Genomic DNA, 72,089 nt, shown 5'->3' on the forward strand with positions numbered 1-72,089 from the left:
TGACAGCAAACCAGAAATCACTCACTAGAAGCAAAAAAAACTGAGAATTTGCATACCTAATTTGCATATCTTACCCACAATTCTCTTGTGCATTGGAAACATTGGAAACATTGCATATTAAAAATTTCTGGGGGAAAGCAAGCGGGGATACTTGCCTAGATGTACTAATTTCCTATGCAAATATTTACATTGATTTAATTTTGAGACATGGAGGATTTTAATTTCAGTTTTTTTATCTCCCCCCATAATTTTAATGAATTTTGGTTTAACCATGAAAATAGCTTTTCCAATGCAGCAACCAGAAATCTATCTTCTACTGATGAGTTCCAAAAAGAACGAAACAGGCTTGTCTAGTGAGTGATTTCTGGTTTCATGTCATATACCTATTTAAAAGGATCACTGTGTTAAAACAGTATTTTTGAAGCAAAAAAACTGAGAATTTGCATATCTTACCCACAATTCTTTTGTGCATTGGAAACATTGCATATTAAGGCCTAGATTTGGAGTTCGGCGGTAAAAGGGCTGTTAACGCTCCGCGGGCTTTTTTCTGGCCGCACCATAAAATTAACTCTGGTATCGAGAGTTCAAACAAATGCTGCGTTAGGCTCCAAAAAAGGAGCGTAGAGCATTTTTACCGCAAATACAACTCTCGATACCAGAGTTGCTTACGGACGCGGCCGGCCTCAAAAACGTGCTCGTGCACGATTCCCCCATAGGAAACAATGGGGCTGTTTGAGCTGAAAAAAAACCTAACACCTGCAAAAAAGCAGCGTTCAGCTCCTAACGCAGCCCCATTGTTTGCTATGGGGAAACACTTCCTACGTCTGCACCTAACACTCTAACATGTACCCCGAGTCTAAACACCCCTAGCCTTACACTTATTAACCCCTAATCTGCCGCCCCCGCTATCGCTGACCCCTGCATATTTTTTTAAACCCCTAATCTGCCGCTCCGTAAACCGCCGCAACCTACGTTATCCCTATGTACCCCTAATCTGCTGCCCTAACATCGCCGACCCCTATGTTATATTTATTAACCCCTAATCTGCCCCCCTCAACTTCGCCGACACCTGCCTACACTTATTAACCCCTAATCTGCCGAGCGGACCTGAGCGCTACTATAATAAAGTTATTAACCCCTAATCCGCCTCACTAACCCTATCATAAATAGTATTAACCCCTAATCTGCCCTCCCTAACATCGCCGACACCTAACTTCAATTATTAACCCCTAATCTGCCGACCGGAGCTCACCGCTATTCTAATAAATGTATTAACCCCTAAAGCTAAGTCTAACCCTAACACTAACACCCCCCTAAGTTAAATATAATTTTTATCTAACGAAATAAATTAACTCTTATTAAATAAATGATTCCTATTTAAAGCTAAATACTTACCTGTAAAATAAATCCTAATATAGCTACAATATAAATTATAATTATATTATAGCTATTATAGGATTAATATTTATTTTACAGGTAACTTTGTAATTATTTTAACCAGGTACAATAGCTATTAAATAGTTAAGAACTATTTAATAGTTACCTAGTTAAAATAATAACAAAATTACCTGTAAAATAAATCCTAACCTAAGATATAATTAAACCTAACACTACCCTATCAATAAAATAATTAAATAAACTACCTACAATTACCTACAATTAACCTAACACTACACTATCAATAAATTAATTAAACACAATTCCTACAAATAAATACAATTAAATAAACTAGCTAAAGTACAAAAAATAAAAAAGAACTAAGTTACAGAAAATAAAAAAATATTTACAAACATAATAAAAATATTACAACAATTTTAAACTAATTACACCTACTCTAAGCCCCCTAATAAAATAACAAAGCCCCCCAAAATAAAAAATTCCCTACCCTATTCTAAATTAAAAAAGTTACAAGCTCTTTTACCTTACCAGCCCTGAACAGGGCCCTTTGCGGGGCATGCCCCAAGAAGTTCAGCTCTTTTGCCTGTAAAAGAATAAATACAATACCCCCCCCCCCAACATTACAACCCACCACCCACATACCCCTAATCTAACCCAAACCCCCCTTAAATAAACCTAACACTAAGCCCCTGAAGATCTTCCTACCTTGTCTTCACCATACCAGGTTCACCGATCCGTCCTGAAGAGCTCCTCCGATGTCCTGATCCAAGCCCAAGCGGGGGCTGAAGAGGTCCATGATCCGGTCAAAGTCTTCATCCAAGCGGGGCAGAAGAGGATCTTCCATCCGATTGAAGTCATCATCCAGGCGGCATCTTCGATCTTCTTCCATCCGGAGCGAAGCGGCAGGATCCTGAAGACATCCAGCGCGGAACATCCATCCGGACCGACGACTGAACGACGAATGACTGTTCCTTTAAGGGACGTCATCCAAGATGGCGTCCCTCGAATTCCGATTGGCTGATAGGATTCTATCAGCCAATCGGAATTAAGGTAGGAATTTTCTGATTGGCTGATGGAATCAGCCAATCAGAATCAAGTTCAATCCGATTGGCTGATCCAATCAGCCAATCAGATTGAGCTCGCATTCTATTGGCTGTTCCGATCAGCCAATAGAATGCGAGCTCAATCTGATTGGCTGATTGGATCAGCCAACTGGATTGAACTTGATTCTGATTGGCTGATTCCATCAGCCAATCAGAAAATTCCTACCTTAATTCCGATTGGCTGATAGAATCCTATCAGCCAATCGGAATTCGAGGGACGCCATCTTGGATGACGTCCCTTAAAGGAACAGTCATTCGTCGTTCAGTCGTCGGTCCGGATGGATGTTCCGCGCTGGATGTCTTCAGGATCCTGCCGCTTCGCTCCGGATGGAAGAAGATCGAAGATGCCGCCTGGATGATGACTTCAATCGGATGGAAGATCCTCTTCTGCCCCGCTTGGATGAAGACTTTGACCGGATCATGGACCTCTTCAGCCCCCGCTTGGGCTTGGATCAGGACATCGGAGGAGCTCTTCAGGACGGATCGGTGAACCTGGTATGGTGAAGACAAGGTAGGAAGATCTTCAGGGGCTTAGTGTTAGGTTTATTTAAGGGGGGTTTGGGTTAGATTAGGGGTATGTGGGTGGTGGGTTGTAATGTTGGGGGGGGGGGTATTGTATTTATTCTTTTACAGGCAAAAGAGCTGAAATTCTTGGGGCATGCCCCGCAAAGGGCCCTGTTCAGGGCTGGTAAGGTAAAAGAGCTTGTAACTTTTTTAATTTAGAATAGGGTAGGGAATTTTTTATTTTGGGGGGCTTTGTTATTTTATTAGGGGGCTTAGAGTAGGTGTAATTAGTTTAAAATTGTTGTAATATTTTTATTATGTTTGTAAATATTTTTTTATTTTCTGTAACTTAGATCTTTTTTATTTTTTGTACTTTAGCTAGTTTATTTAATTGTATTTATTTGTAGGAATTGTGTTTAATTAATTTATTGATAGTGTAGTGTTAGGTTAATTGTAGGTAATTGTAGGTAGTTTATTTAATTATTTTATTGATAGGGTAGTGTTAGGTTTAATTATATCTTAGGTTAGGATTTATTTTACAGGTAATTTTGTTATTATTTTAACTAGGTAACTATTAAATAGTTCTTAACTATTTAATAGCTATTGTACCTGGTTAAAATAATTACAAAGTTACCTGTAAAATAAATATTAATCCTAAAATAGCTATAATATAATTATAATTTATATTGTAGCTATATTAGGATTTATTTTACAGGTAAGTATTTAGCTTTAAATAGGAATCATTTATTTAATAAGAGTTAATTTATTTCGTTAGATAAAAATTATATTTAACTTAGGGGGTGTTAGTGTTAGGGTTAGACTTAGCTTTAGGGGTTAATACATTTATTAGAATAGCGGTGAGCTCCGGTCGGCAGATTAGGGGTTAATAATTGAAGTTAGGTGTCGGCGATGTTAGGGAGGGCAGATTAGGGGTTAATACTATTTATGATAGGGTTAGTGAGGCGGGTTAGGGGTTCATAACTTTATTATAGTAGCGCTCAGGTCCGCTCGGCAGATTAGGGGTTAATAAGTGTAGGCAGGTGTCGGCGACGTTGAGGGGGGCAGATTAGGGGTTAATAAATATAATATAGGGGTCGGCGATGTTAGGGGTAGCAGATTAGGGGTACATAGGGATAACGTAGGTGGCGGCGATTTGCGGTCGGAAGATTAGGGGTTAATTATTTTAAGTAGCTTGCGGCGACGTTGTGGGGGGCAAGTTAGGGGTTAAGAAATATAATATAGGGGTCGGCGGGGTTAGGGGCAGCAGATTAGGGGTACATAAGTATAACGTAGGTGGCGGTCGGCAGATTAGGGGTTAAAAATTTAAATCGAGTGGCGGCGATGTGGGGGGAGCTCGGTTTAGGGGTACATAGGTAGTTTATGGGTGTTAGTGTACTTTAGGGTACAGTAGTTAAGAGCTTTATGAACCGGCGTTAGCCAGAAAGCTCTTAACTCCTGCTATTTTCAGGCGGCTGGAATTTTGTCGTTAGAGCTCTAACGCTCACTTCAGAAACGACTCTAAATACCAGCGTTAGAAAGATCCCATTGAAAAGATAGGCTACGCAAATGGCGTAGGGGGATCTGCGGTATGGAAAAGTCGCGGCTGAAAAGTGAGCGTTAGACCCTTTAATCACTGACTCCAAATACCAGCGGGTGGCCAAAACCAGCGTTAGGAGCCTCTAACGCTGGTTTTGACGGCTACCGCCGAACTCCAAATCTAGGCCTAAGAATTTCTGGGGGAAAGCAAGTGGGGATACTTGCCTAGATGTACTAATTCCCTATGCAAATATTTACATTGATTTAATTTTGAGACATGGAGGATTTTAATTTCAGTTTTTTATTTCCCCTCATAATTTTAATGAATTTTGGTTTAACCATGAAAATAGCTTTTCCAATGCAGCAACCAGGAATCTATCTCCTACTGATGAGTTCCAAAAAGAACGAAACAGGCTTGTCTAGTGAGTGATTTCTGGTTTGCTGTCATATTCCTGTTTAAAAGGATCGCTGTGTTAAAACAATATTTTTGAAGCAAAAAAACTGAGAATTTGCATACCTAATTTGCATATCTTACCCACAATTCTCTTGTGCATTGGAAACATTGCATATTAAGAATTTCTGGGGGAAAGCAAGCGGGGATACTTGCCTAGATGTACTAATTTCCTATGCAAATATTTACATTGATTTAATTTTGAGACATGGAGGATTTTAATTTCAGTTTTTTATCTCCCCCCATAATTTTAATGAATTTTGGTTTAACCATGAAAATAGCTTTTCCAATGCAGCAACCAGAAATCTATCTCCTACTGATGAGTTCCAAAAAGAATGAAACAGGCTTGTCTAGTGAGTGATTTCTGGTTTGCTGTCATATTCCTGTTTAAAAGGATCGCTGTGTTAAAACAGTATTTTTGAAGCAAAAAAACTGAGAATTTGCATACCTAATTTGCATATCTTACCCACAATTCTCTTGTGCATTGGAAACATTGCATATTAAGAATTTCTGGGGGAAAGCAAGCGGGGATACTTGCCTAGATGTACTAATTTCCTATGCAAATATTTACATTGATTTAATTTTGAGACATGGAGGATTTTAATTTCAGTTTTTTTATCTCCCCCCATAATTTTAATGAATTTTGGTTTAACCATGAAAATAGCTTTTCCAATGCAGCAACCAGAAATCTATCTTCTACTGATGAGTTCCAAAAAGAACGAAACAGGCTTGTCTAGTGAGTGATTTCTGGTTTGATGTCATATACCTGTTTAAAAGGATCGCTGTGTTAAAAAAGTATTTTTGAAGCAAAAAAACAGAGAATTTGCATATCTAATTTGCATATCTTACCCATAATTCTTTTGTGCATTGGAAACATTGCATATTAAGAATTTCTGGGGGAAAGCAAGTGGGGATACTTGCCTAGATGTACTAATTTCCTATGCAAATATTTACATTGATTTAATTTTGAGACATGGAGGATTTTAATTTCAGTTTTTTATTTCCCCCCATAATTTTAATGAATTTTGGTTTAACCATGAAAATAGCTTTTCCAATGCAGCAACCAGGAATCTATCTCCTACTGATGAGTTCCAAAAAGAACGAAACAGGCTTGTCTAGTGAGTGATTTCTGGTTTGCTGTCATATTTCTGTTTAAAAGGATCGCTGTGTTAAAACAATATTTTTGAAGCAAAAAAACTGAGAATTTGCATACCTAATTTGCATATCTTACCCACAATTCTCTTGTGCATTGGAAACATTGCATATTAAGAATTTCTGGGGGAAAGCAAGCGGGGATACTTGCCTAGATGTACTAATTTCCTATGCAAATATTTACATTGATTTAATTTTGAGACATGGAGGATTTTAATTTCAGTTTTTTATCTCCCCCCATAATTTTAATGAATTTTGGTTTAACCATGAAAATAGCTTTTCCAATGCAGCAACCAGAAATCTATCTCCTACTGATGAGTTCCAAAAAGAACGAAACAGGCTTGTCTAGTGAGTGATTTCTGGTTTGCTGTCATATTCCTGTTTAAAAGGATCGCTGTGTTAAAACAGTATTTTTGAAGCAAAAAAACTGAGAATTTGCATACCTAATTTGCATATCTTACCCACAATTCTCTTGTGCATTGGAAACATTGCATATTAAGAATTTCTGGGGGAAAGCAAGTGGGGATACTTGCCTAGATGTACTAATTTCCTATGCAAATATTTACATTGATTTAATTTTGAGACATGGAGGATTTTAATTTCAGTTTTTTATCTTCCCCCCCATAATTTTAATGAATTTATATATATATATATATATATATATATATATACACACACACATATATACATATATATATATACATACACACATATATACACACATATATACATATAAACATATATATATATATATATATATATATATATATATATATATATATATATACACACACATATATACATATAAACATATATATATATATATATATATATATATATACATATATACATACAGCTAGGTATTGATCATTTTTGAATAGTTCACTTTATTTTCTACAGATTTGTTTCATTCTGTCTCCTTTTTTATGACACAGACTTGGTGTTTATTACTAGATAATAACTAAATGGATTGTTGCTCAGAAACCTTTACTGTATGCACTCTACAAAGCTAACCCTTTTGAAAGTTTATCACAGAAATGTTGTGCTTTCACTTGCTGCCTACAGTGCATTGGGGACACTCCAAAAATCATCATTTTTACAAGAAAGCACATTTGGTTCTGGCTCTATAAGGAACTATAAATTATGTAAAAATTATATATTACAACAAAAAATACACTATTGCTTTATGAGGAATTGCTGTTTGTATTTTAAAATTGCTTTGCCAGGAAATAACCTAAAACTTTGAAAAAAAGATGATGTGAAGAGCTCTTTTATGAAAAGTAAAGGCAGATAGTTGTACATAATTTAAAAAGAGACACAATACTGCACTTCTTGCAAAACAGAAAATATGTAATAACGTCTGAAAAGTTTTTTCCCACAATACAGCTCTGGATGGAATTAACCATTTTGATTCTCATTATTTCTGTATAGCAGTATCAAAGTAGCTCATATTGGCATTTCCCTAAATTTAGCGATTTTGACAACATGAATGTTAAAGGGAAACAACATGGAGCTACTTAAATGGACAGTAAAGTCATAATTAGACATTCATAATTCAGACAGAACATACCATTTTAAACAACTTTACAATTTATTTAATTTGCTTCCTTCTCTTGTTATCCTTTCTTGAAGGGTTTATCTAGGTTAGTTCAGAAGCATCATAGCACCTGATGCTAGCTGCTGTTTGGTGGCTGCATATACAGTATGTATATATATATATATATATATATATATAGAGAGAGAGAGAGAGAGAGAGAGAAAATAACTCATTGTGTAGCTCATTAACAAATCTAGACAAGCCAGAAAGCTTGTTTTTCCCACAGAAAACCTCTGGAATACTTTATTTATAATTCAGCAAAGGATTCTGGGTAAGAGATGCAAATTAAGTTCACAATGACACACCTTTTTACTTCAGCTTGCTTTTCAGCCGATTCCTTTAACGCCAAGTATCACTGTTCACACAGCTTATAGACTTAGCTAGGGATTAAAGCAGTGATTCAAAACTATCCCAGAACAGACTGTTTCATAGTCGTTGCTACTCATCCGCTGGGAGAAAGTTTAAATCGCTGCTGGGTGAAGTTGATTCCTGGCAAATACAACAACATTTTAAATTAGGGGGAGGTAAAAAGTGAGTTTAAAATCCTCCACTATGCATAAAATAGAGCAAATAACTCATTGTGTAGCTCATTAACAAATCTAGACAAGCCAGAAGGCTTGTTTCCCACAGAAAACCTCTGGAATACATTATTTACAATGCAGCAAAGGATTCTGGGTAAGAGATGCAAATTAGGTTCACAATGACACACCTTTTTACTTCAGCCTGCTTTTCAGCAGATTCCTTAAAACTGTGTGAACAGCGATACTTGGCGTTAAGGGAATCTTCTGAAAAGCAGGCTGAAGTAAAAAGGTGTGTCATTGTGAACCTAATTTGCTGAAAAGCAAGCTGAAGTAAAAAGTTGTGTCATTGTGAACCTAATTTGCATCTCTTACCCATAATCCTTTGCTGCATTGTAAATAATGTATTCCAGAGGTTTTCTGTGGGGAAAAACAAGCCTTCTGGCTTGTCTATATTTGTTAATGAACTACATAATGAGTTATTTTCTCTATTTTATGCGTAGTGGAGGATTTTAAACTCACTTTTTACCTCCCCCTAATTTAAAATGTTGTTATATATATATACATACATATACATATACACATATACATGTGTCTATTGTTATTGGCTCACCCCATGTGTTCAGTTGGCAACCAGTAGTGCATTGATGCTCCTTTAACAAACGATACCAAGATAATTAAGAAAATTTGGTAATAGAAGTAAACTGAAAGGTTGTTTAGATTTGTATGTTCTACCTAAATCATGAAAGAAAAATGTAATTTCCCTTTAAGTCAATGTTTCAGATACCTTTATCAATTGTATGTAGTATCTATTACAGCTATTAGTAAATTATGTATAGATTCAAGTTAGTAGAATTATGCCTTGATTGAATTATAGCATAACTGGTGGGAAAGCCTGCCCAGAGGGCAGTCTATTGTGGTGACCGAACCACCCTGCCATTTTCGATTGTGGTGACGGAACCACCCTGCCATTTTCGGAATCCACCTGGATGCAGCTTATGCAATGAGAAATGAGATGCTCACATAATGACAGATCAAAATCACGTGTTTTAATTCAATGTATCCCCTTGTTATAATATGGTTTGTATCAGTTTATTAATAACTGATCATATAAATTAAAAACAAAGCTTAACTCTGTGCAGAAATGTCTTTGTAGAATAATGTAATGCGTTAACTTGAAATCTCTTATTTAAAGGGACACTAAACCCAATTGTTTTCTTTAATCATTCAGATAGAGAAAGCAATTTTAAACAACTCTCTAATTTACCCCTTTTATCAGTTTTTCTTCATTCTCTTGGTATCTTTATTTAAAAACCAGGAATGTTAAGCTTAAGAGTCGGCCCATTTTTGGTTGAGAACCTGGGTTATGCTTGCTTATTGGTTTGCTAAATGTAGCCACCAATAAGCAAACGCTATCCAGGGTGCTGAACCTAGAATGGGCTGACTCCTAATCTTTACATTTTGCTTTTTAAATAAAGATAGCAAGGGAACAAAGAAAAATTGATAGCAGAAGTAAATTAGAAAGTTGCTTAAAATTGCATGCGCTATCTAAATCATGAAAGAAAAAATTTGGGTTTAGTGTCCCTTTAACGTGATTGTAAATTTCAGACTTTAAGAATGTTGCAATGAAAAATATATTTGTTTACAGATAAAATCGCATTGTTATTATTATTTTTTAAAAGTGTGTGTGTATATATATATATATATATATATATATATATATATATATATATATATATATATATATATTTATTTTGTAAATTAAAATGTATAATCCTACTGGGTATCTTATGTTTCTCCGCCCCCCTTCTTTTCCACCCACTCTCTACATAGGCTTTACCTAAGTGCTTTCAAAAGGTTGGATTTCAAGAGTGTCATATGACACACACACTGATTGGATGTTCATTGGAATTTGTCATTAAAAAAATTAGTTCATCCCAGTGGGCCAGCATAACATTGTAATAGAAGCATTACTATAAGCATGGATTTAACCCTTTTCACGGATAGATTTAAAAAAAAAAAGTAAACATAAACTTTTTTAATGGCAAAGATGACATATATGACATTTGATTAGCTAAAGTTTACCATCATTTTAAACATTAACAGAAAAGTAAACAGCATATTTTCCAAACAGTACAGTATACACTCATTATTACACGCCTGGAAATATAAAAAAATGCTGTTCATCCTACACTTTTGTACCCCTGTAAATGCACTTTTACATAAGCTGCAGGCTGACCCTCTGTCTAAGTATAGTCAATCAGATGCTATAATTCCATCTCCATACAAAGGCCTAGATTTGGAGTTCGGCGTTAGCCGTGAAAACCAGCGTTAGAGGCTCCTAACGCGGGTTTCTTACGGACTCCAGTATTTAGAGTTCAGTTACCGACACTCAAAAATCACCTAACGCTCAAATTTCTACCGACACCTCAGAACCAGTAGTAAACATATACCGACAAAAAAAACATCCACGAATCACAAAACAAATATTACACAAAGTACACTTACACTCATACAAACACAACACTATATTTATTTGTCATATTTAATAATTTTTCAGCAAAATACAAAGGATTAAAGTTGCGAGATCTCGGGTGTTAGAAAAAAAACAACACAAATCCATTTTCCCATTGACTTACATTGACACACGGGAAAAGACCCTCATATACCTACATCTAACTAATAACATTATCACAAACATACACTCATCGATGCATACAAACAATATACACCACATGACATACACAAAATATTTATTTATCACAAAAAGAACACGATTTAGTTACTTTTTCACAAAAGCTCATGACGTCATTCACTTTACGAGGAAAACCAGTCTTAGAAAAAAAAAATGAAAAAATTTTAGAGCCTCCATTGACTTCTATTGGGAAGACGTGCTCGTGCACGCGAAACCCTCATTTCCCTAACGCACGCAAATAGCGTAGACAGAAAAACTCCAAATACCAGCGCTAGAAAAGACATGATTTCATGCGTTAGACCCAGCTATGATAAATAGATCAAGAAATGACTATTTCCCTATGGTGGATTTATGGATTTTACTGTTTGAATATTCACAACACCATTAAATTGTTTCAGACTTTTATATTACATCAACTACAAATCAACATCACTAGTAACAACATTTTTGTTTTAAAAATATTACATTTAAACGGACACAACAATAATGTCAACTTTTCAGGATTCACAAACACTACACAATGGGAAACAATTCTCATTTACCTTTATTATTGCATTTCAGTTATTCAACTCATATGCTTGCAGCAACAGCATATCTACATAGGCTTAACACATGATCAGTCATGGATGCACATACATTACTTTTAACATTCACTCATACATGTGCATTCAAATGATGGTGGAAAAACACATTACATTCTCTCGAGGAATCACAAAACACAACATATGGATTTTACTGTACTTTTAACATCATGATTCCATCACCAGAAACCATTAGGAATTACGTACAACAAGAACATCATTACACCAGATTACAGATGTCACTTTATGGGAAGGAACAACAATGCCTGACCGCTATATAGAAGTCAGCATATGTGGGACACAATCACAATATATACGTACATGTACATAACACGCATCACCCATCACGCAACCACAAAGCACACATTTAGATTTTATTCAGCACACAATAACAATGTAGTCAAATACAACAACACAATGAGGATTTCAGAACTACATAGGCAGGTTAATAATATCATGACGTCATTAGAAGATTCAACCATACACATCACAGATTCACGACTGTACCGCCCCTTTCGGAACTTTAACACTCAATACTACAATACAACATATACGTAAACAACAGTTTGGAACAGCATTATTAAGGCGATTTCAATGGGACAATTAATAAATATTGTCAGATCGCAAATCACTTATATATATAATACTACAGATGACAGCCGGAAGTTCTTCAGTGTTAGTGCCATTTGAATGGGACGCATACAATATTGACATCTCGGCAATCACTTATATATACAATACTACAGATGACAGCCGGAAGTAATTCAGTATTAGTGCGATTTGAAAGGGACGCATACAATATTGACAGCTCGGCAATCACTTATATATACAATACTACAGATGACAGCCGGAAGTTATTCAGTATTAGTGCGATTTGAAAGGGACGCATACAATATTGACAGCTCGGCAATCACTTATATATACAATACTACAGATGACAGCCGGAAGTTATTCAGTATTAGTGCGATTTGAAAGGGACGCATACAATATTGACTGCTCGGCAATCACTTATATATACACAATACTACAGATGACCGCCGGAAGTTATTCAGTATTAGTGCGATTTTAAAGGGACGCATACAATATTGACAGCTCGGCAATCACTTATATATACAATACTACAGATGGCAGACGGGAAGTTCGGAATTATTATTGCGATTTTAAAGGGACGCATACAATATTGACTGCTCGGCAATCACTTATATATACAATACTACAGATGGCAGACGGGAAGTTCAGAATTATTATTGCGATTTTAAAGGGATGCATACAATATTGACAGCTCGGCAATCACTTATATATACAATACTACAGATGGCAGACGGGAAGTTCGGAATTATTATTGCGATTTTAAAGGGACACATAAAATATTGACTGCTCGGCAATCACTTATATATACAATACTACAGATGGCAGACGGGAAGTTCGGAATTATTATTGCGATTTTAAAGGGACGCATACAATATTGACAGCTCGGCAATCACTTTTATATACAATACTACAGATGGCAGACGGGAAGTTCGGAATTATTATTGCGATTTGAAAGGGACGCATACAATCACTTATATATACAATACTACAGATGACAGATGGGAAGTTCGGAATTATTATTGCGATTTTAAAGGGACGCATACAATATTGACAGCTCGGCAATCACTTATATATACAATACTACAGATGGCAGCTGTTACTTTATCGTTTACAAACAATATTGCAGCAACATTGATCGATCACATTCGATGCACATTATACACAACTATGCACTTTCATTCATGTTAGCCTGGACGTGTGCTTGTTATATAAGATCGCGTTTAAGAAATATTGATTACGCATATGAACAAACATTACAAACATGCACTGTATGTGTGATATTTGACACTTTCACATTGAGATTCATTGTTTGAAAATAACATTTCAGCAAACAACAAATAAACGCCCACTGTGAAAGCATTCGCGCCGCTCACATACAAACAGGTGAATACAATCAGCAATCATTACAAACTCACTACCATTGGACTAATTGTACTATAAATCCCCCAAACAACATGGCCAATGCATCACTTGTGATCCACATCAGATCAAGTGCTTACCTTGTTACGCTGTTTTGAAAGATGGATGACGATGACATGGTAGACGCTGCTGGTGCTGCTATTGGCGAACTAGCTGTTGGTCGAATCAGGCAGCCTCGGCGGCTCAGACTGAGATGAAGGGGTCATCTGGTTCGAGGTCCTCGTGTCTACAGGGTGAGACCCACCTTGGAAAACATGAGCGACTTTGAGGTTTATGATAAGTATCGGCTCGATCGCGAACAGCTCATTGGCCTTTACGATCTTCTTAAACCTCATTTGGAGCCACGTATAAGAATAAGGACTGCTGTTCCCGCCATGAGTAAGATGCTAAGCTGTCTATACGTCCTGGCCTCCGGGAGTTTTCAATCCGGAGAACTGTACATGCATGGCCTGGCTCAAGGTACATTCTCTGGGGTGTTTGATAACTTTCTGGACGCCATGGTACGTATCAGTAAGCAATACATAGGATTCCCACAGAATGATGGTGATTGGAGGCGCCTGAAGCGGGAATTCTTTGATATTGCTCAATTGCCCAATGTCTTGGGAGCCATAGATTGTACCCACATTGCGCTGCGTGCTCCAATTGATGACTCGCCCTTCAGAAATCGCAAACATTTTCATAGCCTCAACGTGCAGTATGTTTGTGACGCACAGATGAGGATTATGCATGTGTGTGCGAATTTTGGAGGGGCTTGTCATGATGCCCGCATCCGCTCTCTGTCGTCCCTGTGGAGACAGTTTGAGGAAAGACAAATGCCCCCTGGTTATCTCGTTGGTGAGTATTTGTGCACAACATGGTTAATTAGTTTGACAATTGCCACTGTAGTTTTAAAATGTTAGAGTAATGTTCAGCTATAGGATGCAATTTAACCATATATTTTCCCCCCGCTAATGTCTACTTTTAGTTCAATGCAGATATGTAGCATGTCTTACCTTAAATGCTCAGATAGAGAATGTAATGTAACCATGTAGTTAGCATTTTACACAAGGCTTGATTTAGGAGAAATACGCATATGTAGCATGTCTTAGCTGAAATGGGAAGATATTAGCTAATGCAATTTAACCATGTCATTGTCTCTTTCCGCAAATGTCTTTTAGTTCAATGCAGATATGTAGCATGTCTTACCTTAAATGCTCAGATAGAGAATGTAATGTAACCATGTAGTTAGCATTTTACACAAGGCTTGATTTAGGAGAAATACGCATATGTAGCATGTCTTAGCTGAAATGGGAAGATATTAGCTAATGCAATTTAACCATGTCATTGTCTCTTTCCGCAAATGTCTTTTAGTTCAATGCAGATATGTAGCATGTCTTACCTTAAATGCTCAGATAGAGAATGTAATGTAACCATGTAGTTAGCATTTTACACAAGGCTTGATTTAGGAGAAATACGCATATGTAGCATGTCTTAGCTGAAATGGGAAGATATTAGCTAATGCAATTTAACCATGTCATTGTCTCTTTCCGCAAATGTCTTTTAGTTCAATGCAGATATGTAGCATGTCTTACCTTAAATGCTCAGATAGAGAATGTAATGTAACCATGTAGTTAGCATTTTACACAAGGCTTGATTTAGGAGAAATACGCATATGTAGCATGTCTTAGCTGAAATGGGAAGATATTAGCTAATGCAATTTAACCATGTCATTGTCTCTTTCCGCAAATGTCTTTTAGTTCAATGCAGATATGTAGCATGTCTTACCTTAAATGCTCAGATAGAGAATGTAATGTAACCATGTAGTTAGCATTTTACACAAGGCTTGATTTAGGAGAAATACGCATATGTAGCATGTCTTAGCTGAAATGGGAAGATAGAGAATAATATTGAACTAGATATTTTAAAGTTAAAATAAACATTTGTTAATGGATTATCGTGTACAAAACTTTTTATTGTACTACAAATACTATTTTGAGGATTCTGTTAGAATTATGTTCTGTTCATAATTTATAGGTGATTCTGGGTACATGAGCCGGCCTTGGCTCATTACCCCCTTGCGTAGCCCGACTGATGTGTCTGAGGAGCGCTACAATAGGGCTCATAAGAGAACCAGGGCGGTGGTTGAACGGATGTTCGGGCTCCTGAAGATGAGGTTCAGGTGCCTGGACAGGTCGGGAGGAGCCCTCCAGTACAACCCAAAGAAGGTGGCTAAGATCGTTGTAGCCTGTAGCGTCCTGCATAATATTGCACAGCGGGCTGGGATGCTGCAGGCCGTCCGGCCGGACAGAAACCTCCTCAGAGATGAGGAGGATGATCCTGTTCTAGAGGGGCCATTCCGGGACGAGGGGCTCAATGTCAGAGCAGACATCATCAACCGCAACTTTAGACGGTAAAGAATAGAAGTTAGACTGGAGTATTATCAATAGATATGAACTCTAGGGAAATGACAAGTAGAGAATTGTGCAAACATGTTAGGATTGTTCATCAAATGCTAAAAATGTGTTTCATTTATTAATATAGGTGATGCTCTGGCCATTGGGTCCTGTAGCCAGTCTTTGCCACCTGGTTTTTAAAGAGGACATCAGCTGGTAAGTATAAATGTCTGGACTGTTGCTGGCATGAATTGTACACAAATACATCATATGGCATACATTTTATAAACTAGTATTTAGTTTACACATTACTTAAAATGTAAATACTCAGAAAGGGATCCTCTAGCATGACTATGGTTCAATGTCACACATTAGAGGTTTGTTCTGCTCAATATGACTCATCTTCACACTTGATAGAACATAACACAAGATGCTACACAGTAAGCTAGTGACAGAAATTTCTTATGAAATGGGGGGTGGGAGAGGGCTACAGAAATGATTCACACACTTGTAGTAATTTTGAATAAACTTTTTATGCCATTAGGGAGATGACTTAATCTAAAGACTGAAAGGGAAGAATTAGAAGCCTGACAGTGAAGATTGCCCAGACTGACAGTGGAAAAAGCAGTGGAAATTGAAGTATACCAATGGGATCATGTCTGGCATTATCTTTCAAATCTGCTGACCTTGAAAAGCATACAAAGACATGTTCACATGGTAAGTGCCAACTATTTGATAGAATAAGGCTGTTGAGGCATCCTATTGGACACACTTAGATGATTTTCAAATTTTTAGATGGTATTTCACAGTCCTCTATTTTTGAAATGATGAATGACACCTATTGAAGATCAACTTTTTACCCCTGAATTGACTTTCAAAGACCATGCATTATCCAGGTTGGTGTACCAATGCATGCTAGTTAAGAATCACAGGAAGAATGTTGAATATTAGTAGCTTACATACATTAGTCATATTTAGTTCTTAATTAGATATTTAGGGATCACAATCAGACATTTAGATGAATTTCTAATTTTTAGATGGGATTTCAGTCCTCTATTTTTGAAATGATGAATAAGACACCTATTGAAGATCAACTGTTTACCCCTGAATTGACTTTCAAAGACCATGCATTATCCAGGTTGGTGTACCAATGCATGCTAGTTAAGAATCACAGGAAGAATGTTGAATATTAGTAGCTTACATACATTAGTCATATTTAGTTCTTAATTAGATATTTAGGGATCACAATCAGACACTTAGATGAATTTCTAATTTTTAGATGGGATTTCAGTCCTCTAATTTTGAAATGATGAATAAGACACCTATTGAAGATCAACTGTTTACCCCTGAATTGACTTTCAAAGACCATGCATTATCCAGGTTGGTGTACCAATGCATGCTAGTTAAGAATCACAGGAAGAATGTTGATTATTGGTAGCTTACATACATTAGTCATACATATTTCATCATTAGATATTTAGGGATCACAATCAGAAAAAGGAATACATATTATAGTTGATATAGAGGTATTTGAATGGACATGAAATATGACATTTATGTTCAACATATATATTATTGAAATGTGATATACATTATTATGTATAATTATAAAATCAGATTTTTTTTTTATTTTATTACACAATATAATGTTTTTTTTTATTTTTTTAAATATAATTAATAAATATCTTTTAAAAATGTTGAACAAAGTTAGAGCATAGACACAAGATGATTGTAAATGTATTTTATGAATCTTTGACTATGTGTGTATTAACTTTGTTAAAAAAATATTTTTACATTTCAGATTGGCATCTGATGACTTCCAGGAATATTTTTTTCTTTTTGGTTCAGAAACTATTAAATTTTAAAATGGTAATAATAAACATTTTAGTATTAAATACACTCTTTGGAACAGATTATAATAAATATCCATATAATCTGTCAATAAAAAACAATTTGACTCCCATGACTGGTAGTTGTCTATTTGACAAGCACATGCATAAGATCAAATAATGCATTAATTGTGGAAAATCCACTGATTCCGAGAATATTACATTAAACTATATTTTTTAACATTCATTGGGGAGTGAGATCCATTGATGCTTTTCTTTTGAAATTCTTAGATGTTAAAATAATTTCGGATATGTAGTCAATTTCTCAAAAATTATTTGTTTTCACTTTTAAGAAGGGGAAGTGGTTCAATTACATTAAAGTGACAGTGTTGTTGAATGTAAAATTAATTTTATAAGATCTTGTATCTTCCTTAGGTATCTCAAAACATTATTTGCTAAATTATTTTAATTTTTACATTTATAAATGGTAGGTCATTTAACTTGATATTTTTCACAAGCTAGTTATTGGATGGCAGGTTAATCGATTTGATTTTCTAGTGGAGTCATTTAACTATAGTTAATAATATTATGTAGTTTTTAAAATCTTACCTCTTGGGTTAGACATCACATATCTATATATAATTTTCATTCCCCTTTAGTTTATTTTGACAATGTTAAATCAACATTACAAATGTTTTTGTCCTTAAAGGGACATTCACAAAGTATATTGTGTATTGATTTTTAAATAATTCATAAAAGATTTTAAACATATTTAGAAAGTACTATAGAATTACATTCAGTCTTTAAATATACTTTGAAAAAAAAACATCAATGCACATATCTTAGTCAATTACATAAGGTATCTATGTGCAACCAACAATCAGCATCAAAATAGCCTATGTAGATATGTATTTAATCCAAAAATATATATAATTACAATCTAATGATTGAATACCAAAACATATTAAGTTGTTCAAATATTATAATCTTATCCAAAATGCATACATAACATATAGCTTAATGTCCCTCTAAGCTGAAGACTCCGAAATACCTCCTTTACAATATATATTTCAGTCAGTGTGTAAAACAATCCAGAAGTTAATCTAAATTTGATTTACTCATATGTTATACTAATTTATCAAAAGGAAGGTGCCTAGGTTTCTGATATTTCAAGCATTATTGTGAAATGTTTATTTAAAGGGACATGAACTAAAAATATTCTTAAAGGGAGACAGTTAAAAAATTAATGATTTATACATTCTGAATGAGTATTCTATTTTAAGCAACTTTAAAAATTGTCTCATATTATGAATGCTCCTTGTGATGTTGCTATCATTACTTTAAAAATAATGCATTAAATAGATAATTTATTTGCTTCAGTACTCTGGACTGAACTTGGTTTTTTGTGGTGGATCAATTTATCCAACAATCATCAAGGACAACTCAGGTTTTTTTAAACAATTGTCCGTAATCTCAAATATCATTATTGATTTGCAAAGAAAGATAACAAGATAATTGTTAACATTTGAGAATCGGATTAAATTATAACGTTGATTAACATTTCATGCTCAATCTGAATCACCAACGCTAAATTTGTTTGGACAGTGTCACTTTAAGAGATTTAAATAGTGTATTTACTTCTCTTCCTATCTTGACATACTTTGCTTGAAAAGCATATCGAGATAGGCTCAGTAGATGAAGATTGGTGGATGCACAGAGATGCCTTATGTGATTGTCTCAACCATGTGCATTTAAATTTCTTCTGTTGAGGATATCTAAATACTAAGATAAATTGATTTACATTTTAAAGTCTAAACAATCTTCTATCTCTACAGATCATTTGATACAATTGTTTGTTTGTAATGTCTATTTAAAAATAAAGACGCCATTGCACAATAACATATATGAGCACTTCAGACAAATACAAGCTCGAGGTTTATTTACTAATAACAAACAAACCTGTAGTTTAACATTTATAAACAGATTATCCAAGTTACTGACCTTATAACCTGAATTTGAACATTCAGAAATATTGCGTGGGAAACGCATCTTGAAACACCAGATTAGCATCTTTAAACATTAGAGTCTAATGTCACGCAATAGCACACAATCAATGTGCATTATGAAATACATTTAATAGAGCAATATCAATACTTCACAATAAGTCAATAAATGGATTTTATGAACAATAAAGACATACAATATTAAATGTGTATTTGTATTAAAGAAACAGACCGTTATTAAACCGAGAAATGTCTACAACATTTAATAATGTGACAGTATTAGATGTTAAAGAGAATTTAATCATTAATATTTAACGGATCACGGATATTAAATCTGCGTCACACATATCCGCATGACAGGCCCATGAGTTACAAATAAGTCTACATGAAAAATGAAGTAACAGCACCTCCATGAGGTATGTGTAAGGAAGTTACTAAGATTTGAAACATTAAGGAACGGCCAATCAGAGTTCATCACACAAACACAACTTGAGTCAGGATGGTCTCACAGACATTCTAACAATATTTCAAACTTTTATCCAATCAGATGTACAGATAACTTGTCCCATGGTGCATCTCATGTTTACTTCACCATATAAAAGTCCATTACACGTTGCCATCTTTGTCAGTTCTCTAATGCCTGCAGGCAGTATATCTGATTATTTATAAAAAAAAGATCTACAAACCAGCAGGCATGTCAGCTCCCAGGTTCACCAAGGAGGAGAGCGCTGCACTGGTCCACGCCGTCAAGGACTTTTATCCCCAGCTGTTTGGGAACAAGAGGAGGTTGACAGATGCGCCTGTTAAGAAGGCCCTCTGGGAGTCTATCACCAATGCGGTTAGATTGGTGTGTGACGTCCAGAGGACCCAGGATCAGATCATGAGGAGATTCGGAGATATGAGGTTGCGGTTAACAAAAAAAAGTCAACCTCATAAGGGACTGGGTATAAGCCCGTAAAAGAGGTGGCAAAAGAGAGGCCCCGCGGAAACTGTACCTACTCCCTTATGAGGTGACTTTATGCGAGCTCCTCAATCTCCGGGTCCCCAAAAGATTCAGATCCTCGCCATCCTCGGCCTCCTCTTCTTCCCTCCCAGCTGCGGGATCTGAAAGTCCTGACGCGGGGGCCAGGGCAGCTGCTTCTCCGTCCGGTGGCCTGGGAGGAGATGGAGAATCTGAACCAGGTAATTATCCAACTTCATATAATATCTTAATATTTTTTTTTTAATCAAAAAATGTGTATATAGTCAGATACTAAACCTATACAGATCTCACAACATACACTACATATGATGTTTAGATATCTGATTTTAGATTAGTGACACATGAAATAGGAATGATGTGTCTTGCGCTCTACAGAATATGCGTCACAGAGCGAAAATGGAATTTCGCATACACGTTAACATGGCTTTGCTGTAAGTGGCATTGCTTTATACATGTTGGTCAAATGACGGATGCGTAATTCCGCTTTGAATCATTGCGCAATGATCGCGAAAATGGAATTTCGCATACACGTTAACATGGCTTTGCTGTAAGTGGCATTGCTTTATACATGTTGGTCAAATGACGGATGCGTAATTCCGCTTTGAATCATTGCGCAATGATCGCAAAAATGGAATTTCGCATACACGTTAACATGGCTTTGCTGTAAGTGGCATTGCTTTATACATGTTGGTCAAATGACGGATGCGTAATTCCGCTTTGAATCATTGCGCAATGATCGCGAAAATGGAATTGCGCATACACGTTAACATGGCTTTGCTGTAAGTGGCATTGCTTTATACATGTTGGTCAAATGACGGATGCGTAATTCCGCTTTGAATCATTGCGCAATGATTGCGAAAATGGAATTGCGCATACACGTTAGCATGGCTTTGCTGTAAGTGGCATTGCTTTATACATGTTGGTCAAATGACGGATGCGTAATTCCGCTTTGAATCATTGCGCAATGATCGCGAAAATGGAATTGCGCATACACGTTAACATGGCTTTGCTGTAAGTGGCATTGCTTTATACATGTTGGTCAAATGACGGATGCGTAATTCCGCTTTGAATCATTGCGCAATGATCGCGAAAATTGAATTGCGCATACACGTTAACATGGCTTTGCTGTAAGTGGCATTGCTTTATACATGTTGGTCAAAATGAAATGTTAATTATTATATATGTGAAGAATACAGTATTCTTATTTTCAATATTATACATAATAAAAAAAGAAGAATCCAAATAAATTATAACATATGCCCATCAATTGATGAGATTGAAATAACACCAAAAAATAATTAAAGCTACAGTAAACAACACAACTGATTGAAAATAAGAGTACAGGATATATTTATCATGAATTGAATTGAGGAAACAATTAACTCATGGGACTACCAAAGGATTAATAGTTTTAAATTGATTTGCTAATAATGTAAAGATTTTAAACATGGCATGATTTGTATTAATGATATGCAATCCTCATTTAATATATTACAGATATTGATGTTGCTGCTGGATCCTTAAGGCAGGGCTTGTCACAGTATGGTATGTCTCATTTTAATTGACATTTGTCTTAGAAACATGGACAGAACATTACATACTAAATCCACATTGTTCAATATTTATATGTAATATCCCTTTAATAGATGAAAATGAAATAATTCTTCGGATATCCTTAAATAACATATTAGATTTGAATTGCATGCTCAATCCCATTCATTACATCAACATATGGAGTAGAGAATTCATTAACACCAACATTGTCAAATCAATATAATTTTATATTAAAGGGATACTGAGCTACAATTATTAATGTTGTCATTCAGATAGAGTATGCAATATTAATAAACATTTAAATATAATACTATCATCATATGTGAAATATTCTATTGCTAAATGTATTTTAAAATCAAGAATGTACGTTTATCTGCATCTCAATTTTGGTTGACCAACCTGGGTTTTTATTGATGATTGGTGGATACCTTCAACAAACAATATTTATTGAATACAATATTGCTTATCTGCCTTTAAGATTAAAATGTAGCAACATTCAAATTATAATAGGAGTCAATGTTAAATCATTTTGAACAGTTTGAACAGAGAAATCAATGATTTAAATAAATCATGTCAGTGTCCCTTTAATAAACAATAGATTCATTCATCTTTACATTCTTTGGATTAAACAATATTGATATATAATTCACATATTCACTGTTGGAGTTACTTTATAGATATCAGCATACTCTAACAGCACCATGATTACATATTTGTACTAATCAATTTGGTTTTGTATTGTGATAAATATGTGTTGTGTCCTAAACAAGATTACTGTACATTGCACAAATGGCTCGATGTGCCACATGTGTTTGTTTAGATTTGTCAACAGCTGTTCTTCAAAATGTGGTTTGTGTGTATTCTTTTAAGAACATTGATCAATGGGTATATTTAGATATGCAATAGCATTGTATGAGATGAGTTTGATGTCTAATATAGTCTGAAATTAAACATATGTTCAATACATCATTTTTAACAGAATCCCCTTGATTCAATCAAGCATTTTTTGGTTTAATGACTGCTCTATTCTTCACATTTTCAAGTTGATTAATCTTAAAATTCGATACAGATGTGATTTAGTGATATCCCAAATGTGTTTACTAATATATATCTATATCATTCATAGAGAGAGTTGGTGTGGGGAGCCCACAGGAATCCAGCAGTGACACAGAGCCGCCTTTGCGGTCTCCTGGTAAGTCCATTGACTCATTTATATGTCATTGAACGTGTATTGGTAATCAATATTATGAGCATGATTCTGATGAAGCATAACATTTGAAACAAACATATAATTTTCTCTTCTGATTATATATTAATTTTCTTTATTAGTCTACACATTTGTTATTCAGAAGATGTATAGCATATGTTTGTTTCCATGTTCATTTTTGACAACAGTCATCAAGTGATACACACATGAGAAATCTTAAATGTTCTATGTACTATGCTTTTATGATTTTTAAATTAATACAAACAATACATCGAAAATATGAATCATTGAGAATAACAAATCTAATGTAATTTGTATGCTCCATCAAAATGATGTAAATCATAACTTTGGGTGTGTATATCTTTAATGCAACATAATTATTTCATAATTGTTTACAAATTCAAACACACTTCTAAGTATATTGAAAACATAATCAATTTGAAATGCGTTGATTTGATTTCATGATGTATGAGATGTTAATATATATTTTTTAAATTTTCAGATGGATCCGCCACTTCTGGTCATCTGGTTTCCGCCCCTGCCCAGTCCCCTGACCAGTCACAGACCCCTGCCCATGCCCAGACCCCTGCCCATGCCCAGACCCCTGCCCATGCCCAGACCACTGCCCAGGCCCAGACCCCTGCCCATGCCCAGACCACTGCCCATGCCCAGACTCCTGACCATGCCCAGACCCCTGCCGGCCCTTCCCATTTATCATTTCCTGCCCCTCCCAAAAAACGCCCCTACAACCCCCTTCGCCGCTCTCCCCGTATTATGGCCCGTACAGCTGCCCAGACCCCAACTCCCCACTCCCCAGCTGTACGGCCTACCCCGGAGCAGCAGCTCATCCCTCCCCAAGCCAATCCCATCCCTCCCCAAGCCAATCCCATCCCTCCCCCCTGTCTCAACCTTCATTGTCCTGGGTGTCGGATTGTCCTTCCCAGGCACAGCTGTAAGTATCATTCAAAATCAACATTATAAGATACTTAAAGGTACACTGAAGGTAAATATTTTCTATTGTGATTCAAATATAGCATGCAATGTTAATCAAATTTATAATTTCCTACTCTCATGAATTATTCTTCATTCTCTTGCTATCTTTATTGAAACAAAGAAACAAATAATTGTGGACATCATTTCTTTATTGTTGGATGAATGTATCCATCAACCAGCAGGGACAAACAAAGTTGATAAACAAATATGGCCTGCCCTAAAAACCGACATTCTTGCATTCAAAATCTAGCTATAGAATTCAAACATTTAAAGAATATGTGTAATTTTTAAATATTTGTAATGTCATGCTCTATCTGAATCAGTCAATTAAATATTTAGGTTCAGTGTCCCTTTAATTTGATATCACTACATATACCAATCACCACTACTTGGATCCAACAATTTATGTACAAATGTTTATACATTATCTCTTGTCTAACCCAGTGGGAATGTAATTTCTTCAGGTTGCTATGTTTACACAGCTTGTCCTCAATGCCAAAATGTTTAAGGATAGGTGTGCCTACCACAGTATAATTAAAATATTTAAATTGCTAATGTAAGTACAATGTAAATCCTTTAACAAGATTTGATACACTCAAGCTGTATAAGTGGATCATCGAAAACCAATTAAAGGGGACAACATGTTTGAGTAAACTGTCCCTTTAATGATTTTGGTCTGTCTGAATAACATATTTCATGTGTAAAGAATCAATTTAAACTAATTGATGTAAAGAATGATTTGTCTTTATGATGACAATGTATCTTTGCTTATTTTTTCGTCTGTTGTGTAATTATCCTTAATATTTAATTTATTCTTTATTTTAGGCTGTGACTCAGCATGGCTCATGCTAGAAGGTATAGCAAGAGTAGAGCAGGCCGTGTTGAGGAACACAGCTGTCCTGAGAGGGATGAACGACACCATGCAGGCCCAGCTCCGGGTTCAGGACTTGACTCTGCGTGAAATCATGCGATTAAGTTCAAGGCCTGAATCTGGAGCTGGACATGCACAGGACGATGAAGAGGATGACCAGTAAGTGGAGGATCTGGAGATGCTCCAAGGTGGCAGATAAGAATCCTCCGTCCACATGTTGATGTTTTTTTTTTATTGTTGCCATTTGGCCTTTTTCAAAGTTTATTGTTGTGCCTGTTGCACTCTTTTACCTTGTCATATGTCTCCAATGGGGCTATGGTGGCCCTTGGCAACTCTCTTCATGGACTGTGATGCACTGTGTTACCTTGTCATATGTCTCCAATGGGGCTATGGTGGCCCTTGGCAACTCTCTTCATGGACTGTGATGCACTGTGTTACCTTGTCATATGTCTCCAATGGGGCTATGCTGGCCCTTGGTAACTCTCTTCATGGACTGTGATGCACTCTTTTACCTTGTCATATGTCTCCAATGGGGCTATGGTGGCCCTTGGCAACTCTCTTCATGGACTGTGATGCACTGTGTTACCTTGTCATATGTCTCCAATGGGGCTATGCTGGCCCTTGGTAACTCTCTTCATGGACTGTGATGCACTCTTTTACCTTGTCATATGTCTCCAATGGGGCTATGGTGGCCCTTGGCAACTCTCTTCATGGACTGTGATGCACTGTGTTACCTTGTCATATGTCTCCAATGGGGCTATGGTGGCCCTTGGCAACTCTCTTCATGGACTGTGATGCACTGTGTTACCTTGTCATATGTCTCCAATGGGGCTATGGTGGCCCTTGGCAACTCTCTTCATGGACTGTGATGCACTGTGTTACCTTGTCATATGTCTCCAATGGGGCTATGCTGGCCCTTGGTAACTCTCTTCATGGACTGTGATGCACTCTTTTACCTTGTCATATGTCTCCAATGGGGCTATGGTGGCCCTTGGCAACTCTCTTCATGGACTGTGATGCACTGTGTTACCTTGTCATATGTCTCCAATGGGGCTATGGTGGCCCTTGGCAACTCTCTTCATGGACTGTGATGCACTGTGTTACCTTGTCATATGTCTCCAATGGGGCTATGCTGGCCCTTGGTAACTCTCTTCATGGACTGTGATGCACTCTTTTACCTTGTCATATGTCTCCAATGGGGCTATGGTGGCCCTTGGCAACTCTCTTCATGGACTGTGATGCACTGTGTTACCTTGTCATATGTCTCCAATGGGGCTATGCTGGCCCTTGGTAACTCTCTTCATGGACTGTGATGCACTGTGTTACCTTGTCATATGTCTCCAATGGGGCTATGGTGGCCCTTGGCAACTCTCTTCATGGACTGTGATGCACTGTGTTACCTTGTCATATGTCTCCAATGGGGCTATGCTGGCCCTTGGTAACTCTCTTCATGGACCGTGATGCACTCTTTTACCTTGTCATATGTCTCCAATGGGGCTATGGTGGCCCTTGGCAACTCTCTTCATGGACTGTGATGCACTCTGTTACCTTGTCATATGGCTCAAATATTCCTTATTTTTACAAGATTATTTCTAAACGTTGTTGATGTTTTCTTACATACTAATAAAAGACATGTCATTGCACGATTCTTTGTCCTCATTCTTCATGTTATTTTTTGAAAGCTCTAGTTTATCTTGTTGATCCTTAAAGGGACCTACCAAAAATAATTGTTTATAAAAAATCATATATGTAAGACAATTGTAAATGACTTTAAGATTAACATCTCCAATGTAATCTTATTATTTGTCTTTATATATTTTTCTCTTAGCTTTATCATTGCATGATTATGATTAGCATAGTAATTGTTTTATATATGTATATATTGATTGTTATTTGTGTATATATGTATATTTCAATTTTCACATCCATGTGTGTATTTAGAAACTCTGCATGAATTGATGCACCTTTAACAAATGATCTGAGGATTGATACAATGATATAATCCCTGTAAAGTGTTCATTTTATTGAAATAGTATTGTCTATGTGTATCCTCTTTTTAAAAACAAAATCATGTCCCTTTAAGTGATGGTGAGCACAATTGTTAATGAATGTATTTCCATTTCTAAAGCGTTTTTGTCCTTTTTACATGAACAAGGACATATAATCTTATTAATAAACAATCTTATTGTAATGTTGACAGCACATGTATTTCATTTTCAATTCTATCTTATTGTAAAAGTGTAACCAAATAAATCTCTGTGTGTAATGCAAATATTTTAGATGATGAATATTTTTTAACAAATATGTTAACAAAATACTTCTCCTCCCATATATGGCTATAGGTAGGCTGACCATATTTAAACTTGAATAAATGACACGTTTAATCAATCCATGTATAATTATTGTTATTCCAAAACAATCAAAACATATATTAAAACATCAATGGCATATGTATTTCTCATGTATATCTTTTAAATGTTAAAGATATACACCATAGCTATAGTTCAAGGGAGAGTCAAGTCCGAAAAGATGATTCATGATTTGGTGACATTCCTAGATAGCAATCTAGACACATACTAGTTCCTAAAATATAAATACGTTTCTTAGTGATATGCCAAGCTGTCAACTGAGTCCTTGTATTGGCTGCGGTTTTTCAGCGATCTCGGATGCGCCATGTTGCTTAAGACGTCACCTGCCAGGCTGTCCAATGATTCCTTGTATTGACTGACATTCTTACGTGATCAAGACTGTGCCTTTTATTGGATGGCGTTTTGACGCGATCAAGGATGCGCCTTTTTTTTGGGCATTCTTATGTGATCAAGAATGTGCCTTTTATTGGATGGCGTTCTTACGTGATCAAGGAAGCGCCATGTTAAGACGTCACATGCAAAGGTAAAAAAACGTCTGATTGGATTACGTAGTCCCGCAATATTTGTTTGTGCACGTTAAAAACGTTTGTGACTGCAGCCAATTTTAAAAACCTTGCGAATATGTATTATTTGCATCATGTTACATTGTTGACCCGTAGCTGATAAAGACCACCACATTCTCTTTTGCTGGATGTCTGGTTGAATAAACGAACGAAAGCAAAGTGTTTTCATGCATATGATATTTCGAGGCAAGTGCAAATCTCTATAGTCCATGTTGTTTAATATGTTTGTCAACAATGTTCCTTTTTCAGAAAAATTACTTTTGTGTTTAATGTTAAAGATATCTAAATAATAAATATGCGCTATTGTGTTAGAATAAAGTAATCAATATGCATTTAGCTTTATCATATGCTAAATATATGATGCCGACTTCTTCTAAATGCAATTTTGTTGTATATTTTATTAAAGGTTCATTAGACACTCACATTATAAATGAAATCTTTTAATTTGGTCTCTAGTTAGATAGTCCATTGTTTAACAAATACACGTTTCATTTTGCTTCTGTTCAAATAAAATGTAATTAATTATCAGACTCCTCGCCAAGCCTCTAAGTTTCATGTGAGTACCATCTCCAGCTTTCTCCTGTTTTGTGTATGATGGTGTTTTGTCTTGTTTTACGGTTGTAATGGGGGTTCATCTATATTTTCAATAGAGCTAACCCGATTTTCTTTGAAAGTGTTTGAAACTTTGTAATATTGATATCAGTATATGTTAATCTTGTTGTTTGTAGTAGTGTCTATTACATACAGTTCTGTTAAAAATATAGTATACTGTGCCTTTAATGCAAATGTTGATTTTTGTATCATGTATTAGTTCCACATTGTTTAATCTTCAAATATATTATTGTTAGCATATTTTCACCCCCCACTCCTAAAAGGACTTTAAACCATATTCATTGTTCAAACAAATGTCTTTCTAAAAAAAATTAACACAATAATGTCTCTTTAAGAAAATAGACTTTATTTAACACGTCAATATAAATCTGATTTCAATATTTATTTTTTGAACAAGTACATGTAGATATACCAACAAGCTTCAAATATGTGTTAGCATATGTAATTTTGTTAAAGGGACAGTTTAGAAAACAAATAATGTTTTGCATTATTCTAAAAGTCAATTTTGTAATATCAATGATATCAAATGTTTCTCACCAATTAATCATTTGTCTGTGTTTATTTAAATTTGCTAGCTAAACCTATGAGGTTCGTGTGCTCATTTCTTCGAGCTTGAAGAGTGCATGTAATCATTATACAATTTGACCACTAGAGGGCATTTGGATAGCATTTGTATATGTAAAACCTTGTGCTCATACAGCATATTATTTACCATGTATTGATCATTGATATCTAAAATGTTGTTATGTCAGAACAACAAATAAGTGGTCATTTTTCCTAGTCATAGATACAAGGTTAAGCACATAAGTCACACGTATTTCTCCATGTTTTGTTGTTTCCAACTTGATAATGTGTAATACAGTGTTTTCTTTGTAATCAATAATTTTCTGACTGTCCCTTTAAGCTGTGTTATTGGCATTCAAACAGTAATATGCCATCATGGATAATTGTAATGGTAATTTTGTTTGCGATTCGGGAAACAGTTTGGACATCACATCACAGAAACCAATCAATATCATGAACAAGGATAGGTATGTGATGATGTGGTTTTCACACACTTATAACCCACACTCTGCAAACAATCTGCCTCCATGGACCCGGTCCCATAGAAGTAGATTATATACAGAGTGTGGTCCACAAGTGTATGAAAACCACATCATCACATACCTATCCATTACACATTAAATAAAAAAAACATTAAAGATGAAAATAAATACTTACTTCCTCTTCCTTCCCCTCTTCCCACGGGGCTGAGGCTCTGGGAGGGGCAACTGCTGACTCCGAAGAGTTCTCCTTGGAGATGTTGTGGGAAGAGTGGAAGGAAGAGTACTGGGACGACCAAGGTGAGGAGGAGAAGATGGCTGAGGAGGAGAAGATGGCTGAGGAGGAGAAGATGGCTGAAGAGGAGGAGATGGCTGAAGAGGAGGAGATGGCTGAAGAGTGGGAGATGGCTGAAGAGGAGTAGATGGCCCGGCAGGAGTAGATGGGCCGGCAGGAGGAGATGGCCCAGCAGCAGGAGGCCCAGCAGCAAGAGGCCCAGCAGCAGGAGGCCCAGCAGCAGGAGGCGGACCAGGAGGTAGACCAGCATGCGCCTCCCGGAAAAAATTGAACATCTCTTGGTGCAGATTAATGATTCGGTTTTGGCCTTGTTCGATTCTATTAAGTATGTTTATTATTTGGTTTTGGCCTTCAATTATTTGATTTTGTCCATCAAGAATTCGAGTTCGGCCTTCAATATTTTGTATCCGGGAGTTACGCATCTGGTCTATGTAGTCCAGTAGAACCCGCACCTCCGCTATTTCCTCTTGTTGTGCTTGGCGGGGTACCCGTGCACGGCGGGGTGCCAGTGCACGGCGGTGTGCGGGTCCTTAAGTGTCCTCTGGTTCCACGGGCTCCTCCTCTGCTTCCGGGGCCTCTTCATCAGCTTCCATGCGCTCTTCGTCACGGGGGGCCTCTTCCCTCCGAAGTGGAAATTCCTCCCCACCACTCTCATCCCGGGGAGATGGATGAGGCTGTGTTTCTTGTGCTGCCTCCTCCCCAGACTCTGTATATTTAAAAAAAAATAAAAAAATGTATATATTAGCATATTTGCAAATCAAGCTTTAAATGACTTAGCTTACGATACAATTACAAATGCAGAATCATTAATCCACTTTGAAATCTAACAAACAATCAATACGATTTCCGCATTTTCTAAACCGTGTTTGTGATATCTCTGGTCAATCTGAATGTTTTCGCGCTTGTTTTCAGTCTGTTTAAATGCACACCTAACCTATAGCCTAGATACTGATGTAACCGCAAAGTAATTGAATGCGTGTAAACAACGTTATAGCATTAATCTGATCCTTAAAGGGACATGAAACCCAATGTTTTATCTTTCATGATTTAGAAGCATACATTTATTATAAACTTTCTAATGTACTTTTCTTATCTAATTAGCTTCATTCTCTGGATATTCTTTGCTGAAAAGCATATTTAAATATGCTTATAAGATGCTGATTGTTAGCTGAATATAGCTGCCTCCTGTGATTGTTTCACCGTGTGCATGGCTATTTCTTCATTAAAATATATCTCAAGAATGATTCAAATTAGGTAATATAAGTACATTTGAATGTTTTGTCAAATTGTATTCGCTACCTCAATCATGAAAGTAAAGGTTTGCGTATAGTGTCCCTTGAAATACATTTGTATGTGAATTTATTGTTCAATGAGCTTACCGTCAGATGAGAGTGGCAGGTTCCCGGTATCAATTCCTCCGATACCGACTATTTCCACCTCGGAGATGCTGGGCCGCAACATTTCCTCCTATCGGCAGTACTCTATTTCCAGGGCAGGTCCGCCACCGGTTCCTGCGGCATGTCGGGCCTCCAGGCTTAACTTTTTCTTGAGATCCATCTTACAGTCCCGGTAGCGATGTTTTATCGAATCCAGATCTCTGTTCCGGCCACCCACTGCATTGACTGCATTTCTTATCTCATTCCAGAGCCTCCTCTTGTCAGTCGGGGTAGTCTTCTGGTGCTGCAGCCTCCTATACCTGGCCATATAGGCCTCTACGAGGGCCTCCTTCTCCTCCATCGAAAACCTCGCCTCCCTAGTCGCCTTGGCCTTCCCCTGTGACGATGCCCTCTGTTTCCCAGACTGTGAAGCCCTACTCTGTCCGCCACTGGGCCCAGCCACTTGTTCATCTTGAACCAAGTGGCTGGGTCCACCCACCGCTTCCACCCCCGCTTCCTGCCCCCCTTCCTGCCCTGTTCCTCTCCCCCTCCCTCTCCTCCCCCCTCTACCTCTCCCCTGCCTGGCCTCCATCTGTTCCCTAAACTAAACCCCAAATAATCAAACAAAAAGTGAGTGTGATGAAATGAAAGGGGGTCAAAATAAAGAACTAAAAAGAAAAAAAAAAGTGCTGAAAGTGTGAGAGGGATGTAAAAAAACAAAGAGGGTAAGGAGTATTTAAATAAACCAAAAGAAGAAGAAGACTAAAAGGAGGATATGTAAACTAAATGTAACCAGGGGATGGGTATGGGATGGGTATGGGGTATGGGATAAGAGTAAATGGGATGAAAGGGAATGGGACTACAGGGTATGGGGTATGGAGTGTAGTATGAGGGGGTAGGGGGTATGGAGTGTATGTAGTGTTATTGATAAGTGTATGTATGTATTGAATGTGTTTGCGTGTAAATGTGTTACGTGTACAGAAAAATCACTTGCTCGCTAACTCACACTACTACTAATTCTCACTAACACACTACTACTAATTCTCACTAACAAACACTCCCACTAACTCTCACTAACTACCACTAACTCACGCTCCCACTAACAACTCTCACTAACAACTCCCACTCCCACTAACTCACTCACGCTCCCACTAACAGACTCTCTCCCACTCCCACTAACTCCCACTAACTCACTCACGATAACACTAACAACTGACTCTCTCACGCTAGCACTAACTCACTCACAATAATGCACCAACTCTCTAATCTTAAACCTCCAATCTCCAAAGACCCAACAGCAACACAGTCAAAGAAGCCCTGCTTGTGTGGTGCTTATATACCCTGTGTAAATGTTTAATGATGTACCAATTTCCGTTGTAAATTGTGTTCAGGTGTGCTTTATTAGCAATTAATATTAGTGCAATGTGTATTAGTTGTGTGAATTTGCGCATGCTCATTTGGAGTTAGTATTTGTGGAATGTGTAGAATGCGATGATGTCATAGTGGTCGTTTTCTCTAACATTGTCCAATAGTATTCTTTTTAAATGTGAATTTGCGATGGTGTGGTATTAGTGAAGTGTTGTATATGTATGTTTGTCCTAATATACAGTGATATTGAATGCGATTATTTTTCTAGTGTATGTATATATTTTTTATTCCTTGTTGTTATTTTGCGAATTTCCGCATCTTAAAGTATATGCGTATTCCCCGTATTAAATTTTATTAAAAATCCCCCCGCTTGTGAATGTGTAATGCTTGTGTGCTTTGTTGATTGATTGTTGTTGTGACATTTGCGGCGTGTTATTGTTGTGCATGATGTGGTATGCGTCATATGACCGAGCTGTGCGTATTCTCGCGAGATCGAGTGTTAGGTGAAAAAAGCTATTTTTTTGCTTTCCCATTGATCTCTATGGGAGACTGTCTAACGCGGGCAGTATTCCGCGTGTGACATACATGCGTTAGGAGCATCGTTAGATGGTCTTTTTTGAACTCTAAATACCTGAGTCAAACAATGCCGTACGTTAGACATAAAACGCGTGGCGTTAGCAACCCATCTACCGCCGAACTCCAAATCTAGCCGAAAGTAAACAAATTGCACTTGCTCCTAAGGAAAAATAAAGAAACTGCTGAGCCAGAGAAAACATATTGCAGAAATATGTAATATTTATACTTCTTAAATCTTATTGGCTGTTCAAATCAGGTTTTTTATTTTTGGTATCTTTTATTCTTTTAAAATAGTAATGTTAGGTTTATTTATAGTTTAATCTTAGTTTTTTTTATTTCACAGGTAAGTTTTTATTTATTTTAAGGTAGTTATATTGTAACTTTAATTTAAAGTTAGTGGGTGTTAGGTTTAGGGGTTAATAGTTTAATTTAGTTTGTTGCGGGTCTGCAGTTTAGGGGTTATTAGGTTTAGATTAGTATTTGCTATGTGGGTGTTAGGCAGTTTAGGGATTAATAGGTTTAGTTTGTATTTGCGATGTGGGGGCAGCGGATTAGTGGTTAATAGGTTTATTGAAGTGTTGGTGATGTGGGGGGTCTGTGGTTTAGGGGTTAATAGGTTTATTTAGGTGTTAGGGATGTGGGGGGCAGTGGATTAGGGATTAATAGTTTTATTTAGATGTTAGTGATCCGGACGGGTGGCGGATTAGGGGTTAATAGGTTTATTTAGTGTTGACGATGCGGTTGGGCGGCGGATTAGGGGTTAACATCTTTATTTAGTGTTGGCAATTTTGGGGGTGGTGGATTAAGGGTATTTAGACTAGGGGTTTATGTTAGGCTGTTAGGTTTAAACAAAACCTTTTTGTCTCCATAGACATCAATGGGGATTGCGTTATAGTGATCGCCATTCCGCAATCACAGATGTTTTTCTCTAACACTTTTCTCCATTGTTGTCTATGGGGGGAAATGTGCATGAGCACGTCAAGTCAGGACTTGGCTTAATGCCCCATACCGCACAACACAAGAAGTTTTTTTTTAAACTTGTAATGGCAGCGCTATGGAAAGTGCTGTACCGATAATGTTTTTGCGTTATTTACGCACCGGGTTTAGTGCACAACTTGTAATCTAGGTGATAGTTTGCAACAGCAATGGAAACTAGGTCTAAGTTAGCTACTTTGCTCTAGCTTTGTATGTAGGTAGTGTATAGTCACACAATGCTATGCATAGACCCAATGAAAGGCTTAAAGGGACAGTCTATATTTAAAAAATAAATAAATTCTAATCTCTTTATTACCCATTTCCCAGTTTTGCATAACCAACACAGTTGTATTAATATACTTTTTACCTCTGTAATTACCTTGTATCTAAGCCTCTGCAGACTTCCCTCTTATCTCAGTGGTTTTTTTACAAACTTGCATTTCAGTCATTTAGTCCTGGTTCCTGAATAACCAATTTCATTCTCCACTGGAGTGAGCACATTGTTATCTATATGGTACACATGAACTAGTACTGTCTGGCTATTGTTAAAGATTGTAAAAAGCAAAAGAAAAGAACTGATATAAGTGGCTAACTGCAGGGGCTTAGATACTGGCAATCTTTAAGGTTATAGTGTGTCAGTATATACCAGGGTTATAATACAATTTATTTGTTATTATTATTCTTTAAAACAACCTCAAATTAAAATGTACAGTATAAACGAAATAATTGAAATTAATATTTATTCCTAAATTCTTGAGCTTAGTTAAATTTATAAACACATTGAAATATATTAAGTAGAGACTAGCTTATGAATCAATTACACATGTTTATTCCGTTATAATATTCTATACCACAGATTATAAAAAAAAATATACCTTTTATTATTATTAATAATTTTTTTTATTAAGGTTCACCAAACAAATCAAAAACAAAACTTGAGACAAACATCAATACACGGCAATGACATAATAGTTCCATTGACAATGATTAGTACATAGTTTTAAAGATATTGCGAACTAAGAGTTATGACAATCCAGCTAAACAATAGTGAGGCTTAATCTACAGCCCATTGTAGTCCTTGTCGTTTAGGAAATTTACCGTGAGTGAATGGTCTATTTCGGACCCTATCTGAGAGGTGAAACCTCATTTTCCTTTTTTTCATTCAAAACGAATGTATAACATTGTATGTGCAAATAAGAGTGATGACCGGAAGGTTCCGGAGAGTGAAAGATAGAAAGCGTTAGAATAGAAGGAATGAAGAGGAGAGGGAGAGGGGGGAAGAAGGGAGAGAAAAAAAAAAAAAATAAAAAAAAAAAAATTGACAAAGGAGAAGGAGGTATGACGAGCCCTGGAGCGGGGTCACCTCACATAGGAGAAGACCCCGGTCCCCAACTAAGTAGTCAACAACACTATATGGTTTTGTTCCAGTATGCTACTAAAAGTTCATGAATATCTAATTTGTGGACTTTCAGATAATAGTATCTCTCTAGCAATAGCAGATCCTCCACTTGACTCCGCCATTCCTGCTCTGAGGGGATTGTTTGTGTTTTCCAGTATTTTGGAATGATCTTTTTGGCCGCTGTCAACATAAGCAGAAACAGAGCTCTTTTGCCCCTTGCTGTTAGTTGGGGTAAAGAGCAGAATATTAATGTCTCAGGCACTTGCGGAACCGCTGTTCCCAGCACGTCCGACATAGCCTGGAACACCGCCTTCCAGTAACAAGTCAAGCGGGGACAACTCCACCAGATATGAAGGAGGGAACCCACTTCCCCACACCCCCTCCAACAAGTGTTGGTCGTGCCGGGGAACATCTTGCTCAGTCTTAATGGTGTCAAATACCATCGGCTAGTAAGCTTAAGGTGAATTTCTTGTACTTTTGCCGAAACCGAGGAGCACTTAATGAGCTTAAATGCTCTTAACCACTTTTCAGGATCAATGTCTTGATTCAGTTCCTGGTGCCATGAGGTTGTGTATGACGGGAGGGAGGCTGTGGAGGGGGCAGCGATGAGTTTATATAATTTGGAAATCAAGTGGGTAGGGTAACTAGTTTGTGTGCAAAGTTTCTCGAAGTGTGTAAGGGTTCTCCCGAAGTCTGATCTGTGTTTGTGGTGTGAGATATAGTGGATCAGTTGGTTATAGTGGAGCCATGAGGAGAAAATTCCCCCATGTGTCTTCGCTAAAGTCTGTTGTGTTTTCAACCCACCCTCCTCAGAGATGAAACTGATAGAACCGGTCCTAATAGGATATGGGGTCAATATTTTACTTTTCAGCTTATGGTAAGGAAGGTCAATGTTTTCTAGCAACGGAGAAAGCGGACCTGTTTTTGAAGAAATATGTGTCGTGGTAGACATAATTCTGTCCCATTCCGATAGAATATGTGCTGTAATGAGGTATTGTTGAATGTGTTTAGGTCTCTGTTGTGCCGGGGTCCAGGCTAGTGTCGCTACATTATTTACCTTAAGTATATCTCTGTCTAACTGGAGCCATGTCTTATTCTCGGTGTTATGGGCCCATTCTGCTATGTGGCGGAGAGCTATTGCTTGTTTATAAGCTGAAAGATTCGGGACCCCTAACCCCCCGCTATCTCTAGGAAGGTATTGTGTTTTCTTTGGGACTCTGGGGTGGGTGCCAGCCCATATGAATTGGTCTATTATCTTTTGTAATTGGGAGAGATAGTTGTCTGGGAGCTGTATGGGCAATACTTGCATTAGATATAAAATCCGAGGGAGGATATTCATTTTTATCACCCCTATCCTGCCAAGCCAGGACAGGGGTTTGTTTCTCCAGGAGGATAAGTCTCGTGTTATATCAATTTTCAGGGGGCAGTAGTTAAATTTGAAGAGATCTTGGGTGTTGGGTGTCATTTGGACACCCAGGTACCTTAGTGTACATGGGGCCCAAGGGACTCCATAGATGTCTTTAATGTCCTGTATGATTTTGTGGGAGGTATTGATGTTCAGAATTTCTGATTTTGCTATGTTAAGTTTAAAGTTAGAAACATTCCCGTAAGCCTCCAACTCTGCCAGTAACTCTGGTATGGAACTTTCCGCCTCTGTCAGGGAGAACAAAATGTCATCCGCGTACAGCGCTTGTTTATGTTCTATGTGACCTATTCTGAGGCCCCTGATCTTAGTATTGTTCCTAACCTTCTGGGCTAGAATTTCTATAGAGATGGCAAAAAGCAAGGGGGATAGTGGACAGCCCTGCCTAGTTCCGTTGTTTATGAGAAAAGGCTCTGATAAGGTGTTATTCACCCTTATCTTCGCATTGGGGTTGGAGTATAAAGCGAAGGTCAGATGTAGGAAAGATTCCGGGATTCCCATCTCAGTCATAGCCCGACGCAGAAAAGACCAGCGAACCCTATCGAAGGCCTTCTCCGCGTCAGACGAGAAGAGGACCATAGGTGTGCCCGAGGCCTTAGCAAAATTAATGAGATGAATGGTCTTGATGACATTGTCTCTGGCTTCCCGACCCGGAATAAATCCGGATTCATCACAGGATATCAGATTGGGGAGATATTTGTTTAATCTGGTAGATAAAATTTTAGCTAGAATTTTCATGTCAGTGTTGATGAGAGAGATGGGACGGAAGTTTTCAGGGCGAGTTGCAGGTTTGCCTGGCTTGGGGAGAACGGTGATATGGGCCTCTAATAGATTTTTAGATAGAGATGGATTACTTCTTAAATCATTAAATAGTTTTAATAGGTGGGGGGACAGAACCTCCGATAGTTTCTTGTAATAGCTCATTGTGTAACCGTCCGGGCCTGGGCTTTTCCCTGATGGGGAATCTTTGATTGCCTGTAGTATTTCTTCAAGTGTGATGGGTGATTCTAAGTGTGTTTTCCCTTCATCGTTTAAGGTGGGCAAGTCCAGTCCCTGAAAGTAGCTGTCAAGTTGGACGGTATGCACTGAGGGGGGAGTTTCTCCCTGTGGCTGAGCCCCAGATTGTTGAATGTTATAAAGTTTGCTGTAGTAGTGTCTAAATGTGGCCGCTATGTTTTTATTGCTTTTTATTAAATGACCCTCCGAGGATTGGAGGCTGTGGATATAAGAGGATAACTGTTTTCTCCTTAGACATCTAGCTAAAACCTTGCCTGGTTTATCCCCTCCCTCATAGTAGTGTTGCCTCAGGTGGAGTGCGTTACGCTGGTGTATTGTTATCAGATGCGCTTTTAACTCTGCTCTAGCTTTAATCAAGTCGTCTCTAAGGGTGTCACAAGCAGTGTTGCGTTTATGAGCAGCTTCTAGAGTTCCTACTCTATGCAGAAGGTTTGTGTGCTTCTCTCTAGCTTGCCTAATTATCTTAGCTTTACGTTTGATGAATATACCCCTCATGACGGATTTATGGGCTTCCCATTCGCATTGAAGCGAAGCTGTCGAGTTGCCATTGAGCAAAAAGTATTCCACAACCTCCTTTTTCAGGTCTGCAAGCGCAATGGGATCTTCTAAGAGGGAATCGTCCAGTCTCCAAATTTTGGATGTTATAGGGAGGTCAGGCCACTGAACTGAACAAGTGACTGGTGCATGATCAGTCCAGGTTATTTGACCAATCTCACATTGGGTAGTCAGTGATAAGCCGTCAGCATCAGTGAAGATATGATCTATCCTAGTGTAGCAATTGTGAGGGGGTGAATAGTAAGAATAGTCTCTGGTTTGTGGATGTAAGGTCCTCCATGTGTCATGTAGGTGTAGATTGTGAAAAAGTTGCTTTATTGTTTTCAATTTGGACCTAGGAACAGATGAGACTCCTCTAGAGGAGTCCAGCCCTGGATCAAAGGCCAGGTTGAAGTCCCCCCCCAGGAATAAAGTCCCCTTGACCTTGTCTAAGATCAAGTTTGAGATCTTTCTAAAAAAAGTGATGTGCTCCTGGTTTGGGGCGTAAATGTTCAGCAATGATAGTTGTTGGCCGTATAGTTGACCTATCATAAGAATATAACATCCCTCGGGGTCTTTATCAACTTGTGTAACCTGGAAGGGGAGAGATCTATGGATCAGGACACCCACCCCTCCCTTCTTATGGGGTCCTGAAGCAAAACTGGTGATGGGATACTGTGGGGTATTCCATTTAGGTTCCTTACCTTTCTGAAAGTGAGTTTCCTGAACCATAAAGATCTGGCTCCCTAATCTAGAAAATTCCCTACATGCAATAGACCGTTTACCAGGACTGTTAAGGCCTTTGACATTGATAGTAGTAATTAACAAGTTATGTTCTTGAAATCTGCTCAATTTACCCGCCATGGTTGGGATCCGTGCTAGTGGGGGAGGGGAGGGGAAAAAAAAAAAAAAAAGGGGGGGGGGAGGATTAAGGTGATAAGGGGTATATAGGTGAGTGGTGAGGAGGAAGATTTAGATGAGATAGAGCACTCAGAGGTCACTAGAAAGTGGAGGGGTCAGAGGGTAAGAAAAAGAAAGAAAAAAGAAAAAGAAAGAAAGAGGTATGGAAGAAGAACACTTGTTAAGTGTGCAAGGAAGAAAATAGAAAGTAAAGACACCTGGAGGGGGTATCTCTCTGTCCGGCTTGTAAAGGGATAGGGTTGATTAATCATTGGTTCCAAAAAGCATGTCACTTATAGTAATTTGAAAGGGGGAGAATGATAGACGAGGCTGGAAGGGGAGGGGGGTAAGTGAAAAGGAGAGAGGGAGGGCAAAGAGTGTAGGGGAAAGAAGGGGGAGATTATGAACAGAAGGAAATAGGTGGTGTTAAGGGAGGGGAGAGTAGAGTGGAGGAGGGCAGGAATCGCCCCTTTCTTCTGTCTATTGTAGGCAGGATTAAAAAACTAGTCCACTGTACCCCCCCCATAATAAGCAGAACAGGCCCTGGGGGGGTCTGGGATGCTCTCAACAAACAAAACTGGTTATACATGCATACTAACAACATTTCAACTGTCATAATAGAATGTAAGAGTCTAGGTTACTGCTAATCAATTTTGATAAGACATTTTGAATCGGTTGGAGCAGTATTGAGCTCCCATTCTTGTATGTTTCTTTACTAGGTTCGAGGGAATAGGGGAGGTGGATAGGAGAGGGAGGGAGAGGGGATGAAGGGAGTAGTTGGGAGGGAAAATGGGATGGGAGGGGAGGAAGGGATGAAAGGGTAGGGGGGAGGGGGGAGGAGGGAGGAAGGGAGAGAGGAGATTGGAGAGGCCTATTTAACTATCTGGTTCATGTTTACAGTAAATCACATTCTACCTCTCAACCCCATTGTGGAGTGATGTAGGCCTCAGAGAGGTCCAAATAACCATAACAAATGTAACCATTTGAACATATATAAAGATCAAACATTAAGAACAATATTACCAACACTACTGTTGAGGGAACAGAATCAAGAACATATTAAATACATAACAAAAAGCTTTGATGGTACAGCAAATAGTTCTTAGTGCAAAAAAGGATACATATTCTCTTGCAGGGAGGGCCCCGCATTATCCTGCGAGGGTGTCCAAAAACATAAACTTTGAAGCTCAGGCACCACTAACAGGCAGGAGTGTGGAGGCAAGTTCAGTCACTTTAAACCTTATTATCTTTCTATTACTCCAACTTTCTTCTATTTCTTTTCTTCTTATGTTTTCCCCTGTTCCCAGATTCTAAAATATACCTTTTAAATTAACTTTACTCACAATGAATTGCATTAAAATACCACAATATGGGCCGTTAACTTAACAGTGTTTAGTTAGACAATATAACAAAATACTTTAACATCCAATTGATATGCCAATTTATCTGAGCTGAAATAACCTCTTATTTAGCTACAATAAAACAAATTTTAAAATATATGACAATAGCTGCAAATACCTTAATAAACTCCAGAGAGGGTTACTTACAATAGGAAATACAAAAGACCTTTATCTAACAAGTAAAATTATTTAACATTAATGTGACTAGTTAAACTACACAGGACTATGGATATCAATTTAAAATACCAATTGTGCGCTTTAAATTACTAGCTGCAATTTAAATGTAGCTATAGAATACCTTTGATTTAAATATAAAGTATGAAACAACCTTTTATACGTCACCAGATAAAATTGAAGTTCATCTCATAGCTTAAGAGAGGTATTTTGCAATATGGATGAAAAGGTAGCACAATTTTGTTTATAGTGACTGTGTCCCAAAATGGCAGCAAGGTTATCAGTCAAAATTTTAGCAAGCAAAAGACCTCTTTTCTTCCTCTTGCATGAGCTTATCAAGTGATAAACTGCACCCTTTTTTGTAATCATTGGTGAATGTTTGGATAAGCCCCATGGAAGCTTGTCTGATAGGCCCTTAACAAAGCTTGTCTGTGATAGGCCCTTCAAGCTGAACATTTGATTGGCTTACTGGAGACATATGGTTATTTGATACTATAGTTCCCTTTGGTTGCAATTCTTGCATAAACCACTAGATGGCAGCAGACAACCAGAAAAACACTTTTGCTATCAAATATTGCTATAGTTTATACAGTTTACTATGTATCTTTTAATTGTATATTTAATATACTCATTATTTTCTGATATTAAGAAACTTATCTGGTCAACATATCTATCTCATCTGATATAATTTAACATGTATCTATAGAGACTAAACATGAGCATATCTCTAGTATCATATCACAAAGTAATTCCTATACATTTAGCAACTTATTGTATGTATATCTCTTCACATTGGGAATTCTCTGTTTAATCCGATGCCTGCAATAAAAAAACAGGGTTTTTATTCTGAGATTTTTGGAGCACATTTTTTTTTTAATGTAGCTAATCATTCAATACAGCAGATATTTATTCAATATAGTATAATTTTCAGATCTCTCTCTTTCCATATACATATAGGTATATATATATATATATATATATATATATATATACACATATATGCCATATATATATATATATATATATATATATATATATATATGTATATATATATATATATATATATATATATATGGAGTTGAGTTTCAGAGTTCAGCGCACATAGAATGGAGAAAAACAAAAACAAAACCAAATTATGCTGCAGTATGTCAGTACTAGGCAATCAAAAACTAAACGTGAGATTTAAATGTGCTCACCTTATTTAACCTCAAACATGTGAGGTATTTTGGAAGCATGGAGGGGATGTAATCCCTATCTGTGGTAAAGATGTTTCCAGCTGGTATGCAGAAACTTTTAGCAGGTGGAAATCTTGATATCCCTGGAGTAGAAATATGTTGGTATTTCAGACAAACTTCTCCTCTCTGGAGTTAGGTAGAGACACTTTAATTGTTTTTGTTGGATTTCTTTTCTCGTTACTGTTTGTTTCTTTTCTCCTTCTTTATACTTGAAAGGCTTCTCCTCTCTGGAGTATCGTATAAACTTTATGTATGCAAACCAATTAGTGCTCAGTTTACATACTATGAGATCAATTGTGGATATTAATTGCAGCACTCATGAGATGTGTATAAATGATGCTTGCAAGGACACAAAGTGAAATTTAAAATAAAAACAGTTTTATTTTCCAATGTCCAATAAAAAATGATAAACAGAAATCCTCTTTGATAATAGTCCAGATCAGGGACAGAAATAGGTGAGCAGATGAAATATAGTATATTTCTCTAAATCCGGTAGTGAGTTTTTTTCTGATCAGGGCTGGTGCAAAAACAGCTAGCTGATAAAAATTAGTGATATTGTGGTATAGGATGCTGTAAGTACAGCTGAAGGTAAATTCCTTGCGGTGGGTTTGAGCTCTGAAAAGCTCCCAGAGTTCAGGTGGATAAGTTGGTGTTTATGATGGAAAACCGTAATAAATAGTTACATGAACTGCTGTAAATACAGCTAGATGATGATTCCTTGTGGTTTTTTGAGCTCTAGATAGCTCACAATATCCGGATGGATGTGGATTCTTAAGCCTGTCAGTGACAGGGTCCGTTGCTGAAGTGTTTGAAGCTTGGTCTCCCTGGACAGGAAGTGACGTCAGAAGTGGGCTTGCCCTTAGGCGTTTCGTGAATTACATTCACTTCATCAGAGGGTTTTTGCACCAGCCCTGATAAGAAAAAAACTCACTACCGGATTTAGAGAAATATACTATATTTCATCTGCTCACCTATTTCTGTCCCTGATCTGGACTATTATCAAAGAGGATTTCTGTTTATAATTTTTTATTGGACATTGGAAAATAAAACTGTTTTTATTTTAAATTTCACTTTGTGTCCTTGCAAGCATCATTTATACACACCTCATGAGTGCTGCAATTAATATCCACAATTGATCTCATAGGCCTAGATTTGGAGTTCGGCGGTAGCCGTCAAAACCAGCGTTAGAGGCTCCTAACGCTGGTTTTGGCCGCCCGCTGGTATTTGGAGTCAGTGATTAAAGGGTCTAACGCTCACTTTTCAGCCGCGACTTTTCCATACCGCAGATCCCCTACGCCATTTGCGTAGCCTATCTTTTCAATGGGATCTTTCTAACGCTGGTATTTAGAGTCGTTTCTGAAGTGAGCGTTAGAACTCTAACGACAAGATTCCAGCCGCCTGAAAATAGCAGGAGTTAAGAGCTTTCTGGCTAACGCCGGTTTATAAAGCTCTTAACTACTGTACCCTAAAGTACACTAACACCCATAAACTACCTATGTACCCCTAAACCGAGGTCCCCCCACATCGCCGCCACTCTATTTAAATTTTTAACCCCTAATCTGCCGACCGCCACCTACGTTATACTTATGTACCCCTAATCTGCTGCCCCTAACCCCGCCGACCCCTATATTATATTTCTTAACCCCTAACTTGCCCCCCACAACGTCGCCGCAAGCTACTTAAAATAATTAACCCCTAATCTTCCGACCGCAAATCGCCGCCACCTACGTTATCCCTATGTACCCCTAATCTGCTACCCCTAACACCGCCGACCCCTATATTATATTTCTTAACCCCTAACTTGCCCCCCACAACGTCGCCGACACCTGCCTACACTTATTAACCCCTAATCTGCCGAGCGGACCTGAGCGCTACTATAATAAATGTATTAACCCCTAATCCGCCTCACTAACCCTATCATAAATAGTATTAACCCCTAATCTGCCCTCCCTAACATCGCCGACACCTAACTTCAATTATTAACCCCTAATCTGCCGACCGGAGCTCACCGCTATTCTAATAAATGTATTAACCCCTAAAGCTAAGTCTAACCCTAACACTAACACCCCCCTAAGTTAAATATAATTTAAATCTAACGAAATAAATTAACTCTTATTAAATAAATTATTCCTATTTAGAGCTAAATACTTACCTGTAAAATAAATCCTAATATAGCTACAATATAAATTATAATTATATTATAGCTATTTTAGGATTAATATTTATTTTACAGGCAACTTTGTAATTATTTTAACCAGGTACAATAGCTATTAAATAGTTAAGAACTATTTAATAGTTACCTAGTTAAAATAATAACAAATTTACCTGTAAAATAAATCCTAACCTAAGTTATAATTAAACCTAACACTACCCTATCAATAAAATAATTAAATAAACTACCTACAATTACCTACAATTAACCTAACACTACACTATCAATAAATTAATTAAACACAATTCCTACAAATAAATACAATTAAATAAACTATCTAAAGTACAAAAAATAAAAAAGAACTAAGTTACAGAAAATAAAAAAATATTTACAAACATAAGAAAAATATTACAACAATTTTAAACTAATTACACCTACTCTAAGCCCCCTAATAAAATAACAAAGCCCCCCAAAATAAAAAATTCCCTACCCTATTCTAAATTAAAAAAGTTACAAGCTCTTTTACCTTACCAGCCCTGAACAGGGCCCTTTGCGGGGCATGCCCCAAGAATTTCAGCTCTTTTGCCTGTAAAAAAAAACATACAATACCCCCCCCCAACATTACAACCCACCACCCACATACCCCTAATCTAACCCAAACCCCCTTAAAGAAACCTAACACTAAGCCCCTGAAGATCTTCCTACCTTGTCTTCACCATACCAGGTTCACCGATCCGTCCTGGCTCCAACATCTTCATCCAACCCAAGCGGGGGTTGGCGATCCATAATCCGGTCCAGAAGAGGCTCCAAAGTCTTCCTCCTATCCGGCAAGAAGAGGACATCCGGACCGGCAAACATCTTCTCCAAGCGGCATCTTTGATCTTACTCCATCCGGAGCGAAGCGGCAGGATCCTGAAGACATCCAGCGCGGAACATCCATCCGGACCGACGACTGAACGACGAATGACTGTTCCTTTAAGGGACGTCATCCAAGATGGCGTCCCTCGAATTCCGATTGGCTGATAGGATTCTATCAGCCAATCGGAATTAAGGTAGGAATTTTCTGATTGGCTGATGGAATCAGCCAATCAGAATCAAGTTCAATCCGATTGGCTGATCCAATCAGCCAATCAGATTGAGCTCGCATTCTATTGGCTGTTCCGATCAGCCAATAGAATGCGAGCTCAATCTGATTGGCTGATTGGATCGGCCAATCGGATTGAACTAGATTCTGATTGGCTGATTCCATCAGCCAATCAGAAAATTCCTACCTTAATTCCGATTGGCTGATAGAATCCTATCAGCCAATCGGAATTCGAGGGACGCCATCTTGGATGACGTCCCTTAAAGGAACAGTCATTCGTCGTTCAGTCGTCGGTCCGGATGGATGTTCCGCGCTGGATGTCTTCAGGATCCTGCCGCTTCGCTCCGGATGGAAGAAGATCGAAGATGCCGCTTGGAGAAGATGTTTGCCGGTCCGGATGTCCTCTTCTTGCCGGATAGGAGGAAGACTTTGGAGCCTCTTCTGGACCGGATTATGGATCGCCAACCCCCGCTTGGGTTGGATGAAGATGTTGGAGCCAGGACGGATCGGTGAACCTGGTATGGTGAAGACAAGGTAGGAAGATCTTCAGGGGCTTAGTGTTAGGTTTCTTTAAGGGGGTTTGGGTTAGATTAGGGGTATGTGGGTGGTGGGTTGTAATGTTGGGGGGGGGTATTGTATGTTTTTTTTTACAGGCAAAAGAGCTGAAATTCTTGGGGCATGCCCCGCAAAGGGCCCTGTTCAGGGCTGGTAAGGTAAAAGAGCTTGTAACTTTTTTAATTTAGAATAGGGTAGGGAATTTTTTATTTTGGGGGGCTTTGTTATTTTATTAGGGGGCTTAGAGTAGGTGTAATTAGTTTAAAATTGTTGTAATATTTTTCTTATGTTTGTAAATATTTTTTTATTTTCTGTAACTTAGTTCTTTTTTATTTTTTGTACTTTAGATAGTTTATTTAATTGTATTTATTTGTAGGAATTGTGTTTAATTAATTTATTGATAGTGTAGTGTTAGGTTAATTGTAGGTAATTGTAGGTAGTTTATTTAATTATTTTATTGATAGGGTAGTGTTAGGTTTAATTATAACTTAGGTTAGGATTTATTTTACAGGTAAATTTGTTATTTTTTTAACTAGGTAACTATTAAATAGTTCTTAACTATTTAATAGCTATTGTACCTGGTTAAAATAATTACAAAGTTGCCTGTAAAATAAATATTAATCCTAAAATAGCTATAATATAATTATAATTTATATTGTAGCTATATTAGGATTTATTTTACAGGTAAGTATTTAGCTTTAAATAGGAATAATTTATTTAATAAGAGTTAATTTATTTCGTTAGATTTAAATTATATTTAACTTAGGGGGGTGTTAGTGTTAGGGTTAGACTTAGCTTTAGGGGTTAATACATTTATTAGAATAGCGGTGAGCTCCGGTCGGCAGATTAGGGGTAAATAATTGAAGTTAGGTGTCGGCGATGTTAGGGAGGGCAGATTAGGGGTTAATACTATTTATGATAGGGTTAGTGAGGCGGATTAGGGGTTAATACATTTATTATAGTAGCGCTCAGGTCCGCTCGGCAGATTAGGGGTTAATAAGTGTAGGCAGGTGTCGGCGACGTTGTGGGGGGCAGGTTAGGGGTTAATAAATATAATATAGGGGTCGGCGGTGTTAGGGGTAGCAGATTAGGGGTACATAGGGATAACGTAGGTGGCGGCGGTTTACGGAGCGGCAGATTAGGGGTTTAAAAAAATATGCAGGGGTCAGCGATAGCGGGGGCGGCAGATTAGGGGTTAATAAGTGTAAGGGTAGGGGTGTTTAGACTCGGGGTACATGTTAGAGTGTTAGGTGCAGACGTAGGAAGTGTTTCCCCATAGGAAACAATGGGGCTGCGTTAGGAGCTGAACGCTGCTTTTTTGCAGGTGTTAGGTTTTTTTTCAGCTCAAACAGCCCCATTGTTTCCTATGGGGGAATCGTGCACGAGCACGTTTTTGAGGCCGGCCGCGTCTGTAAGCAACTCTGGTATCGAGAGTTGCATTTGCGGTAAAAATGCTCTACGCTCCTTTTTTGGAGCCTAACGCAGCATTTGATTAAACTCTCGATACCAGAGTTAAATTTATGGTGCGGCCAGAAAAAAGCCCGCGGAGCGTTAGCAGCCCTTTTACCGCCGAACTCCAAATCTAGGCCATAGTATGTAAACTGAGCACTAATTGGTTTGCATACATAAAGTTTATACCATAGTCCAGAGAGGAGAAGCCTTTCAAGTATAAAGAAGGAGAAAAGAAATAAACAGTAACAAGAAAAGAAATCCAGCAAAAAGAATTAAAGTGTCTCTACCTAACTCCAGAGAGGAGAAGTTTGTCTGAAATACCAACATATTTCTACTCCAGGGATATCAAGATTTCCACCTGCTAAAAGTTTCTGCATACCAGCTGGAAACATCTTTACCACAGATAGGGATTACATCCCCTCCATGCTTCCAACATACCTCACATGTTTGAGGTTAAATAAGGTGAGCACATTTAAATCTCAAGTTTAGTTTTTGATTGCCTAGTACTGACATACTGCACCATAATTTGGTTTTGGTTTTGTTTTTCTCCATTCTATGTGCGCTGAACTCTGAAACTCAACTCCATACCTTTTTCCTTCACATTCCATTTGATGATAGTGGAATATTCAGAAACTAGCTGCCATTGAAATATATCAGGAGGAACTATTTAGAGCAAAATAACCATTTGCAACGTACACAGCGCAGATCAAGAAACACCCAAGCAACACTCAATATATATATATATATATATATATATATATATATATATATATATATATATATATATATATATATGTGTGTGTGTAGAAAAGAATGGGCAAACACTCCAAAAGTCAGTTCAATATACTTTACTCAAGGCAGCAGTACATACAGAGCAACGTTTCAGGGTTCACACCCCTCCTCAGGCTCAATACAAATGAATGTAACATGCAATTCTTAAATAGCCAAACAGTCCCACCCCCTACCAATTATGACATCATCAAAGACCTCATGTGAAAAACTGAAGATTTAAAGTGCCAACATATTTTAACACAAAAATTGTATAATTTTAAAGGAGATAGAATAGTAACCAAAATAACAGATGTTTTAAATATGATCTGTGTATTTTAAATTATTATGACGATTAGGCACAATTCCTTTATCTGAGATCTAGTTTCCCATGTGCTGTTTATCTGAGCCAGCAGCCGTTTCAGAGGAGAATGTGTATTGTAACTCAGCAGGGACAATTTAACACCTAGATGAGAGCAGCTATATCCTCTGAGTATGTTTGTATATTCAGATATCAGTTCAGACTAAGCGACTGCTCCTTTGAAATGTATCATTTGAGATATCCTGGCCTGTAATGTGTACCTAGTCACAGCAAGGGAGGTCTGTGTCATCCTGAGATTTTACAGATGTTAGTCCCTTTGTTCTCTGATGTTCTGTAATCAGGACAAATGGGGTCTATTTTGGTTATAGCCCACACAATTCATGTCAAGGGAAATCTTAGCTGACATTAAATATCAAAATGTATTTGATACATATGTAGTTTATTTAATGCTATTCTCAGGTACCCTGACATAATTTCCCGTTCTAATTTTAAATAGATGTAAGACACATGTATTTGAATTGGCTTAAAGTCAGTGGTACTTGGTGAGTGTATTGACGGTATCCACCAGAGACAATCTTCTTATGAGGAGATTCTGTTATTTTTCGATCCTCACATGCTCGCTAGCTAGGCATCTTTAAACTGCAGTACTTCTTTCGCGCATTTGGGGATATGATACTTCATTCTCCCTCTATGACTTGTAGTTGGGACCTAGGATGGCATGCTCGCAACTGATTAATATGGGCCCATTTATCCATAAAAGTATCATTTTTAGGTATCCTAATCTTATAGGCAACTGGATATATTTTGTCAGTTATGACAAAAGGACCCTTCCATGATGGAAGAAATTTCTTCTCCTTAATCTGATTTCTTCCAAAGTTATAAAGATAAACTTTATCATTTATTTCATATTCCTTTTTGGATGTTTTGAGATCATAATAGGTTTTAGTGGCAGTTGCAGCCTTTTCTATGTTCCATTGAGCAAATGCAAAGGCATATTGCAGGTGCTTCCTTAAGTTCTCCACATATTGATGTGTATTGGCAGCATTTATTAAGTTTTGGTCTGTTGTACGGTACGATAGGTGTTGAGGTAGAACCATTTTTCTACCCGTCATCAATTCAAAAGGTGACATCTTAGTAGTACTACTTAGAGTTGCTCTTAATGCCATTAGGACTAGAGGTCATTTTACATCCCTGTCCTTACCTGTTTCACTTACAATCTTTTTGAGGATTTTCACAATGGACTGGCTGTAATGCTCTACACCACCACTTGAGGCAGCTCTATATGCAATATGGAGCTTTCTTTTGACCCTAGTATTTTCCACATTTTTGTCATCACTTCGCTAGTGAAGTGGGTCCCCCAATCGGATTTGATTTTCTGGGGTAACCGAAATCTGGAAAACACGTGGTTGATGAGCAATGCTGTGCATTTTTCAGCACTATTATTGGGTGCACTGATGCACTCTACCCATTTGGTGAATAGGCATGTCAATGTTAACATGTATTTGTTACCTCTTGATGACCTAGTTACTGGACAAATAAAATAAATTTTTATATCTGACCATGGCATTACCATCCCCCATTTCTGCAATGGTGCTCTGTGCATTGGTGCAGTGGGTTGGAACTGTGGACAGATTAAACAACCTTGACAGTAGGTTTGAACATCCTTCAACATATGTGGCCAAAAGAGGTAGTCACGTAATATACATTAATTTAGCACGACGATGGACGGGTGTGGGAGCATCATGGGCATGTTTAAGCATGAGACTTCTGAACTTTGTAGGTACGACCCATTGCTGGATGCCAGTTTTGGAGGTTCTAATTAACAAACCATCCTGTAACTTGAATTGTGATCTGGATTTTATTAAGTTTCTAAGATATTCCTTACCAATACTGTACGCTTTTGAGATAGGGTTGCTTTCAGAATCTTATGTGTGTTTATAGAAGATGCCTACAATGGGGTCTTCTTTTTGACTAGTGATCAGGTCCTCACTAGGAGAATTCTGACCCCATTGTACCAGGTTAGGCTCACTTTGTTGTTTAGCCTGGTTTCTGGTAATGGCTTCTACCTGAATTGCAAGTGGTCGATATTAAGGAGTTCTCCAGTTATGGCTCCTTGTTTGGCTAATGAATCCACAATATCATTGCCTTCCTTATCAGGACCTAGAATCCTGGAATGACCCTTGGTCTTTTTCCAGTATGTGGTTAACCCATTGGACACCACTAGGTTATCAATCTTGCAGAATAACTTGCCATGTTTGACTGGTTTGTTGTTAGTTTTCTGCATGCCATTTCTTTTCCAAGTTGGCAGGTATTCAATAAAACTGTCACGCACGTAATTTGAGTCAGTAATGATAACAAATTCATGAATACCTTGTTTAGTAGCCATCTCAATGGTTTTTAGAACAGCAGTGAGTTCTGCAACTTGACTAGATCTTGGTCCAATGTTGAAACCTACAGAAATATTTGGGAATCCATTTACCCAAGTTATACCAATGCCAGCGACTAGTCTGCGCTCATTTTCAATAGTGGCATGGTAAGAACAACCATCAACATATACCCAAGGTAATGTTTGACAATGCTCCTCATTGTATATTTTATACGGGGAAAGCAATTGTTCCTCCAGGAAATCATCTTCTAATAACTCCTCCCCATGATCCTTAGCAGTACAGTCATGGAGCTCAGCAAGCCCCTGTGCAACTGGATTCTTTTTGTTTTGCTTATAGTTACGGAAATTTTGAAGACCCCATACAGTAGATAAGATAGCTTTTTTGCAATCACTAAATTTTATTTCTACTGGGGATAGAATTTTGCTTGCATAAGCAATGACTTTGCTTAAATTATCATGCTTTTGGTGTAAAACAGCACTCATGCTTTTATCTGTGTAACCTGTTTCTAAGTAGAAAGGTTTACCACCTTCAGGGTACGCTAAGCAAGGTGCTTGAGTTAGTTTCCTCTTCAGTTCTCTGATGGCTGTCTCTTGAGCCTCACTCCAGTGCCATTTACATCCTTCTTTAGAAGACATAGCAGTGGTTTAGCTAATTCTGCATAATTAACAATAAATTTGTGAGAATAATTCGTCATACCAAGGAATTATATCAATTCCTTTAAGTTAGTTGGGTTTTTATAATTTATTATAGCTTCCACCTTTTTCTTCTGAGGATTTAACCCTTCAGAAGTAACTTCGTGTCCTAAGAAGTTTACACAAGAGCGGCACCATTGAGCTTTTTAGAAGGATAATTTCACACCTGCCCTTTTAAGTTGGTTGAGGACGTGTTTGAGTTCTGTGATGTGTTTTTCAAAGTCTGTGCTTTTGATTAAAACATCATCAACATAAGATAAGGTCCCCCTTTCCAGTGCATCAGACAAAGCCTTATGCATGAATACAGCAAATTCATGTCCTGAATTTATGTATCCAAACAGGAGCCTTTGGAATGCATACTGGACCTTTTGGAACGAGAATGCAAGCTTATACTAGTCCTCCTCATGTACCTTTATGGTCCAATATCCCTGTGCACAATCAATGGCAGGGGATATTTTGGATCCCTGCATCTGTGGTAGGCACTGGTCAATATATGCCACAGGCCAGTCAGACATGTTCACTCATTTGTTTTAGCTGTCTTAAGTCATCATACAAACGCCATTGTCCATTGGGCTTAGGAACACCTAGAATATGAATGTTATAAGAGCTGTGCACCTGTCTGATAATACCTCTTTCTTCCAGGTTCCTTATAATTTCTGCAAGAGACTCATATGAAGCCAAAGGAAATCTGTATTGTTTAACAAAGACAGGTGGTGCATTTAGATCTTGCAATGTGCAGGTCTGTAGTCCCACAGTCATAAGAAATCCTAGCAAAAATATCCTTTTACTCCATCAGGAGTACTCGTAGCTGTCGGCGTTGATCATCACTGGAACAGCCATTAGCTAAGGAGATTTGCTCTTCTACTATTTGCTGAAATCCTGGGAGGATTTCAGGCTGTCCTGTCCCATAGGCTTCTTCCAACCTAGAGGTGAGATCCCCTTGATTATAATTTACATTGCCCCCATGTCTCTGGGTACTAGGATATTCTTGTTCTTTGTTCAGCTAATCAAATACTAGAGAGGCTCCTTCAATTTTACAGATGCCTTCCTCTGAGCTGAAGAGATAAATAGACAGAATTGTAAACAATCCTTCTGGCATAGATGCAAAGGATTGTTCTATTAATTGTTCTTCAGTTAAGTATCCTTCAGGTATTAGCCCAATTACATTATTCTGGAATCCAAAAGTGTAATAACTTGATTCCAGCGCATATCCTATGGTAGTTCCTTTGGATAAGGTGAAATCCTGTGGGGTCATGTTATGCACAATAACATGTATTGGAATAGTTCCAATATTTACCATATTAGTATGGGTCATTGTTATACCCAGATTCTGTATTCTATGGGAGAGGCATATTAGTGTTTCAGAAGATTTTAATTTCTGACCTCTTTTTACCTGTAAGGATAAGAGGAATTTATCAGCCCCAGCAGGGATTACAACATCGTTAGACACCTGCATATTCACAGCATATGGCAATTGCTGGTTTGATTTCAGGGCTGCATTTTCATCCTGAAATACTTCAGGGTCCCCTTTAACCTGCTCCAGGGGCAAAGGTTAATCAAATTTATTTTATGGCATATCTATGTAAGAGATCATTGACAATGTATATTTGATTATGGGGAGTATTTAAAACTAAAAACGGGTGCTTTGCCTTTATTACCTATGGAGATAGATAATAAACACTTACCTGTGATGTTATAGCTTTCACACTTGTCATCCAGGTCATGGACACAGTGGTCTTGGGGAGAAAGATATTTAATCACCTTAGGTTCAGCGATCTGCGCTAATAAGTCTTCGCTTATATAGCTAGCTTCCGGTTTTAAGCTCAGTTTTGCATACTTGGTTTTCCCAAGGTCATGCACTTGCGTAGGGATAAATAGATCCTCTTTAACTTTGGCAATTTCTGCGAGGAATTGCGAATGATCTCCCCCTTTAGGGGATTTATGATCCCCTTTGTGGAGAGATAAGGTTAATTCATCGCCGTCTAAGGAAATATTTGCTATCTTTTTAGGCGAAATTTTAAAAGTATTGCCATCAGAGCCACTTAAAGGAGTGATTTCAGGTACAGAGTCATTCCTGAAATGAATCTTCACAGCCTCTGGCTTCTCTTCCACCATGTGACAGTTATGTCGGGTGTGAGTTATGCCGGACCGTTATAAATTAATAGGCCTTTTACTTGTGACCAAATTACATTATTTATGCAATCAATTATGGTGCTGCTTCTTAGCAAAGAGATCAAACTACAAAAGGATTAAATACATAAGGATATTTGAGTTATTTCAGGAGTTATTCAGGGTTATTCAGGCTTATTCAGTAGAAAATAATACTTATATTTTTCTTATTGTTAAAGTGTTGCATAGTTTAAAATGTCTCAGATACAGTGCAATGGGTGTTTTGCACTTTTTAATCGTTCTACTTTTTGGAGATTTAGGGGCTGTCCTGTTTGTAAGCAGTTTTCCCTGTTAAGGGAGGAAATAGCTAAACTTCAAGCTAAGGTAAGTAACATACCTGTTACCTCTACAAAGCTGTCTCAGAAAGAAGCCCCTCTACCCCAGAGATCAGCAAGGAGAGGCAGATGGATCACTGTAGGCTCTGGAAGAATTAGAACAGTAGACCAGAAGCATTGCCCACAACCTCTGCCATTGCAAAACTCCTATGCTGCTCTTGCCGAATACACTTGTGATGAGGAGATTGCTGTTTCTGAGCCCTCTGAAGCTGTAACAGGTAATTTAAATCTATTGGCACCTGATTCTCCAGGTAACATAACACAGGAAAGAACTGCAGATGTGTTTTTGAGAAAAAGACTGTTAGTGGGTGACTCTATTTTGAGGAATGTGTATTTAGGTGAAAGTAAAGGAGAAACAAGGGAGGTTAGATGTCTTCCAGGAGCTACTGCTCACAGGGATAGGAATCGTATTTTGAGAATTGTTAAGGCAGCAGGAAAGGGAAGTGAGTTGGATGTGATTGTTCATTTAGGAACAAATGATCTGGCTAGTAATCATGTTGCTGCTGTTCAGAAAGAGTTTTGTGACCTAGGTAATCATTTAGAGACTGTGGCATCAACTCTATCATTTTCTGCTATTTTACCTGTGTATGACCAGGAAGCAGGAAAGATGGAGCGGATAACAACATTTAATTCTTGGTTAGATAAGTGGTGCAGGGAACGAGGATTTGGTTTTATTGGCCATTATAGCTCTGTTTGGAAAGATACTAGGTTATTTAGGAGAGATGGCTTGCATTTGGATGCTAAAGGAACAGAGTATCTGGGAGAGGAGTTCAAATACTTTATTAGAAATCATTTAAACTAATTAAGGGGGGTAGCATTAATATATCCACCTGCCCCCCACAGCATGCCAAAACTGTTAGTCCAAGTAACAATTCTAGAAATTCTAGTAGAAAAATTCTTCGTGCCATGAGCACAAATGCTCGCAGCTTAGGAAATAAATTACCTGAACTCATTTCAATAATGACTAGGGACAACTTGGATTTAGTAGCTATAACAGAAACATGGTACAATGATTTGCATGACTGGGACATAGTCATACCTGGATACAGGTTATTTAAAAAGAACAGAGTAGGAAAGAAAGGTGGAGGAGTTGCTTTGTATGTAAATGAAAATATAAAGGTTACTGAAATTGTAGGAACAAATGATGAGGTGGAAAGTATTTGGGTGACTTTGGAAATTGGAGATAAAAATGTTTTTAGAATAGGGGTTGTATATAGGCCTCCATTGCAGGATGAAAAACTGGACAATCTGTTATTAGATGAAATAACCAAAATGACCATGAAGGGTAAGGTTATAGTACTGGGGGACTTTAATTTGCCAGATATAGACTGGAAGATTCCTTCTGCTAGATCGGCTAGAAGCAGGTATATTCTTGAATCTCTGCTAGGGGAATCACTTGAACAATTAGTCAAGGAACCAACTCGTAAGGAAGCTATATTAGATCTAATACTTACAAACAGTGATACAGTTTCAGATGTGTCTGTAGGTGAGAACTTAGGATCCAGTGATCATCAATCTGTTTGGTTTAGTATTCATGTTCAGGAACTGTACACCCAGACTAAAACAAAAGTTTTAGACTTTAGGACGGCAGATTTTTCATTAATGGGAGAATACCTAAAAAACTATTTAAAGGGGAAAAATCTTATTACAGGGGTTCAAGAACAGTGGGAATTTGTGAAAGGTGCCATTTTAGATGCAACCGCACACTGTATTAGACATGTCTGTAAAAGTAAAAGAAAGCGGAAACCAATTTGGTTTTCCAAAGAAGTAGCACATGCTGTAAAGACAAAAAAGATAGCTTATAAAAATTACAGACACACACAAGCAGATGATGATATGAAAATATGGAGACTCCAACAAAAAAAGACTAAGCAGTTAATTAGGAAGGTTAAAGCTGATGCAGAAGAGAAGATAGCACAGTCAGTAAAACATGTGGACAAAACATTCTTTAGATATATCAGTGAAAGAAGAAAAAATAAGGTAGGAATAGTAAAATTGAAATCAGTTGATGGTAGAATAATAGAAGGAGATAAGCAGATTGCAGACTGTCTCAATGATTACTTCTGTTCTGTTTTCACTAAAGATTGTGAAGATACAATGTCTACATTAAGGGATGCTATGCAAAATAGAAACAAGCTTAACAGTAATCTTTTTACAGAGGATGAGGTTTTGTTAGCATTATCAAAAATAAATGTTACAAAGGCAGTGGGTCCTGATAATATTCATCCAAGGGTTTTAAAAGAACTTCGTTCAGTGCTAACTGTCCCATTAACTGATCTGTTTAATCAGTCACTATTAACAGGAGCTGTCCCAGATGATTGGAGAATAGCAAATGTAATACCTCTTCATAAAAAGGGCAGTAGAGAAGAATCTGGCAACTACAGGCCAGTTAGTTTAACTTCAGTAGTAGGGAAATTAATGGAAAGCCTCTTAAAGGAAAGAATTATGACTTACATAAAGACAAACAATTTAGAGGACCAAAATCAGCATGGTTTTACTTCAGGGAGATCATGTCAGACTAATCTAATTGACTTCTTTGATTATGTAACAACAGTATTAGACAAGGGAGGAGCAGTTGATGTAGCATATCTAGATTTCAGCAAAGCATTTGACACCGTCCCACACAATAAACTTATTCACAAACTATATCTCCTTGGTCTAGATTCAAAAATTGTGAACTGGGTGGAATGCTGGCTTAAGGACAGAAAACAAAGTGTCTTAGTAAATGGAGTTCATTCAGCAGAGGGGGCTGTTACTAGTGGTGTTCCTCAGGGGTCAGTTCTGGGGCCTGTTTTGTTTAACATATTTATCTGCGATATCAGCAAAGGGCTACAGGGGAAAGTATGTCTCTTTGCAGATGATACAAAAATTTGCAACAGAGTGGATGTTCCAGGGGGGGTAGACAAAATGAGAAGTGATATACAACAATTGGAGGATTGGACAAACGACTGGGATCTAAAGTTTAACACAGCAAAGTGTAAAATAATGCATTTAGGGAAGAAAAATCCAAATGTTAATTACAGACTCAATGACACTTTACTGACTGTTACAGACGAGGAACAGGACTTGGGAATTATTATTTCAGATGATTTAAAACTTAGTAAACAATGTAGTAAGGCAGCGAGTAAGGCTAGCAGAATGCTTGGATGTATTGGTAGAGGTATTTGCAGCAGAAATAGTAAGGTTCTTATGCCACTTTATAGATCATTAGTTAGGCCTCATCTTGAGTATTGTGTGCAGTTCTGGAGGCCATATCTTCAGAAGGATATTAACAAACTTGAATCTGTGCAAAGGAGGGCTACCAAAATGGTACATGGTCTAAAAAATAAAACTTACCAGGATAGGCTCAATGACCTAAATATGTATAGCTTAGAGGAGAGAAGGGAAAGAGGTGATATGATAGCAACTTTCAAGTACATTAAAGGGTTTAGTAAAACTGAGGCTGTGGGTATTTTACATAAAATGGAAAATTCAAGAACAAGGGGTCATGAGCTCAAGCTAAAGGGTAGTAGATTCAGGAGTAATTTGAGGAAGCACTTCTTTACAGAAAGAGTGATTGATTTATGGAATAAACTTCCTCAAGAGGTAGTAGCAACAAACACTGTGGGGGACTTTAAAAATGCATGGGACAAGCATAGGGCTATCCTACGAACTAGATAAGTTTATACTGTTAGGTAAGGTGGGGCAGACTTGCTGGGCCTATGGCTCTTATCTGCCGTCAATATCTATGTTTCTATGTTTCTATGTTTAATCGCTTCAGGAGATCACTACCAATAATTAAACGATCAGTTGGCAGATCTACTATAATGACAGGGTGTCTTATAACCCTGTTCCCCAGTCTTAGTTTTAACCATGCCATACTGTAGTCTTTGAGAGAGTTACCCCCAACACCTATTAGTAAACCATCAAATTCTTTTATCTTAGGTTTGTGGGGTGTTAGTTCATTTAGTTGTGTGTAGTACCTGCGGGATAAAATTGTTGCCTGAGATCCTGTATCAATTAATCCCATGATAGGGTTAGCAACTGAATCCTGGAGTTCAGTACATATATAATATCTCCCTTCAGTTTGTACCATTTCACACATAAAGTTAGCATGATTACAGAGGCAGAGCGAGCGGCTGACTAAGATGGCCGTGCATCACTAAAGCTCTCTCTGCAGGCTGGGCAATTTAAGCTCATATGTGCCGATAACATTGAGACATAGGAATATCGGACCTCAAATAGAGCCTCGGAACATGTGAGGAGCATTTGCTGCAACTTTGGTCTAGCTCCGTTCGTTATTATGGGTGCCATGCAAGCTGTACACTGTTGCTCCACGAGGCCTTTATATACTGCGACACAGGCTAATGCAGACAAGCGGTAACACGGATGTCTACTTTAAAAGGTTCCACAAGCTGATCCGGATCGTCTTCTACAACAAACACAGGTGAAACAAATGTATTAATGCAGGGCTTAATGCCTAGGAAGGAACTGTTTGCGTTCGGCGCCATTAAAGTTACTTGTTGAAACTATGGAACACGCAGCGTTCTAGAGATCACTCTGCCTATATGATACTAGGCTGGAAGATAGCGTTGAAACAAAAAGAACATTTATGCTGCCAATGTACATTTATATTTCTTGTCATGCTAGATTTTTACTGGCGGTAAGAAGCCAAACATTTAGGCTGAAATACAAAATCTATGCTGAACCTTTGGCATGCTACATATTTTTATACACTATACAAGGCACAGCAGTGAATTGTATGTCATAACTCCTATTGATAACCTGCTTTCATACTATACATATTATGCAGCAGGCAGAAAACAAAAAGAATCCAATGCTGCAGTGATCTATTGCGGTAGGACGCCAGACATCTACTACTGAACAGAAAACTAAGAAGAACACCCTCCTATTCCTTTTCCCACTGTTCCTGGTAGCAGTGGGTCAAATCCATTACCCTTTCCCGTGATCGCTCAGTGAGGGCACTAACCCCAAGGAGTGGTGTTCTTGTATGGTTGTACACAACTTCCCCTCATAGCAAACATAATTGATTAATAACTCCAGATTTTAGCAGAACATCTTCAAAAATGTCGCAGAGAAAATTAACCAGGAGTGATAAATCTCAAAAACCGCCATTAACAACCCAGGGAGCCATGAACTCTTTTTTCAAACAATACCAATGACCCAGATACCACCCTAAGTTCTCAAGATGAGAGTTCTTGTGAAGCTGCAGATGCTGCAATAGGCTTATAACCTACAACTATTGGCGTTGGAAAAGACGATATCATTACTTATGGCGCTATGGAAGCTCTGATAGAGCAGGTTAAGACTTGTATTAAGAATGAATGCGCAGGTTTAAAGAAAGACATTTCTGATTTGTGGGTTGACACCTTAGAGGAACATGAGTACATCTCATCTCAAAAGATTGCAAACCTCTCTTCTAAAGCCTTCCAGCACCACCATCGAATGGTAGACATAGAGGATAAATTAGACAATTTAGAAAACCGCTCTAGAAGGAGCAACCTACGATTCAGAGGAATCCCTGAAACTATACAAAATAACGAGATCCAAGATTACCTACAATCCTTCTTTGCAGAACTGATAAAGAGCAACTCTGGCAATTTATCGGGTATTATACTGGATAGGGCTCATAGATCTTTACGCCCTAAGCCATCGGACAATTCACCTCCTCGTGACATTATTGTACATTTCCAAAACTTTCAGAACAGAGAGACTATTTACAACTATGCAAGAAAACAACCCTCCATCCATTTTCAAGGTCACCGGATACAAATATTCCAGGATTTATCAGCGAGAATGCTCCAAAAAAGAAGAGATCTTTCCTTTTTAACCTCCCATCTTCGGGCTCTGAAGATTCCATACAGATGGGGATTTCTAACCTCAGTTATAGCTGTTGAGAATGGGAAAAAATTTGAATGCCTTTACCCACCTGATGCAGATCAATTCTGTCAGCTGTTGGGGGATACCATTTCCTGGTCCACAGGACTCAGCTATGCAGTCTTCAACATCAGACAAACAGGAAACCTCTAAATCGCAAAGAGACCATGGACTGATACTATAACCCCTCTAAACAAAAGACGGCAAACTAGTAATGTTGGTGTTGAAGCCCAACCACCTTGAAAGAGACACGTAACTATATGTGGCTGTCACTGTTTACTATGCAATACCTATTTGTCAATTTTTTCCCTTTTTTTTCAGTTTTGAGAGAGACTATTCCCAGTTATTTACTATGTTCTGATATGTTATACAATGCATATTTGTTGGGTTTCTCTTTTAGGTCCTAAGGAGAATGATCCCAGATGTTCACCAGGTTCAGATGTGTTTGGTTTCTGTTATTAATAACACACTTGTTTCGATCTTGTATATCTGCATAATATTGTAAAGACGGATAAGCCTGTATTTAGCCTCATGTTATAATAATTTTTGATTGAATTTCCAATTGATCCCCTATGCTAGCTAAAAAATGTAGCAACTTAAATGGTCTCAGATATATTTTAATTTAAATGTTCCATCAATCTTCTTCCTCATCTGCTAATATCCTTCATTCATTGTTAATAACCCTATGAATGCACTAATTCCCCGAGTTCAAATAGCGAGTAATGTACACATTTACTGAAAGAACTGTTCTTATGAAGTGAAGGCCTCTCTTATATTGTAGTAATACGGGGACAATTATCGACCTTACTGATCCCCCTCGGGATACAGTTGGGCTTGATATACTAAAGGGACACACTATGATAACTCAGTTTCCAGATGTTGTAAAATTATTTTGTATTATACCACTATCTCAAGCTACTCTAATGCTACTATGGGGTTATTTGTTACATAAAATGTTGTGACTAGATTTCTAAAAATATTATTTGTTTTTATGCATAGCATACACCATCTCCCTTATGCTTCTCTCCCCTACTTCTTCCTTTGTCCTCCCTCCATTCCCTGTGCCTCCTGTACTCTTGATACAATGTACTAGTAAACATTTGCCCAGCCTGCCTAGAAGCCTCCACCAGTTTCACTAACCTTTATCATCACAGTCAATTCTTAGCTATAGCTTTTCTATTTCATAATCACGCTCTGGTTCCCTCGCGCTCATCTCTTGTCCTCTTATTTTAGAAGACACACATTCTCACGTCCTTTGCAATGCCCACTCATCCATATGAATGGTCCATATCTATAGCCACCCAAAATGTGAAGGGGTTTTTATCAGCTGAAAAGCGATCAATAGCCTTCCATGATTTCCATAAAAGAAACCTGGATATCATTATGATTCAGGAAACTCATTTCAAGAGAAACCATGAACCCATACTTGCGTCCAAATACTATGACAAACACTACTTTAGTTCAGGTACCACCAGACATAATGGCGTCTGTACCCTATTTAAACACAACACTTCATTTGACTTACTGCAGCAATACAATGACCCTGAGGGTAGGATTTTGATATTGGTAGGACTTTATTATGGTAAACCTATCATACTTGCAAATATTTATGCCCCCATCAGACCTACTTCCTGTTTTTTTTTGGAAAATTGTCAACAAACTACTTGACATCGCTAAGGGCCCGATCATCCTAAGTGGGGATTTTAATTTTCCCTCAGACCCCTTGGTAGATACTTCTACAGGCCGCTCCTATCTGAGAAATTTGCAGATTAGGAATAATAATGCATCACTCCAAGTGCTTAATATATTTGATACCTGGAGAGCAGTACACACTTCTACTAGAGACTACACTTTTTTCTCACACCCGCAAAAATCTTACGCTAGACTCGACTATATATTTTGTGATCAGGCCTTCTTGACGAATTTAGTGGACTCAAAAATTTTGCACACTACATGGTCGGACCATAGCTTAGTTAAGTCTACTTTTAAATGGACGAGTAAGCCCAGCCACAGACTTATAAGTGCTATATTAGAGGAGTCATTATACAGTTAACAGCCAAACTTAAAAAGCAGAGATCTGCCCAATTTGATCTTCTATCTAGCACTTTAACAAAGAGCGAGATTTTACATAAAAAAGACCCAAAAAACTTGCAAAAATTATCTGCGGTAACTGAAGCCAGGGATACTCTTAATAAATTCCTAGTAGAAAATGCACATATGCATGCTCTGATGACAAAAGCTAAATTCTTTGCAGAATCAAATAAGGCCAGAAAAATGTTAGCCAGATTCTTAAAAAAACGGAGACTTTCCTCCTACATACAATCCATTAAACATCCTACAGGGGTAGTATACACTAAAAACGAAGATATAATTAATGGCTTTGTCACATATTATACTTCACTATATAATATTAAGGACACAAATGAACAGGAGAAACGAGACACATTAAAGACATACCTAGATTCAATAGACGTCCCATCCATCCCTGAGGAAGACATAACTAAGCTAGACTCCCCTATCACTATACAAGAAATCGTGACTACTATTAAATCTTTACCAAATGGAAAGTCCCCAGGTCCAGATGGCCTCTCTGCCAAATTTTATCAATTGTTAGTAGGTAATCATGGCCCACACCTACACAAATTATTTCACTCTATAGACCAAGGTCTTATGTTCCCTCAATCCCTTCTGAATGCCATGATAACAGTGATTCCAAAACTAGATAAGTCTAAGGACCTTGTAGGTAATTATAGGCCAATCTCTTTATTAAATGTCGATATTAAAATATATGCTAAGATTTTGGCTAACCGTCTTACCCATATCTTGCCGAAGGTTATCCACCCAGACCAAGTTGGCTTTGTTAGTGGCCATGAAGCAAAAGATAATACTACTAGAATCCTCCATACCATATTTACCTCTCACAAACAATCGAGCCCCCTGGTATTACTCTCTACTGATGCTGAGAAGGCCTTTGACAGGGTCGACTGGCACTTTATGTGGTCGGCCCTGTCAAAATTTGGTCTCTCAGACATATTTTTGTCTAGAATACAGGCACTATATAATAACCCTCGGGCTACTATTAAGGTCAACGACACAATATCACAGTCTTTTCCTATCTCCAATGGCACCAGGCAGGGGTGCCCATTATCCCCTCTCCTATTCGCTCACACGGTAGAAATCTTAGCTTAGCAAATTAGAAGCAATCCAAATATTTCGGGTATTAAGATAGGCAATATTAAAAAATTATGTCTTCTTTTTGCAGACGACATTATTTTTACTTTGCAAGCTCCATCAACTTCCATACCAACCCTGATACAAGTTTTGGAGAACTATAAACAATTTTTCAACTACTCAATAAACATGCATAAATCTAGCATAATTCCCGTTCATATAAACTCAGTTGAAATGGACTATATCTTACATAAAACTACCTTTTCCATAACAAACACTGTTAGATACCTAGGATTAAATATCCCAAAGAATCCTAATAATTTATTCCATGATAATTACATAACGCTTCAAACTAATGTTTTCTTCCTACTACACGCATGGCATAAACAAGGTCACCTTTCCTGGACAGGCCGAATAAACACAATAAAGATGATGATACTTCCTAAATATTTATATATATTTCAAGCTTTACCGATTACACTACCAAGACATTACCTCCGCACTCAACAAAAGATGCTGGAATCTTTTATTTGGGCCTATAAAAAATCAAGAGTCTTGCGGAACTCCATGTATTTGAGTAAAGAGGATGGGGGCCTGAATGTCCCAAACTTAGCACAGTATCATAAAGCGACACATTTAACGCGTATAGTCTCATGGAATCATAATTCCCCTTCTAAAATATGGATCCACATGGAAGCAGCTTCACTCAACCTGAGCGGAATGCGAGATCTATGCTGGCTCCCAAAATCATTTAGACCCCCCTTGACCAAGGCAAATGAATGTATTAGAACTACACTAGCCATATGGGACTCTCTTATTCAAAATTCGAACACCCTCTCGACTCCACTCTCTCCAATGACCCCATTGTTGAATAATACCCTTTTTTTCTCCCACCACCAGTTTCAATATGAGCGGGAGGATGCTTCCCTTAAAAACATGCCTATATTCTTACTCACAGAATCATCCCAAATAAAATACAGAATCGCCCTGAGGGACTCAATAGGTTTCCCTTTCCACAACTGGTTTTCTTATCTCCAAATTCGACAAGCAATTATGGATAACCCTCATAAAAAAGACTGTCTTCGCACGCTTACCCCCTTCGAGAGACTATGCACTGCAAAAGACATTCACAGTTCCCACCTCTCTCTCACACATAAACTTTTAAGGGTTTTGCATACACTCAAACTACCCTCCTACACCTCCAAGTGGGAGACTGAGCTTCGGGTTCATCTCCCAAAAGACGCCTGGTTACAATGTTTTCGTACTGTCCACTCCTCTTCAATCTCACTCACCTTGACTGAACTTAACTATAAAATTATTTCACGTTGGTACCTCACACCCCAAAAATTAAATGAAATATATCCAGGCGCTAAATCCAGTTGTTGGAGACATTGTGGTGAAGTGGGCACACTCTCTCACATATGGTGGTCCTGCAATAATTTATCTATTTTTTGGCCTCGAATTGAACGTTGCATCAATCTCACATTGGGCACACAGATATCCCTTTCAGCAACTATGATTTTATTAAATCAAGTCCCTAAATTGCAGTGTGTATACTGCAGGAAACTCCTTCAACTGATGCTCACATGTGCCAAACGTATCATCCCTCGACTATGGAAACAGGTGCTCTCCCCTACTTATGATCAATGGGTGGCAGAAGTCACATATATATTAACCTTAGAAAAGAGACACTATTGCTTTGTAGGTAAGAAAGATTTTATATTAGATATAATTTTCTTATGGGAGCAAAGAACATCATAAATCTGTAATGATATCCCTTCTTCACGATTATGCATAATAGGTCCTATAAACGTTAGAGGTGTGTGTTCTTAATTCTGAAGGGATTGGGTGCAAGGGAACTGTGCTACACTACATTATATTTTCTTATATCTTTATTTTTACTATGTACTTTCCCCCTAATACCCCTAGCCCCCTACCTGAACCCTTCCCATTCCCCTCCTTCTTCCACCACCCTCCCCTCTTGTTCCTTTATAGAAATGATCAGTAAGATGGTGCAATGACTTAATGTAGATGAAAAATATTCACTGATCTTTGTTATTCGTTTATCTGTCTATGTTATTTACAAAAATGCCAATAAAACTTGTTTAAAAAAAAAAAGTTAGCATGATTACATAATCGTGGACTTCGCCACTAGTTACCCGAATCTGCCATGTTACCTGATGCAGAAGAATTTTCATTCTTACCAGTCCTTTCCTCTGTAATAGGGTTGACAGGGTTCCTGTGTACTGTATCTATGGGAATAAGGTTAGTGGAAAACTGCAAAGGAAGAGATTTGTTAGAGCTTCCCGGCTGAGGTTGCTCATTATCACAGCTAAATCGTCCGTTTCTGGTCTGTAGGGAGAGAACATGATTAGTACCATTATTGACATTTATCATTTCATTTGGTAAATCTCTCCCCTCTCTCTCAGGTAATACCGCAGTATTTATGACTGTGCCTGTGGCCCACTGCTGGCCACTGGCTGTATCCCTAAAAAAGGATTATTAGGGGGCTGAGCTGTCAAAGCTTGACTCATATTAGTAAATAATGTACATAATTGACTTTCTTGCAAACTGAGTTGGCCTAGTTGATTGGACAAGCTATTTCTACCCATGGACCGATTTTTTGATATCCCAGGGTATTGATTCCTGGATCCTTGGGATCCCTCAGAATCATAGCTATTGTTCCTATCTTGACATGGTTGTCTTTGGTGTTCAACTTGTTCAGCGTTAATATCTTGGGGAGCACTATTTACTTGGGGTGTCTGGTTTCCCTGAGAGTATTTTCGACACTTTTGGTACTTATTTTTACGGGGATACCGATTACCTTGTGGGTGTTCAATTACCTTGTGGGTGTTAATCTCTTTGGGGATAATTATTTATCTGGGTATGCCCCCCATTTTGAGTATATTCTCTCTGCACCTCAGCCCGTGATGGGGGAGGAGCAGAGTTAAAACTTTGTGGGGAAGGACTGTTTTCTCGGGCCACCTCCGCATACGTTTTCTTTTTAGACTCTAAGTTTAGGGGGCTAGGTGACACCCTAGCTTCTGCCACAATTTTGGGGCTGGGCCTTTGTTCCCTTTTAACCCCCTGTTCACCGGACTGCTGAATGGAGTAACTTTGTACTCTCTTTGATCAGCCAGTGCAATGAGCAGTGCTCATCAAAATCCCTAGCCAAATTAAGCTTGATGTGCGCAGGTAATGCTTCGTAAAATAAATTCGCAAACTCTGAACTTTCAAATATGGGGTAATCTTCGGCCATACTGTACGCACATTTTAGTACAGAAAGGAATTCTATAGGGCTTTGATTGGCACTACATTTTAAACCGTATACAGCTATTTGCACAGCAATTTTAGTGCAATATTGCCCAAACTCCTTTTTGCACTGATTTTTTGTTTCACTTCAGGAATGAATATTCATATCCTTTAGTGAAGCAAAGAATTTATGATGTTAAGCCGCTCCAGATGAGAATGTGTATTGCATTTCAGCAGGGACAATTTAACACCTAGATGAGAACAGCTATATCCTCTGAGTATGTTTGTATATTCAGATATCAGTTCAGACTAAGCGACTGCTTCTTCAGATAGGGAAAAAACTCTGTATACAGGCTTCCTTTGAAATGTATAATTTGAGATATCCTGGCCTGTAATGTGTACCTAGTCACAGCAAGGGGGGGCTGTGTCATCATGAGATTTTACAGACGTGAGTCCCTTTGTTCTCTGATGTTCTGTAATCAGGAAAAATGGGGGGGGGGGTTGGTCAATTTTGGTTATAAAAAACAGGGGGGTATTAAGAGGGCAATAACTAAAGCTAAAGATTTCTATATCAAATCAATTATACATTTAACACAAATAAATGTAAAAAGATTATTTATTATAATACATAAAAATCAAATATTTTTTTTTATAAAATTTGGGACGTCTCCCTTCAATAGATGGCATGCACAATTCTAGTTCACTTTAATATGTGGAACTCTATAGAGTCAAATGTAATATCTAAAATTCCAAAAAAGCTTCAATAAAAATTATTTCACAAATATCAGAAAACAATCTAGAAGTGACATATAGAGGTATTCAACAGTATCAATTAGAACACTGTCACTCCAATATTTTTACCACCTTAAATCAAGTTGATCCCAAGATCGTAACAAGAGTCTTAAAACCAAAGTGAATCCACCTGGCTATTTCCAAATGATAACACAATGAGGTCTTGTACACAGTCTTATGAGTATAACACTCTAATACCTTTGGTTATCCAGAAGTTGTATAGGTCCCTCCTTCTCCTTTGCTCATGCGCTATGCATACGTATCCCTCTTGTGCCGTTCACACTTTATGATTGGCCGCTCACCATCACGTGACTTGTTTCTTTTCTGTTGCCGAAATTGACAGATTAATAGAAACAATGTTGTTGCCACAAATTGCTTATCTTAATTGCCTGCTCTTAGTGTATAAAAACACACAAGCTAACTCAGCAATATTGTGACATGCCAGTTAGTGTCAATCTGAATGTTATGTGAATCACAATATAACCCGGGTTATGTGGAGTTGAATCTGATGGCTCTTTCCCATAAGAGTTATGTCCGTGGTTCAAAGTAAAGTCTTTTTCGAGCAGTTTTCTTATCACTATATAAGTTGGTTACTGCTTTTTTGAAGATCATCTGTTAGTTACTGCCTTAGAACAGCAACGCGTTTCACCCAGATCTTGGGCTTTTTCAAGATATGTTTCAGACAGAACAATGCTATAATTTAAAGACCTATGTGTTTTCTGATTGGTTCCAAGTTAATTAGTTCTTAAGGTGGTATTAGATCTCCATCTATTTTCAAAGCTTATGGTGGAATTTTTTTCAAAACTTCACTACATATTTCTGTTAAATTTAGGAATAAAATGTCTAAAAGTACATATTTTCTATATATTCTATCCTCAATATATTTATTATAGATAAAAATAGATAAAAATAGAACAGAAAAAAAAGAGAGGAAAAACCTGTTACAACATATGTTTTAAAGTGATTTATTATTCAAATAAAAATGGAGATAGGTCCAATTCTGAATTTGGAGATAGGTGCACTCTCACTAACAGTTTGAACAAATGCCAGGGTGCAGGAATTTGTTCACAAAAAGCAAATAGAAAAAGCACTCATTGGTCTTATCAAATGGTGCAAACTTTTATTCCATAGTGACATTTCGGGGTATTCAACCCTTCATCAGACCAATTGTGCAAAATTTAACAAACTTTTTAAACAGTGTTAACAAACAAAAAAAAAATGCCAAAGGGGTACCATAGTGATGTGACTCACAACATAGACATATGTAAAGTATATGCAAAGTATATAGGCGTGACTTGTGATTAAACATATAGGGGCCTATTTATCAAGCTCCATATGGAGCCCCGTGTTTCTGGCGAGCCTTTCCGGCTTAACAGAAACACAAGTTATGAAGTTTTTTTTTTGCTTATTTAGGGTTTATTTTATAGGTAAGTATTTAGTTTTAGATAGGATTAATTTATTAAATTATGTTAAATTTATTTCGTTTAATTTAAATTATATTTAAGTTAGGGGGGTTAGACTTAGGGTTAGACTTAGGTTTAGGGGTTAATAAATTTAATATAGTAGCGGCGACATTGGGGTCGGAAGATTAGGGGTCCATACATTTAATATAGTTGCAGCGACGTTGGGGGGGCAGATTAGGGGTTAATTATTATAATGTAGGTGGCAGCAATGTTGGGGGTAGTAGATTAGGGGTTCATAGGGATAATGTAGGTTGGGCCGGTGTCTGGAGCGGCAGATTAGGGGTTAATAATATAATGTAGGTGTCAGCAATAGCGGGGGCGGCAGATTAGGGGTTAATAAGTGTAAGATTAGGGGTGTTTAGACTCCGGAATCATGTTAGGGTGTTAGGTGTAGGCAAAGATTTATTTTCCCAATAGGAAACAATGGGGCTGCGTTAGAAACTGGACGCTGCTTTTTTGCAGGTGTTGGGTTTTTTTTTCAGCCAGCTCAGCCTCATTGTTTACTATGGGGAAATCGTGCACGAGCACGTTCAGCCAGCTTACCGCTACCGTAAGCAACGCTGGTATTGAGGTGAGATGTGGAGCTAAATTCTGCTCTGCGCTCACCTTTTTGCGGCTAATTCCAGGTTTAAAAAAACCTGTAATACCAGCATTGGCTTAAGGGAGTGGTGGGAACAAAAGGCTTGTTAGCCCCGCAAGCCTTACAGAGAAAAACTTGTAATCTAGCCGTTAATGTTCTCCTTAAAAGTCTAACAGCCTGAAGTTGAAATAGAGTGTATGGCTCCAGATAATATAGATGACGGCATCCAAAAACAGGGTGATGTGTTATTTTCTTAATAAACCAAACGTTCCCAGGGTAATCCAGTCATTTCGGTCTATCCAAGACCTTTATCAAGACTGGCATATAGAGTGTGTGGTGGTCTTTTATACTGGATTGTGAACCGGAAGTCTTTGTTTGCTACTTCCGGTTTCATTAACCTTAAAGTTGATGTCTTTGTGATATGTTTCAACAATTCTTTATAAATATTAAATATTAAATACACGTCCTTTATACATACAAGATATTTAGTATGTGATTATCTTTTCTATAGAATTAGTGACCAATCGATATATTCGTGAACCGGAAGTATTTAAATAGTACTTCCGGTTTCCTTAGACATAATAAACATTGTAATATAATTCTTCAATTTTATACATCCTTTATACAAATAATATATTTACATCTTTTATATATAGCATCTTATCACATCCTTCCGAAGAGATTCATTCAGACCCAGCCCTTTTTATATCCTTTGTGTATTATAACTGTTACGGAATTGGAAGTTACATCAGATAAATAAATAAATGGATGGATAGATCATATGATCTATTATGATTACCATTATATTCTACAAAATGGTTTGGATGTGATAGTGGATGCGTTTGGAATAAACAGTGCCATTGGCGCTTTCGTTAATTGTCCATCATAACACAGACATTAATGGGTAGTGAGAGGAGTGTATTGACATAAGGTTTAGATTGTATAGTAGGTGTTTCCAGAAGAGCCGGTTTCATTGGCTCTTTCATTATTTACCCGTCATAACACAGATATTATTGGATGGTGAAAGGGGTATGTGACGAAGATCCTTCCTTATTGGCGCTTATCGCATCTCAATTAACTTTTGTGGGAACGGACAATATTAATATCTGATCATAATATCTTCAAACATACCCGTTGAAGAAAAATATAAAAATACATATATATTAGGTCTCACTATGAGCTGCAACTGTTAGACAGTAATTAGCTAGAGGCCAATCAAAATCTATATATAGAGACGAAAAGAATGTCCTTTCTTATTGGTGCTTATCACATCTCAATTTACTAACTTTCAGGAGAACGAACAATATGAATCTAATATTCGTTTAAACTCTCAACAGAATGAAATTATATAATAAATCTCCCTATGAACTACAACGGTTAGATAGTAATATGATAGAGTTAAAAGTATAAATTATATAAAAGTATATAGAGAAAAAAATAATCCAATTGGGCTGGATAAAGGTAACGTTTGTATAGAATATAATCGTATATAGCACAAATTACTTCAAATAAATCATCAGTTAAAGTGGGGATTAAACACATAGGTAAATGTATGTATGGTTAACCATAAAGATAGATGTGTGGGATGAAAAAGAAATTTAATTTAAATTTCTTACTTTTCAAATTCAAAAGTATAATTTACTAATCGTTTAGAGTTATCGACACTAAAGTGTAACATAAATAATATATTCCTTCACATATTCGAAAAATAATGGGGATTAATAATCTGGCATCAACAGAGGAATATCAACATACTCAACTAAGACCAAAATCAACATTCTACCCTACAAGTAGTAAAGGGACGGCAATAGAAGCCTTTGAGACCGTAGTATGCAGAGAAATACGAGAAATACAACAGAAGAAATTAAAATGTAGACAGCAAAATCTATCAAAGAAACAACTTGAGACCATCAAAAAGTTGGAACATAACCAAAATCTAACTATAAAACATGCGGATAAAGGTGGAGGGATTGTTGTGATGAATAGGAATGACTATGAAGCAGAAAACAAACGGATTTTGAGTGATACCAACACTTATTATAAACTGACAGGAAATCCGACTGATACATATAAAAAAGAACTAACAGACCTATTAAAAGAGGCAAAAGAGGAGAATATATTGAATGATAAAGAATTTGACTACATACATGTGAAGTACCCGGTCATACCGATATTATACAATTTCCCAAAGATTCACAAATCGCTGAAAAAATCCTCCAGGGAGACCAATAATCTCTGGGATAGGATCACTAAGCAGCAATCTATCGGAGTATGTAGATAAACATCTACAAAAATTGATAAAACAACTGTCGTCATATTTGAGAGATTCAACACAAATTTTGAATCTCATAGAAGATTTACCATGGGAGAATGGCTACATACTAGCATCATGTGATGTGATGTTGTTATATACGGGTATCCCC

The sequence above is a fragment of the Bombina bombina genome, chromosome 5 (genome assembly GCF_027579735.1).
Source record: "Bombina bombina isolate aBomBom1 chromosome 5, aBomBom1.pri, whole genome shotgun sequence".
Classification (NCBI taxonomy): domain Eukaryota; kingdom Metazoa; phylum Chordata; class Amphibia; order Anura; family Bombinatoridae; genus Bombina; species Bombina bombina.